This window comes from Conger conger, chromosome 4, assembly GCF_963514075.1.
Source record: "Conger conger chromosome 4, fConCon1.1, whole genome shotgun sequence".
NCBI classification, from domain to species: Eukaryota; Metazoa; Chordata; class Actinopteri; order Anguilliformes; family Congridae; genus Conger; species Conger conger.
The window spans coordinates 22,296,048-22,368,136 of NC_083763.1; the positions used below are offsets into that span (position 1 = coordinate 22,296,048).

Here is a 72,089-nt window from a genome sequence, read left to right on the forward strand (position 1 = left end):
CTCATGGGGCTCATCCACACACCACAGCATGTTGCCTTAATTGAATGAGCCAACCAGAAGCCCCATGCATTGCTTTTAATATGTGGGAAATACATGTTTTTTTAATGTATCTTTTACACTGAATACAAATTAAAGAACATTGCAGCCTGTGTAAGTCAGTTGGTCAATACCGGACCAAAATTTATTAGGATTACTAGGAGACGTAATTTAACATTTCTTGTTTTTTTGTTTCTAATAACAAAGCATAAGCCAAACAAAGAGGTGGCAGCAACTGCAATAGCAGGACAAATGTATGTAATGTATGCAATGAAATGTATGTTACTGAAATATACATTATTAGCAAGATTAACAATAACTTATTTAGTATCAATACGTTTGGTCAAATTATACGATAAGACCATTTAAATCAAACATATATTAATAATTGATGAATAGATAACTACTAGACAACAATCAGTCAATATTTTTTAATGGTTAAATAACTTGTTATATCAGCAACAGTCCCTGGGTCTAAGACTGCCTCTCCCTTCCCATTCTCTCTGGCGCATTGTGTAAGGGGCTGTGATGACAAGCAGCAATTCAACTTCAAAGAGACACGTGAAGAGGGGGCGTCAGTTTGTGTACAGCACACTCGCATCATCCACAAATGCAATTGGCCAGTGCATTGGGCGAAACTTCAATCAGTATGACACAAATCGACAATCATAGGATTACACCATTAATTCTTTCACGACCCCATTGTCAATTTGTTATGGGAGTGGTAATACTGAATGCCGGCACAGCCCTAGTAGCAAGTAATAAACCTGCTCCTATAAATTGTTTGATTTAAGATACTGATGGCCTCGGTTTCTTGCAAGAAACTTTATGGCAAAGTTACAGTTTTGCCTGGTCTGAATGTGGGGAAATTAAGAGATTATGATTTTTTTTTACATTTCCAAACTCTGATTGGAACAGATTATGGTATGAACATATTTCTCAAACAGACAAAATTAAATCATATAAATTATCGGTGATGATCAATTATCAGACATGACAAGGAAAATTTTGATATTGGTGCATCCATAATTCATACCTTACATATTATTACATTAATGGTAGATTAGGGATAGTGCAGACATGAATGGTCTCCAGTGAAGCACAAGAAGATATAACAACACAGTTGGCAAGCCCAGCTCGCACAGACATGAGTCGGGTGAAGAGTTTTCATGTTCAACTCCAGAGATTAATTTGCCAGCACCCAATCAGCCAGCAGGGGTTGCTACAGAGCGAAGAGATGCTGTAAGTGTTATGCCAGCCAGTTGAAACCATGCCATCCTTGGCGCCACTGGTGCCAACTGTGTGCCACCATTCTGGGCTACCAGCCACAGTCAGTGCTGGCATGGTCCAGATTCAGTAGCAGACTGATGGGCCCATCCATGCATCAAGACAGTGGCCTAACATAATGAGCCATCCTGCAGCTTCTATGGAGAATATTAGACTGAATTTAGCGTGCCAGAAATGTGCAATCCAAACCACACTCTTAGCATAAAATGGCTGCTATTTATGCTGACGAACCAGAATTAATCAATGGTGTCAATCACTCCATGAAAACAAATTTTCATTGGTATTCAAATGCAGCAAGCAAAATAACCCTTATTGGAGTATGCCACCATATTAATCCAGAGGTTCCATATTGCATATACCCCAAAGCACATTTGATTGATTCCCCCAGTAGGAGTCTGTGCTGAAAAGGTACAGTGGGATTGGTGCAGAATCTGTACAGGAAGATGAATATGCACAGAAAGCGCTGTAAACTAAAAAACAATACAATTATTGACTATTATTTTTTTACAAACTTTATTTTCCAACATGTGTAAAGTAGTGTGCTTTATTAATGATTCAATGGAATCAACCAAAGTCCTACATTTTTTCTAATTAAACAATTTCCCCAAAAGATGACAGCCATGAGTATTTTCTTATAATTTGTGATAAGGTTAGAGAACACATTTGGAGGGTGTTTTGACCATTCCTGCATGCTGAACTTGATAAACAGAATCATTGATATCCTTGGGATATACCCCCCTCTGAGATGGCCATTGCAGAACATTTCTGTTGTTTTTACTTAACCATTTCTGTGTGAATTGTGATGTATGCTTGGAGTCATTGTCCCGTTGGACAATCTACCTACGACCAAACTCAGTTTCCTAGTCAAGGCAACCAGATTGTCTGCCAAGATTTCCCGGTACTCTGTTGAATTCATTGTGCCATTGATCTTAAATAGTGCCCCTGGACCACTGGCAGCAAAACAACTCCAAAACATCAATGAACGACAACTGTAGGTAGTAGGTATGAGATGCTTCTCTTTGTGTGCATTCCATTTTGCCACCAAACATATTGATGGTGTGTATAGCAAAAACTTTTGTCAGTAAGGACTGTGCCACTGTTCCAAAGGGTTTGCTGTTATGGAGGTGCCATGTTATGTTGTTCTTTTCTTTTTTTTACATGACATTACATGTCATTTGACTGATGCTTTTATCCAAAGCGACTTACAGTTGATTAAACTAAGCAGGAGACAACCACTACGCTACAGGCCGCATAGGCCGTTCTAGACTAGGTGACTCCAAGATAAAACCACTCTCTATAATTCTTAAACTGCAATCCTTGATCCTTGATTATAGAATAAAACATTATGTTGCTATCACCAATCCCCACATAATATTCCCATTAAGATTTATGTTTGAAACAGGTTTTTCTTATATCCTTCAGTGGTGGCCACCATGACAGCCAACATCATGATATGACAGGAAACTTTCACTCATAAGCAATGCAGGTCAGTTAGTGAGATATGTACATTTTTATTTTTATACCACCAATTATAAAACACAATAGATATCTCATTGATGATAGCAACTGCGTATCACGTGCAAATAGTGTAAGTTCCCCCAGAGTTTTAGTGTTTAAAATGTCTGATTGATATTGTAGTTTTACTGTATATGAGAGAGTGGATATCTCAAATCCAGCACCATGCTGACCATTCCAATCAGTCTGTTAGGTGGTTACATTGTGGACGGCACCCTCAAAATATTCTTCCAAAAGAAGAAATTTGACAGTAAGTCTTCTCATATAATTTAAAATAGTACTGTTAGAGACTGGCAGGCGGCACGGATGGTGCAGTGGGTAGCACTGCCGCCTCACAGCAAGGAGGTCCTGGGTTCGAATCCCCGTCGGCCGGGGCCTCTCTGTGCGGAGTTTGCATGTTCTCCCCGTGTCTGCGTGGGTTTCCTCCGGGTACTCCGGTTTCCTCCCACAGTCCAAAGACATGCACGTTAGGCTGATTGGAGAGTCTAAATTGCCCGTAGGTATGAGTGTGTGAGTGAATGGTGTGTGTGCCCTGCGATAGACTGGCGACCTGTCCAGGGTGTATTCCTGCCTTTCGCCCAATGTATGCTGGGATAGGCTCCAGCCCCCCTGCGACCCTGATCAGGATAAGCGGGTTCAGATAATGGATGGATGGATGGATGTTAGAGACTGGTGACACATTTGCCTTTGAAATTTTGGATTTTCTTTTGGGTTTTTTTTGATAATGTAATTTTACAACTCGGGGCGGGGGGGGGGGGGGGGGGGGGGTGTAAAAACACTGCAACTGAAAGTAGAATAACACCTTTTTTCCTTTGCTTCTTTATATGTCGTTTGAGCAGTGGGCTGGAGAAATGCATCATGCTGTCAACACAAAGTGCAGAAAGTTGTTGCCAGCAGCAAGCAACAGTCTCAGAGGGAAGTAAGCAGGAGGGACATCCAGGCTGTTGTCTGCAGCAGAGCACAAACCTTCCCTCGGAGCACATAAGCAAATACTGTCACCATCAGTAGGCACCACTTTGAATCTCATTTATTAACAGTTCCATAGATTTCACTTTATTGACGCTGTATTTTTTTGTAATCTTTGTTCTGACTGATTGTACAGTATGTTTCCAAATATTAGTCTTTTCTATTATTAGGACAATTATTAGATTTTTTCCATTTTTGTATTTTCTTTTTCTTACACACATTTATTTTTTATGCTTCTTCATTCCCATGCTGTAATCTCTGCTGCCAATACGGGAATGTCAACAAGCACACACTCTCCTCTAAAGCATGTGATGTCACCAGCTGTTTCTCTTCACACCCCAGCCCAAAGCTAGCTTTGCACAGAGATCTGGAGGAAGACGCTTCGGCCCTATATCGGTGACAACGCAATCGCAAACATGCCTGGGCACAAGTGAAATCGCTAGTTTTGTCTCGTGCAAATGGAATATTTTTTGGTTGGGTAGTTTCATGGTCTGACGTAATCCTGTTTGTATAAACATGGTTTAGACGGTGGAATCGGGGCTCTTTCGATATAAATAATCAGTGCTGTAAATTTTTGGTGTTGAATAATGCATTTGCACTTAAAACAGCACAAACCGGCTTTTAACTCAAATGCTGGCGCATTGTACTATTTTGGTGGTGGTCTGAATCTTAAGAGCATATGAATGTTCCACAACACAACACAAATGCGAGAAATATATTATTTCAATTTGTCTATTTTAAATATGTTCAGTTACTGTATGCAGTCCCATGACATAACTGTGTTATTTAGTCACTGGATCTTATTATTGTAAGCTACATAAATGAGAGGCACAAGGAAAGCAGGAGAAATGCTTTATAACCATCAACTTTTGTAGGACACCATATTTAAAGTCATGGCTACTTAGTCCATATATTGACCCCAGAACAAACTGTAACTGTCATGTATTTTAAATCAATTTAAATCATGTATCTGTCAGGGCTAGGTCAATGATTCAGCAAACCTTTGCAATGGTAAGAATGCATTTCAGATGGATCAGTTGGAACATTAAAATACCTCAGACATTGTCAGTCAGTCATTGCATTATTTGTGGCATGCCATATGCATTGGACATGACAAAGGACACAGTACTTTCACAGTAGATTGTAGTACTTTCATGTGGAGGGATTACAGAGGCTGTGGTGCAGTTTCCGTCGTGAATGTAGCCTCATCTCATCACGTGTATGTCTGAAACATACATAGTTTGAAGTGGCAGCACCAGCCCCACTCACAGGTATAGCTACAGCTGTGATTCATCGTAATCACTATGGCTGTGGCACGTTACCTTATCATTGGGCCTTATAAGAAGCTCGATTCACGTTCAGCCACAACAAAACATAGCAAAATGTTATTTAAAAGGAAATGGTGGCGTATAGAATATCCTCTTGATATAATATCCAGACTGACTGATGTAGGTATGGTTTTCTACTAGCATCTGAGAATGCCATGCCATTCTATACATTCTCCAGGCTTAAATCATTGGCCCACTTCATTATTGATTCAGGCCCCCACCATAGCAAAACGTTTTCCAATTGAACAGGCCCCTGGCCGAGAGAATGGCTTTTGGATTGGCTGGGTGGACTGAGGTGGGGGTATTGGTTTTTCAGATTGGCTGGGTGGACTCAGGTGGGGGTGTTGGTTTTTTGGATTGGCTGGGTGGACTGAGGTGGGGATGCTGCTCCTGTGGTGGCAGTGGCATTTTAATTTGTACCTGCCTTTTCTCCCAATTATTTTACGAGATACGAAGAGTGACACCAAAATGTACGATAGTCTCGCTAACAAGCATTTTTAACTGGGACAGGGAGCCCAGATCTGACAAAGGCGGAACACAAAACTCTGTGGCCTAAGTTAAAAAAAGTTTCCCTGTCTGTGCAATACCAGCAAGGTAACCGATACCTACACAGTAATTTCAAAACAAATGATCTCTTTGTAAAACAGAAAGTAAGGAGCATAAGGAGCACACAATATCCAAAGATATTAACAAAAAATATATAAACAAAATAATGTCATGTTAGTGAATTTCATCTTAATTATGCCTGAGGAAAATTAGTTAACAAAAAGATCATTCTTGATAATGCATTATATGAAAAACTAAAAATATACCATTATTTGTTTAACATAGCATATTAAACTGGGCTATTCTTAAGAAATGGGAATAAATTACTTCATTTGTCAATGTCAATGTCCACAACGATAAAGGCATCTAATTTGTGTAGTTCTACACAAACACACCTCACTCCACAGAAGTGTTCTCTGCACTTTTAATATTTAGATAAATATCTAAGGTGGATAATATCAAAACCTTAATTAAGCTTCTCCCATGCCTTAGTTTCTGATCGGATTTCACTTCATATTGAAACTTCAAGTAGACTAATCCTTTGCCACCAATGATAACGCTTTTGTCTGCCTCTCATATAAGAGGGTTATGTTACTCTGAACTAAAAAAACAAGTTTTAAGAGCAAGCAGTGCTTATTGAGTGCATTTCAAATTTTATAAATGTTATTGTCACCACATAAGTACTTCGATGTCAAGAGACAAACAATAATCACGTAATGTGAAACTAAGCAAATTAAGTAAAGTTTTTTAAGTGATTCAACTTTACTGCAGTAAATGTTACATGCAATTTCTACACACAAATTGCGTCATTTCATTTTTGTTTTGTTCAAATAACAATCCAGCCAGTGGAAAAATCTAGGCACCTTTTTTGATTTTGATATGGTGTAAGGAAACAGATGTCTAAACCATGATTCATGGGTTAGACAAAGTATTGATTTGGTCTCGGTCCATGTTCTGATTTATAGTATCATTTTTTTTATATATAGGTAGATAGAGAGCGCAAGCATTCTGCTTTAAGTGTGCAAAATAAAAGCGGCGATGCACCGTGATGAATCGCACCATACAGATCTCGAGTCCACGGGAGGCTGGGGAATTGTCTTCATCAGACACAAGCAGACAGGACGTCCATCATGGAAGGCCGCTACACAGACTTGACTCAAGGATTTCAAAGTAACTCAAAAAGTTCAGGGGAAAAGAGCAAACTTCATATTTCAAATCAGAATTCTGGAAAACAAAATGACTTGGACCCTTTGTACACTGTTACGAATATGGATAGATGGAGCGGAGCCATACATCTGCGAAGACGTTACCCTGTTCTTACAAATGAACAAGTTATAATCGGATGCATTACACTGCAGAAAATGAAGTATTCTGAGACGTGTACATATTGCTAATGGGGCCATAATTAAAATGTTTAATGTTGAGCGTTTAAATAGTTCTACTTTGGGAAGCGAATTTGGAAGTCGCATTACTGCATTGCTGAACTCTAGGTCTAGGAATATAAAACTAATTTTTTCAGGTCACAGGATTAAGTGCACTAAAACGTCACATTAATCCAGTGAAATCATAAATGTTTGGGTGAGGTTATGTTCAAATCCTGCAATAATGTCTATAGATCACTAGATCACTGGCATCAATTCGGAGCAAAAACTCTGGACCCTCGGATCGTTGTCTGATAGCTAGTACTGATTATATTGAAGCATCCATGCAACTTCTAATTTGTGCACCATCTGCTCTAAACTAGTCTTGAAAGCCACGGTCAGACCAAGAGATCTCAAAATACTCTCACCTTAGCGCCCGGGAAGAGTACTGAACAACATCTCAAAAGGGTGGTTTTCATAAGTCTGTTTTTACCCTGTCTGTTCATCCTATTCAATCATGTCATGCAATTATGCACACAACTCCAGTTCTTGAAGGCCACATCTGTTGGCTTTTGTGGTTTACTTTCCATCAGCAGAGTGCAGGCCTTGAAAACAGCGTATAGATACTCCTTAGGCACTCTGACAGATTAAGCACTCCTGATTTGTCTTAACACTGAGAACCGTGCGTTCAGGCACGTTCTTCAGTGACCAGTCCATCATACATAAATACACACTGCTATTCATATTTCTCAGTATGCGTGTACTGGGAGCGGTTAGATATCCTTTGTACTAATAAAAACGAGAAAATAGTTGATATTTTAAGCATCAAACAAAAATGCTTAATATCAGAATGCTGCACAAGCTTTTTTTTCCCCCGAGAGAGAGGGTTGAAGACAGAGGCCTTCACAGCAGAAAGGTGAGAGATGGATTTGCAGCAGAGAAGCATGGGACCCTAGGAGACTGATTAGTAGATACAACTGAAGAGACAAAACAAAGAGTAAGGCAAGTAGGTAGATCAGTTTGAAGCAAGAGCATAGCAGGGTGGGAAATCGTTTTCACCACATTTTGGTGGTTCCACTCGCCGCATACCCAAACTTGATTGGCAATTTATCCAAATGAGGTGCGCCTTTCCCACCCTGGCAAAGAACATGATATCAGAAGCAAAGTGGGGCGGTGAACGAGAGGAGAGAGAGGCGGCAGAGAGACAGAGGAGGTGAACACAGAGCTACAGAAGTGTTTATTGAGCATGCTACAGAGGTAAAGCAGAGTACACGCAAGAGAGAAATCAAACACAGCCATCAAACCTCCCAACTTGTTAGAAAAATTAACCTTTAATTGTGCCGCTTCCAAACTATACTGAATTTTACATTACTAAAGATGTAAAAACTCAACTAATATAGAAAATATACATGACTTTTTTTTCTTCTTTTTTCCCCCCCTCAAGACAGCCATCGTTTGTATTATTGTTCTTAGATGCACCACCTACTGTATCTGAGAAGTGTAGGGTGGGGGGTTTTTGTTGGAAGGGGATGGGGATTGGGTCATAGATTCATTCCTGAAACGAGGGTGGATACAGTTGTGATCAAATAACCGTCCAAAGAATTTTCTTGTCAAATATGAGCCATGTTTGCTATAAAGTCTGAATGCTTATTTTTTGAAATACAAAATATTTGAGGTTCAAAAAAGGATTTTTTTTTCTTACTTTTTTTCTTCTTTTTTACAATGCAATGTAAATTAAGACTAAAGGCACATAAACTTTGGTCCCATCAGGTTGTCCTCTTCAGAAAACTGCCACACGATGACATCACTATAGGCTCACTTCTGTTAGCTTTTTACAAATGCATGCAACAGCAGTTTGTCCCAGAACTATTTAGACCAGTCAGTACATGCTCAGAAAACCACAGCCATTTTAAATCTTGAATACAAACAAAAAAATGGCAATAAATGCACATAGGGAAGGTTGAACAACACCTAAAGTATATTCAGTCACAAGCAACATTTATACTATAATCAGCGGTGGGTACGGAGTGTAAACAAGGTTTTAAAAAGGTTAAAATGATCTTACTGCAATTAAACCCAGGTTAAAACTCGACCTTCTGTTGTCATAAAGCCCCTCAGTATGCATTACAAAATCATGGTTTCTTCAAGCGTCACCATTCATTCCAAATCTTTTTCCACCGTTCTTCATTCTGTAACAACCAAAGATGAATTTAAAAAGAAAAACAAAAAATGAAAAATTAGATCAGAGCTAAACAAGAATACACTTTCAAATCGCCGAACTTCACAAACTGTACAGATAAACAAAAATGGGGAGAAAAAAAAAATTATTTTTTTACAAATCAACATCAAATACCATCAGATCCAATGTGCCTAAACAGCCGACTACTATCAATTGTACAGATGTAAAAGTGATGATACTATTTTATCAAGTAAGGCACATATTGTCAACTAATTATAATAGAGAGGACCCAACTCGCTTCCTTCATATGAAGAAATGGGAAGAGGTTAATGGCTGGCTTAACATATCAAGGAGGGAGGGTGGGTGGGAATCGTCTTGTGAAAGCACACCAAGTATAACCATTTTCTCAAATGTTTTTTACTTGATAATCCATATTTTCTTAAGGAATGACTGACGCAACGTAATGTGTCAAAGTGGTCCCCAATGTCCGGAAAAAGTCAATGGGTAATGCTGCTAGACAGCATGAAGACGTGGACCAGCATGGGCGCTGTGTTCAGATGGTGGATTTGGAGAAGGAGACTCTCAGGTGATGGTTGTCTCCCATGTTGTAATTGTGGAGGTCTATCAGGGCTTGTATCGCTTCTTCAACAGTCGACATTTGCAACAGGGCCATTTTGTGATCCCTGCAGAAAAAAAAAAGAAGTCACAATTAGATGGAAAATCTATTCTCACAGAATTGTGAACAGGCGAGTGCTCTCACACTTTTTTAATGGAGGGCAGGCATACATTATACCAGTTGCGGGCTTCCGATTGTTTCATTTTATTAAATCTGGACCAAAATCGTAAGAACCACTTTAGGTCTTAATATCCCTAACAACTAGGTATGAGATACCTTGCCAAATCGATCCAACCTGGTTTATAGGCTTGTTTATATGTCAAAAACATGGACACCATCGGATTGAACTTCATGAGTGCAGGGCGAAGGTCAAGGAGCTAGCTTAACTCCATTAATCCTGCGAGAGGCCTTCGATTCCCGCTGACCAATCAGGTTTCTGTGTATGTCGTTTTTCAGATCTGGTTGGGAGGCTGCATAGCCCAAACCTCTGTTCCTCAACTCATGGTCCTTGAGGGCCGGGAACTGCTGGTTTTCCACCCTCCCTTTACCTGAGAGTCAGGTGTGAAGACAGTCAGGCCAATCAGTAGCACTATTTGTTCAGTTAATTACCAAGGAGAAAAGAAAACCTGGGTAGGATTTGGATTGGAGTTGAGGATCCCAAGCCTATACCGTCATCCGATCGGTTGTCACAGTCTGACCTCGCAAAGTGCCAGGGTACCAACTGAGCTCCTGATGTCGTAACCCGCGAGGAAGCCATATAATGTACGCCCGCCCTTAGACAGCTGTGGCAACGAGAGGTCTTACTGGAAAAATTTGAAGGCTTTCACAGTGCCACCGGTGTTGGAGAACAGTAGTCTGAGGTCTTCTTCGGTTACGTCTTGTCTGCAAAATGGAGAAGGGTTAGAATTTAAACTGTCGATGGAAAGACACTCTACGCACACAATCCGTTCATCACTCACGGGATGTTAGACAGATGGAGGGTAGCGGAGGGAGGAAAGATGTTCTGGAAGTTCTTCGAGCCGGGCTTTTTGAAGCGATGCAACGGAGAGTTCGTAAAGTCTTTTGTGAGCCCTTGGTCGTCCAGTCCTTCCCTTGGTAGCTGTACCGTTTGGTGCTTCGACAAAGTCACCCGGATGATTTTTCCATACATCTTCTGACCGTTTAGATGACTCATTGCTGATACAGAAACAGAAATATAATTACCATTTCACAATGACATTGTGTGAGGGACTACAGTTAAAGGTAAAAAGTTTACTTGCTCCTTCTCTGGAAGAGTGATAACTTTACAACCAAGCAATTCAAATTTCTGTAACATCTATACAAAGATTCTGTATAAGCATAGGATCTTACCTAATTGGGCTTGATTTGCATCTGCCATTTGTATAAGTGCACTGTCTTTCTTATTATACAGTATCTTCACGCGTTGAGCATCACCATAAACGCCTAAAAGTACGGAAAAGCAGTGAAGAGGAAGAAAGATGGATATTGGGGAACAGTTAGCTCAGAAGCTTGAAATTTAGATCGCAAAGACAGAGCATTCACTGAAAATAATTCAGAAAAAAATCTAAATAGACATTTGAAGAGAATATGATACACGCCCAAAACAAGTTATATGAAATGGTAACTAAAACTACATGCTAAATTATTTTACCATGCATTAAAAACCTGTCTATGAAGAGACTGCAGAAGCCAGAGAGAGGCATGACCAAATTAAAATAATCAAAAAGAAAGATACTACAGCTACAACTGCTTTAAATGAAATAATAATAATAATAATAATAATAATAATAATAACAACAACAACAACAGATAAAAAGTAGGAGTGCTAACGATAACATACCGAAGAGGGTAAACAGACTTTGGGGCGTAACCATCTTTAGAAGGAGAGAAGACAGGAAGAGAGCAGAGTCGAGGAAGAGCGGAGATGAACAGATCATCCATAACGAGGGGTGGTTTCCCGTAGAATGGTGAGGCGGTCATGGATCATGGTTCAAGGCAGTTAATCGGGGTCCAAGGCCCCAAAAAAAAAAAAACATAAATAAAATTAAGGTGGAGGGGGTAATGAAAAAGAAGAGGGAGGTGGATAAACATGGGTGAAAAGAGGAAGGAAGGAGGGAAAGGGCATAGCAATGCAGAATAAAAAAAAATGGGGAACAAAAAATAAAATTTCAGTCAGTATACAGAAAATGCTGAAGTTTGGTCAGAAAATGGCTGGTTTGTGTTTTATATACACACACGTACAAAAACAATTATGTCAAATGCAGTCACCCAAGACAAAGATGGGCAAAATACATTCATATCAACAAATAACAGCTTATAATAACGAGGAAAGAAAAGGGCTTGTGACCATAACAGAAGATAAGGGTTGAATAGCTTTTGAGAGGCGAGGCAGTGTATGAAATGCAAGTACAGTAGAACCTCAGACAACCAAACACATCGGCAATGAAGGTCGTTCGGAACTCTGAAATAAACCAACTTTCCGAAATAAATAAATATTTATTTCAGTTCAGTACATTTTGAGCCTAAATGAACCAGTAACTTCAATGACATTTGCCCAAACAGTGGGCTAGCGGTCATATGAAGTGCAATCAACCAACAATAGGCTTTACAAATCCGTAAAGTGAAGTTGGCAAAGCAACAAGGTTTCAAAGCTGCTGCTTGCATTGGCAATTGGCAAAATTTGCCTGCTTCTCGCTTCCATCCAACAGTGAATTTTATGCTAATTGTGAACTTATTTCATGTTTTCTCAATTAACTTACTTAATTACATGTTTCTTTTTGTGATTTTATATTGATGATATACTTCTGATTCCATCCATCACAGGTTGACCAGACTTCTCAGTTTTCTGAGGTTCGGATCTCTGAGGTTCTACTGTATATTGCTAAACAACGTGCACTAGGATCAGTCTGTGCCATGCAGCTGTACAGGGAAAAAACTCGACAGCCTTATTTTTTAAATATTCTTTAAGGGCCGCAGTCTCTGCTGGTTTTTGCACTTTCCTTTAGGACTTTGAAGCATGATGTGCATACTCTTTAAGCCAATCAATGACCCAAATTAAGCACTTAAATTCAGGAAGGCATCAGAAGCCAGCCACAATTCGAGTTTGAGATCCCTGCTCAAGAGTAAGTCTCACATTTGGCACCAGCTTTCAGAGCATAGAGATAAGGCAAACCAGAGAGAAACGACCAACAGTTAATGATCAGCAGTTCACACAGTCATACAAAAGGAAAGGCTACGCACACAATAGCGGTTTTAATTTGTTGGTGCTAGTACTAGTGTCTACAAGACCGAAGACAACAATTAAGCAGGAGAACAGAAGAGAGGGTGTTTAAGAGGCAGTGACCAAAATTTGGAAGGAAAACAGACGAGAAGCTGGGAACAAGCCCTTATCAATTCTCACGGAGAGAACCTTGGAAGAAAAATGTATTCCATAAAAGTGCTCACACAGAAAGGGCATAACAAAGGCAAGCAATAAGAGAAAAAATGTCACGGACAAAGTATAATTAATGGTACAAAAACTACTTTTCATTATCATTATATTACAGATTAAATATTACATATTGCATAAACTATTGAATTAATTTGGAAAGGTTAGCACAAATATGGTCAAACGGATCACCAAGCCGAAAAGCCTTATAGATAAAAACACTTTTTCAATATAAGTAATTACACAGGGTTTTTAATTTGGCAACAGCAAAAAAATATATAAGTTTTTAAAAAATATAATTAACCAAAACGAACTGTTTAACTTATTAAAAATTCTGCCCAAAAATACACAAATTCCACCCATGGTATTTGCACACAGAAAAAGACAATGGTACACAAGGCCAGGCTGCAGAAGGGGTGTGAGCGGACCGGCGGTGAGGAGACGCACTGACCTCCTCGTTGAGGTTGCTGACGAGCAGAACGCCGCTGGAGCCCGAGTGCCCGGACAGAGCCACCCTCCCAGCGGCAGCGGCTGCTGCAGCCGCCGCGCTCAGCGGACTCAAGGCTCCTGCAACGGCAAAACGCCAATCAAACCCGGTGGCCAATCACCCTGCGGGAGGGGTGGGCATGCCAGGCCAACTCAGTCCAAGCTGCGGCACTGCCCTGCAACCTAACCTAGGTCCACCACAACAAGACAACCGCACATACGCGTGTGCGTGGAACTCGCTCGCATCTTATTCCACCGCAACCCTGCTCAATTCGGCCTTTATAGCCCTCTCACAATGCAAGAGTTACAACAGTCACCACAGCTGCAAGAGAGACAGGGTGTTAGATGGCCATAGGGTGTTAGAATCTGTTTCTGATCGGGTATGTGGTTAGGTTGGACTGAATTCTGAACAGAAACTGTAGGCAACTTTGGTGTTAGTTTCCAGTTGTGTTTCAATGTAATTGCCTGAACCATATAAACACCTTGGCTCACTTAAGAAATGATCTGCAAACACATTCCAGTAAGGTGTAGGGTGAATAAAACCTGCAGTAAAAATTAATAAGAAAGTTGCCTGTGACAGTTACTGAATCTCTCCCCAAATGGCATTCAAAAGTTACAGTGTTTGTTTAGGCATATGCCACTGGGATGCAAAGCTGTGCAACACACATTTTGAGATGCAGTTAACAAAAAATAAACATTTACTGCAAGAGACAAAACTACACTTGCGTATGTTCTCAGAATGATAGAAATGGTGTTAGCAACAGAAAGAAAGAATAGATCATAATGGAAGTATAGGTACCTCCACCCTGTGCAAAGCCAAGAGAAGACGGAAACCCTCCACCACTAGAATATGGAGCTACCATTCCAGATGGAGTACCTAAGGGAAATGTGTGCATTAAATTCCTTTGACAGAGGGAGCTGTTTTTTAAAGTCTAGTACAATATAGTACGAGAAAACAAATTCACTGGCCAAGTATAATTCTCAATCAGCATTACATTATGTCCCCCTAAAGACTGTTTAAACGTTGCCCAATTACCTCAAAGGCTCCTCTGGCATGCGAGGAGCAGGCTATAAATCAACCCAAATTCCATTATATTCTCTCCTTCTTTTTGCCCATCACAACCGCGCTTCACCTCAATTTCAAACAGTCCAGTACATCCTAGACAGTGGCAAGTCACGCAAAAGAAGACTATCTCCGACATTTTTTTTGCCGGGGTGTTGAATGACCCCCTCTTTAAAGGCCCCCGTACCAGGGGAGGCGGACGCGATGGGGTTGTGGTGAAAGGTGTCGAGAAATTTAGATACAGACCAGGACAAACAGTGAGCACCATAAGTAATTGGACAGCAACACATTTTGGTCCTGTACTCTAGCACTTTTTGAAAGTTTGAAAGGATACAATGACAAGGAGGTTGAAGTACAGACTGTCAGTTTTAATTTGAGGGAATTTTCATCCATATTTGATTAACCATTTAGAAATGTTAGCACCGTTTGTACATGGTCCCCCCCATTTTAAGGCACTACAAGTATTTGTTGAATTCATTGAATTGGATTCACAGATGCGTTTCATTATGCAGGAGTATTCATTTGTGTTGTTAGTGAATGCAGAAGAGAGCTTTTGATGTCTGGCCTTGATTCTAGACTTTGCGATTGCCTTTGGAGATTGTTATTGGGGTGTGACAACATGAGGAAGACAGTGTTGATGAAAATTAAGCTGGCCATAATGAAATGAAAATGAAAATCAATCACAAACATGCAAAAACCCTGGGCATGCCCAATTCAACAGTTTGGTGAATTATTAACAAGAAAAAAAACTGGTGAACTCAATTATGTCAAAAGACCCGGTAGACCGAGGAAGACCACTCTAGCTGATGACTGGGGAATAATCTATGGTGAATAAACCCCCCCCTAAACAGCCGAATAAAACACTGTCCTGGATGCAGGGGTACATGAGTTAAAGTCGACCATACGCATAAAACTACACCAGCAGGACTAGAGAAGGTGATGCAAACCACTGATGGGGATGAAGAACAGAAAGGTGATATTAAAAAAGAGCCCCAAGAGTTCTGGAACAAGACGATGAAAGTGATGAAAAGTATGGAGAAAAAGGAAATGCCCATGATCCAAAGCATGGAGGATGGGGTGTTATGGCTTGGACCTGTATGGCTGCCAGTGCCTCCAAACTTATTGGCACTTCATCACGCAACAAGATTATGACCCGAAAACATGCTAGAGCAACTAAGGGGTTTTTGATGGCCAAAAAGTAAAATCCTTGACTGGCCAAGTCAATTACTGGTTCTGAATCCAATTGAATCAAACAGGAGACTGAAGGCAATAGGTCCCCGAAACAATGAGACGATGGCTGCAGTACAGGCCTGGCAGAGCATCACCAGGGAAGATACCCAAAGGATATGCGAACAAAGTAAAAAAAATACAAAAATAAAATAAAAAGATTACATTATGATAAACTGTTCTATATGTTTGGATGCCTGAAAATGTGTGTGTGTGGGGGGGGCTATGTACAAAATTTGCAATAATTTCTAAACGGTTCATCCGCTATGGATGAAAACACCCTCAACATAAAGCTGACAGTCCGAACTTCACCCTCTTCATCGCATCCTTTCAAACCAAAGTGTGCAAAAGTACAGAACTAAAATAACAAAAAAATGAGTCACTGTGCAATTACTTCTGGTCCTCACTGTATAAGTTTAACTTGGTTAAGATAGCCATGGAGAGAGTTAGTAAGCGAGAGGGCTGACGGGCTTCAGCCCTTGAGCCCTGATGATGGGGAAATGGAGGGCACCCCCGCCTCCCCGCTTACCGAGCAGCGAGGTGGAGTCCTTGTTGAAGGCCGCAGCGACCGACGGGTCCACGGCCGGCTGCCCGTCTCCCGCGGGCAGCTCCGGCCTGGTGTAGTCCCGGCTCTTGTCATTGTTGTACTTGACGTTTAGGTTGACCAGCTTGGAGAAGTCGATGCGCAATGTGCAGCAGGCGTTGTAGATGTTCTGACCGTCCAGGGCCTACACGGCAAAAGGGGAGCACTGATCACAGCTCTGTAAATAGCCTCCCAGTCGCTTTGGAAAGAGATGAAGAGAGCGGATGTCCTCTCAGTCACTCACCAGTTTGGCTTGCTGAGCGTTCACAGGATCATTAAACTGCAGCAAAGCTTGGAACTGGTTGTTCTTTGTGAATGTGATGATCTTCATGACCGTTCCGAACTTCGAAAAAATCTACCAATAAGAGGGAGAGGGGCGGAATGCGGTTGTTAGTGCAAACGGTTCTGCAAACAAGGTCATCTTTCAAAAGAATTGAGCCAAAGCTAAACAGCCTGCAGAAAGAGCAAACAGGAAAACTAGTTTATTCTAGTTAAGCTGGCAGCAATGAAATCGCGCATAATGAGCATTTAAGTGTAGGACAATAACGGGCCTTGTTTGAAATGTCTTTAAATCTGCACTTTTGTGGAAATAAAGGGTTTAATGTTGGGTAATTAGCTTCATCAATACTGTGAGCGACGTTTCCCCAGCTGCATAATGCGCACCGCCCCTGGTCTGCTCTGCGCAGTGCTATCCGGCTGCAGACCCTGGAGCAGCACATCAGCGTCTGCTTGTATTAGGGCCTCCGCCTATGCAAATCCATCCAGTTAAGGACCACTGCGCAATCACACACTGCTCGGGAAGCGCTGTTCATTACAGCGAGAACAAAACAGTAAGAAACCTGTCCTTTCTTTACCCAACACTAAGGCACAGCACCATTCCTATTTTGGAGGCCCGCTTTAGCAACAAATGTCCTTTGGAGGTCCTCAGTGTTACAAACACAGCTCATTCTCCTCTGACCGATTTGCCCTACACCTGCCATCACATCGGGAAGCCGGTCTGGACCTAGGCTGAGGTACAACTGGAGGAGAGCGTATGTGTCAGGCCCAAACCATACATGCGTATGGCGAGCAGACATGGTTCAGACTCGTAATCAGTTCGGATTCGAATACTTTGCCGCGCTCGATTGATCTTGCCGAGTGCAATTGAGCCAACCAAGAGGACCAGAAAGTATGGAGTTTCATATCCACCAGAAAAGCTCAGAAAAACGTAGAAAAGTGTGAATTCAAAACAATTACGTATTGGACCGCAAGCTCCATCACGGGCCCTATCACGGACAACCAGGACCACTACACCACAAAGAGGCAACACGACGGAAAAGATTTGATACACAAATCCACTGACCTGCTGAAGGACGTCCAGTGTGACGGGGTAGAACATGTTGTCGATGATTATTCTGAGGACGGGGCTCGGGGCGGGAGTTAGCGCGCTCTCGCTGGCCGTTGAGCCTGACGTGGGTGTTCCTCCTGCCTGGACAGCCGATACAGCCTGAAGGACAGCTTGAGCTCGCTTCCAGAAGGGAGACAAACACATGGCCTGAGTGAAGCTAGCCAGCTTAGCCCAACAGGCCAGCAATGTGATCGAATGGCAATTTCTGAGAAATGTCGAGCACACACAGCTCCGTACTAATTTTTTCCAACTGGTGGTGCTGTATGACTTTCAACCAAACTAACAACTTTTCTAAATTCCAATGCCACCTTTTCTAAATTTTGACAATTCTAACTGAGTGCTCAACACTCTTCATCTTCTCACTTTGTTGTCCAAAACAGTGATTTTTCATGTTCTATCAATGAAGAAAACAAACAGCCTCCTTTTAGCAGCCTGCAATTACTTTAATAAACCACTGGTGACTCATTTTTGTTTGTTTGTTTATGCACAGACATAAGCCTATTATTTTAATAACTTGCATGATTACTCTGCCTATGTAAATGTGGGAGTCTTTTGCAAGAACTAAGCTTAAATAACATTGCCATATGACCAGAAACTCCTGGACGTACAGGGTCTGGCTACACAGTTTAGAAGTAATCTAATAATGCCGTCAATCTCTCCGATATGGCTCAACCCAACCAAAACTTTAATAAACCAAGAGAAACCCAATTTTCCTGAGTGATATCACAACCAATTACAGGCTGCCAACCCCCAGTTACGAGACTCAATATTAGACAACTGCAAATTAGAATTAATTAACAGCACATCAGCTTGAAAAAGTCCCATACACGACACATAACATATAAACCAAATATTCCAACCTGGTTTCCGGCACTGTCGGTTTTCAACTCTTTGTGATTGGAGTACTGGATGAAAACAGGCACGTTGCGAACATGAGGGGTAACAGCAGTGTAGTAGTTGACCATTGTCATTGCTGCCTCCTCAGTCCCAAGCTCCAAGAATGCCTGCAAGTCAAATGGCCTTCAATCGTACTTGGCACACCCATGGATATCAAAGACTTATAGCATTCAGTAGGTCCAGCTTAACCTTAACCTTAATAGGTAATTTCTGACTTCTAACGGTCAAGAGAGGAATAGCAGCTTCAAACATCTTCAAACACTGTTTATCCCTCCCCGTTCTCTGTAAACACGCTGACGTTGAAATGCCATTGGCTGTGGCAATTAAAACCAATTTTCAACCAATGAGCTTGAATAATTGTACAGTTATACAGTGTTTTGGTACAGTGTCGGTTTGTCTATATTCAGTAGACAACTAACAAACACTTGCGACCAACAATTTCCCTTTCTACTGCCTCCAAGAATGATGTTCGTATACTGAATCTCACCACATGAGGTCCACAAATGAGCGAAGATGAGAGGCATGCATTTCACAGGTAAGCCACACACCTGATTTTTCCCTTTGAGCGTCAGGATATTGGTGACTTTCCCGAAAGGCAGCCCCAGGGCAATGACCTCTGTCTCCGATACCTCATTGGGGAGCTTTCGGATGTGAAGGACACGAGAGGGGGGGCAGTCCATTCTGTCTTCCACTCTCAGCTTTTTGCTGTCATTTCCATTTGCTGTGAATGAAAGAACATGGTAAAAAAAAAAAGCATGTCAGGTACCTCAAAACAAGCAGGTATTCTGTACATTCATCTGCTATTAACTGAACTTTAACTGGTTCTACAGCAATGCTCGTGGAAAAGATACCCTCATTACAGGTACGTAGCATTTTTTAAAGTGTAGTAAAAGTGCAGATTAATCTTTCCTCTACTGTATTACTGTGGTGCCCTTAAGCCAGTGTTATGAAACCCGACACCGCTCTTTTTCATTTCAGATTTGATCTTAATTGGGAGAACATCATCTCCTGTGATTGGGTTACCCACAAATGGATTTCTTTTGCAGCGATACAAGGATGTGGTCCGTGAGTGAAAAATATGTGTTCACAGAAATTCCAAATTTCCCTGCCGTATAGAAGCACGAAATAGGAAGGCAGGCGGACATTTTGACAATATGAGGAGCCAATATGCACCTAAGGAAAATTGTTCACATAGTGCACCAGAGAAGAGAATGATATTACTTGTTCTCCTCTCCCAATCTTCTCATTCCTTTCAACCAAGGGTTTATTCCCAGCGTTTACGTTTCACTCCCAATTTGGGGTCACCCTGTAGGCCTGTGCCTGTGGTGCAATGTCCTTCATCAGCCTGCGAGAATAGAGACCGACACCTGTACCCTAAAGTGTGTTCTGCCAGCTGCTGCTTGCTGAAACTCTGCAGCCCGCCAGTTGAGCCGTGAAGTGGCTGTGACGGGAGACTGCGCTTCGCGTGCAGAATGTAGCACCTGAACAACAGTCCCTCTGAGGGGCAGCCTGACAGCCGCGGAAAAGCCACGCAGCGCATTGCTACGCTGGAAACTATTACTAGCAGCAGAAAAGGCTACATGACAGCTGCTCCCTCACACTACTGACAAATAACGCGGGAGCCGATTACAATGCGTGGTCCGCAACGGACGGCAGATTCGCAGGCACTCATGAATTTTGCTTTGTTTTGAGGCGCGTGGCAAGACTGAGGAGTTGACATGGCTGGCTAATATTGCACTGTCATTCCCGATTGTGAACAATATTCGAAAACAAATCGTTGTTACTGTAAACACAAGCGTTACAACATTCTCGTCCGCCCAATAATAGTGACAACACTTTTAGCAGAAATAATGATTCAACCGGCTCTCCAAGGTTTGGACTCCACCCTGCCCAACCCCACACCACCCCACACTTATGCCAAACGATTTTCAGCTCTCAACATAAAAATCATTCACAAGACAATATGCATTTTAGGACTAAAGGGCAAATCATACATAATCACAGTTTCAATCTTGCATGTGTGGGAGCACACCTACAAAAAAGCAAAATGTTGCTGGCAAGCGTCTTCCCAGCAGAGGATACCATACAAGGACTGCACTTTTTCCAGCAGCACCACAACTATGAGAGGACAGAGGATAGCAGGAGTATGGGGAGGGGGAAAAAAACAAAAAAAACATTCTTTAATGTTGTTGAAAGGGCAAAGAACGAGAGTTCACTGAATTGTGGGGGGGGGGGGGGGGGACTTACCGGTGACGATATTGCTCATTCCAGAGCTCGGACTGCTGTACAGACTGCTAGACAGCAGCTCGTCTGATCCTCTCTGCAAAAGAGGGAGACACCATTTCCACAGTAAGGCCAGATGAAATACAGCTCTCTAAAGACAGTTTGAGGAAACGACAACATAAAACACTGGCTGCGTTGCACCCTTTGTGTTGTTTTAATCTTGCAAGTCTAAGGTGTCAGATGGTGTAATTTCATCGGGAGCCTCTGTTCTCCCCAAAGACAGCGAGCTGTCCGGGGTTCAGTCAGCACCGTGCTCAGAGCGCCGCTAAAAGTGACTTATGGGTGAACGGGCAAATGTGGAGCCATTACAAACCTAACTTTCTAATAGGACATCTTGGTTTTGTCTGTGAGTGAATTCCACTAAATTGTTCTTTATCGCTTACGTTTTTATGGTGGCAATAAATTGAATGCGAACCCCTTAAGGCCACATCCCACAAATAAATTGAATGTAATAACGCCACCTCTGACGAAAAAAACTTCTCTCGGCCTACACCGGTGTATGTTGGGAAATAACTGCAGTAAATAAGTACCTAAAAACCAACTCGAAAAAAGTAGGCATCAAATATTAATACAAATGCACTGTAGCGTAGGAACTAAAGATGACCAATGTCGTTATTGCAAATTCTGTTTTTCAGATAATTTCCCAGAGAATGAAAATTGGCATTATTTTTCACTGAAGAAATTATTTTTCTGATGAAAAACTGAATTAAGAAATCCTATAACAGAAATAATTTATTGAAACAGAACCATTATGAGCCATTTTATGGGAGCTGTTACTCAGTTACAAACATTCAAATATTCTGAGCCAGTCACTACTAAATGGAACTAGCCCCATACATTTAACCTTTCGATATGCCATAGGCCTTTATATACAATGTTAAATCATGAAAACCTGGATCATTCAAACTAAATTACAAATCACATCTATATTCTTGATTGACATGTAAATACCACCTAATTACTTGCACATGCACAAAACATGCCAGGCACACCATGATCTTATCAATGCCAATATGTCTGCTATTAAAACTATTCAACTTGTTACTACCCATTGTAAATTTAAAAAGATGCATGAATGCATTGGAAGAAATGGCAATTAATAATTTGAACTAACTAGGGATGCAATAAATGAATTTAAATTTAAATTACCAGCAAAACCAGATGACAAGGTTCATGACAACCATTTAGCCAAAAAACAGGTTTATGAAGCAGCTTTATTTGCAAAGGCAACAAACTTAAAACTAATTAACAACTTGCCCCAAACCTTTTGGTTACTGGGAAACTTTGTTGGCAGTAAATAGCTTATAAATGTGTCCTCAACTATAAATCATAAAATGCACTCAGTGACCACTTTTAGGCACACCTTTATGCCAGCTTGTTCATGCAAATACTTAATCATCCAATCATGTGGCTGCAGTTCAATATAAAGCATGTAGACATGGCCAAGAGGTTCAGTCCTTGTTCAGACCAAAAATTAGAAAGAATAACAAATGCCCAATGCCCAATTTGATAATCTCAGAAACTGCTGATCCCCTGGGATTCACATGCACAAGTCTCTAGGGTCTACAGAGAAAGGTGCAAAAAACATTCAGAGAGCAGCAGATCTGTGGGTGAAAGCACCATGTTAATGAGAGGTCAGAGGTAGAGGGAAGAGTAACTCAAATAACTACACTTTAGAACAGTGGTAGGCAAAACAGCATCGCTGAACACACAACACGTCAAACCTTGAAGTGGACAGGTTACTGCAGCAGAAGACCAATAATCTAATAAAATAATGTCTATTAAATACCTAACATACCTAAAGTCCAAATCCCACTTCTATCTCCCCATTCTCACCATAGAGCATGAATAGAAACTGGGCAGGATGAGAGGGGCCAGGCAATGAGGCACCTTGAAGTCCACAAAGTGCAAATGTGTGCAGTACCAGCTTACTTCCGGGTGCGTTACAGTTTATGTTAGCCAAGGGCGTGCATTCATGTCTTGAAGACCAAGTGCGTCCATGGCCTAAACCCACTCCCATCACATTCTTCTGGTGCACTGTGTGTGGTGCTGCGATGACAACCAGTAATTCAACTTCAAAGGGACATGAGGAGGAAGTGTAGGAGGAAGTATAGGCTAGTGGGCTGTAAGTTTGCTTACAGTCCACTCGCCTATACTGCCCTGGCTTTCAACAGGGGGTCTGCAGAAAAGAATCACCATTACCCTGGTAATTCATTCATCATATTGGTGTCAATTGGCAATACCAAATACTGGCACAGCCTGACAATAGGCCAATATTGAAGAAGAAAAGTGAGCCAGTTAGCTATCTAACGGATTTTCATTCATAAATTAAAGCAGCCCAATAGTTACTTGTTACTACCAATTGAAAGTCTGTAGATAACATATTTTTAATTACACAGGTAATCACAAAAACTTGTGCTTTTCTAATTTCATAGAAAATAATTTCAAAATTCAAGTACCAAATGTCAAACCATATGCTCAACTTCTTTTTCACAAGGTGTATTCCACTTGGTCAATGTGTAGTCAGTGGCTCTATTGTGTGTTCTTCCCTCCCAAGAATCACCTGATATGCCACCAGGAGCATTTGGCTTCTTTAAATATTGATCAAAACCTAAACCTGATCGTAATGCACAAAACTTTTAATCTAGAAAGCTTTTTGGCAGTTTCATTTAATTTCAGGCACAACTTTGCTTTCTGAATGTGTACTATTATCTACAATACTTGCCACATTTAAGATTATATATTTTTTTTACTCCAAATTCTTCCAGTGTAAAAGAAAAAAGGATCCGATGATACCTAATCAAGGTATTATTTGTCACAAAGCAGGTCTGTACAAAAGGTTTTCAGCATCTTAGACAATTTCTCTTACAACTGCAATAAGCTGCGGATAATATGCCTAAATACATTACAAATGAGCCAATATAACGCATCTTTAAAGATGCACCAGTTTGGCTAATTCTAACGTGAAAAAAGACAAATGCCTCTGGATAAGAACAGTGGTTAACAGTTTCAACTGACGGTTCAAATCTTCCATTGGTTTTGAAAATGAATAGGAATGCTCACCTTTACGCCAACAGCAACATCACTGACAATGCTGGGAAAAAAATGGGGGGGGGGGGGGGAAGGGAAACAATATTAGTTATTACAAGTTACCTAGCAAGTATGTTGATCAGAAAAATTAAGCAAAGCACTAATTTGCCAGTCAGCTAACGCGTTAAATCAAACTTCGGAATTGTGATGGGTGGAGAGTCATGCACGTTTTCATTTACGGACTGATCAGCCAACTTTTCGAACAAGCTTGAATTAACCCAAAACTAACGTTACCCATGCACTGCGTGTGCTAAAATGTCAATGAAGTACACAAATGACATCTGACCCAACGTTAGCTGTCAAAACGCCCTGTCAAAACTGAAAGCTCAACGTTAGGTAGGGAGGAGGGCCATTCACAGTAGCTAGACAGCTAACTTACGCTACTCAGTCTAGCTACTACAAGCAAGTAATTCGACGCAATCGTTTGTTAGCAAACATTGTTATTAACGTAAAATGATGTCCATTAAGTTAGTCATCAGTAAATAGACAGGTGTGCATTAGTATATCCATTAACATTACAAAAATCAGACTGGGAAGGGCCTTGCTCTCGCAGTCCAGGAGTGGATAACTGGATAGCTAGCTAACCTGGCTATGTGCCCGCACAGGCCTTTCTCCATATGGGCTTCTGCAGCTTCTAAGTTACCGCCCAACTTTATGAGTGATGCTATCCAATTAGCTAGGCTAACTATCCAAGTTAACAGACTAGCTAGCGACGACCAAGTACATTCGCGGCCCCATCAGTATGGAGCTCCAAATGGTCACCAATTTCACAGACCGACTGCATTCGGAAAGCTTCACACTCTTGCCAACTATCGTTAGCTTAACGTTAGCTAGCTAGTTAGCTAGCTGGATGAGGAGAGCAAGAGAATATGCATCTTTTCCGGAAAGGAAAGAAGAGGTGTACGAGCTGGCCAGTTTAACTTACAAACTATTGAGGCGATACAATATGGTAAGGCATGCTCGGCTCAAAGATCCACGACAATGTCTACATTGAACTAGTTACCCATCTAGCTATATAGGACCATATTGTCACTGAAAATGATTAAACCCCAACCCTTAAAACAAAGCAACCGGCGGCGCACCTTGGCTTTATGGTTGGCTGGCTGGCTGGCTAGCTAGCTAACTATATGGCTAGCTAGTGATACCTAGCTAGCATAGTCCGCGTAGGATACATAGAAGCGTGCCATTGATTTCACATTTAAAACAGCAGTGATGGGTGAGACTAAGTTAGTTACTTTGCTTGTTGAGTAGCTATCACAATATATCACCAGAGAGCAACAATCCACCGAAAAGTAACGTGACCATTCCAGCTAGTTCGCTAGCCCACTTGCTACAGGTATGTAGCTAGCTAGCTAGTTATATTACTTTCTTGCTTTACGAGATCCGGCTTCGCGTGGAAACGATTTTCACTTTTCATTTCAGACTGAAGTATCAGCTATACGAGCACAGTTAAAAAAATAAATTAAAAAAAAAAAAACATACCCGTCCATTGCCGGAGAATCTGTCCCTACGACAAGATCTTCAGTATCTACAGTTCCTCTGCCAACAGCACGCAAGACGACAAAATGGAGGTGGAAGACTACACGGAAATAGCCGAACATGGCCGAATAACTTACGGGAATTCGAGCGGAAGTTGGATGGACTCGGACAGCAAGTGCCACAGATGTTGAAATGTGTAAAGATATGTCACTACTTTCAATTCTTAGGGGAATCAGACCTACAAACTTAGAGGAATGGTAGCAGCTTGTTATTCCAGTAGGTTTTTGCAAAAGTAAAATTAAATATTTTTCTTTCATTACTTCATACAATTGAATTTAGCTTCTTTCCTGTTGCAGCTTTAAATTTTAATCCATTGACCAACACAATTAATTCACCACATTCATGATGAGAAATACATAATATTAAACTGCTGATCTCCTGGGATTTTCACCCACACTAGTCCCTATAGTTTGCAAAGAATGGTGCAAAAAAACAAAAAAAAATTCAGTGAGCAGCAGTTCTGCAGACAGAAATGCTTTGTTAATGAGAGATGTCAGAGGAAAATGGCCAGACTTGTCGAAGATGACAGTAACGCAAATAACCACACATCGTGGTATGCAGAAGAGGATCACACAACGCATCATAACTCTTAGTAGATAGGCTACAGCAGTAGAAGTCTAACAAATAAGTCTAATAAATACCTAATCAAGTGCTTGGTGAGTATATATTGCAATTATATTTACAATCATTCACCTACAACATGTTGGGATGATGGATTGTGTTTGGTTCACACCAAATATAGTGTTTTGCTTACAGGCCAAAGTCCTCATTGCTCGTATCATCAGACCACAATCGTCTTCCAGAAGGTTTCAGTGTCTGTCACATGGCGTCTCGCAAATTTCAGGCAGTTGTTGTACCAATACAAATTATGTGCATTTTATATTGAATGTTACAGCTGATTTTTCAGGATCTTACAACGATGTTAGTACTTTGTACTACTCAAGTGTGCGATAGTATTTCTGTTGTTGTTGTACATTGAAGGTTTCCATTGACTGTTAAAGTAGTCCAGGGCAGGGCTGATTGAAACCCCTGATAAGCTTGTTGGTTTTTCCTGGGGTTTGACTGGTGGTGTGCTAGACCCGCTGCAGCTTGTTAGGATGTTGCTGTATTTCTTCTGGGACTCCAGTGACAGTAACATAATCACTGTCAAAAAAATCCTCTGACAAAAAACTGTCATTGGGTGGAAGACAGCAAATGTGATGTTATGAAATGTATCCGTTTTGTTGAAGTTGAAATGTAGCTAGCTGACAAAGAAACCTTTCTGATCCGGGTGACATACACAGTATAAGACGTCTTTTTCCCCTGAAAAAAAGATCTACTGTATATGCTTTATATTTCAAAACATTTGCAATGTCATTTTTAAGTTAATAATAAACACACGGTCATTAAAATCAGGCAATTTTTATTAATAAAAAAATCTATTTTTCTCAGGTGGTCCCGACCTGTTGTGCGAATCATGTAAACAATGCATTTCATTCCGTTTCTATGGAGAGGCTTGCAGTGAATGTCAGCGCAGCTAGCCTGGCTCACAGAACTTTCAATAAAGGCGTTGCAGATCCAATATGAAACATATTTTAGTGGGCTGTTTAGGAGGAATAAGATACATTTTTCAATAGTCTGTCATGTTGTTATGATTTGCTAAAACCAATGAACTGCAGTGTATCCAATCAGGTACCGACTATGTTGTACACTACAACCATTGTTCTTGTTAATCTCATTGGCCATCTATCCAAGGGATCCCGCATATAGTGCTGTGTATACTGTATAATAATGGACATCTAAATTCAGGACAGTTTTCTGAAGCTATGAGCATTTGTTGAATCCGATGAGACACACAGTAATTTTCTTACATGAAGCCCATTGTTCTTTTATAGCCTACTCTTGAATAACTACTGGGAGCTGGAATAATATGTGTGAAGAAAACCTTCCCCATTGCATTACAGTACACCACCACCAGCCTGAACCAGTGACATAGGATGGATCCTTGGATTCATGTTGTTTGCACCAACTTCAGATACCATCATCTGCACACCACTGTTGTACCACATGGTTACATGAGTTACTGTCGCCTTCCTCTCAGCTTAAACCAGTCTGGCCAGTCTACTCTGACAACTCTCATTAACAAGGCATTTAGACTGTTCCCAGGAGATCAGCAGTTTACTCAAACCATCCCATTTCGCACCAACAATCATTCCACAGTCAAAGTCACTTAAAGATCACAGTTCCTCCCCATTCTGGTGTTTGGTCTTAACCAACTCAACTGAACCTCTTAACCTCTTGGCTGCATGCTTTTATAAGTTGCTGCCACATGATTGGCTGATTAGATATTTGCAGTAACGACCTGGGGTACAGGCGTACCTAATAACTGAGTGTATTTTTTGTGGCATTTGCTATTTTCTTGTAGTGAAAACATAAAGTGATGCAAGTATATTACATTTGCATGGGTGAGCTCATGAGTTCATTATTACACCAATCAGGCAGAGGCAAAGTTGAATTTTACATTACTTTATCACTAAAAATGGTGTTATACGTCTATACTTCATTTGCAAAGCTTTAATTATCGCTCTTGAATCCCTTTGTTCCTCAGGCTATTTATGCAAACACAATATACATTTCGCCCCAGCTGTCTGATATTGATAACATCACAGAGGCTGTGTGTCAATTTATGTTCCGGACTCTTAAAAACTGTCAAGTGGGATGCTGACAGCTCATTCTTCTGTTGTCTCCTGTGGCAATGGTAAACAGTCCAATAAACCGCAGGGGTTATCTTCAAATCCCAAAGCTGCTAGAGCAAAGCCATTTGCACAGGTACAACACCATCCATCAGATTCAAGCGCATTCATTTCATCACAGGTGCAGGGTGACTGGCTACCGGTAAAGTAGCGTAGTCGCTTTCTTCACAAGAATTTGTTGCATGCATAGTAAATTGTTCATTCAGTCGTGTTTGCTTTAGTGGGTTTTCGCTCAATTTCATAGGTAACCCATTTCCAATACGACAAAAAATTTGTGAGTCGGAGAATTAATTTCAAGTTGCGTGTTATTTGTGATGAAACCTGAGACGTCCTCCTGCAGCAGTCTTAAGACCGCATTGGTATGCTGGCTGCAGCCTATGAGAGCCCTCCTGTTCTCCCAGCGCCATTTATTGGGTAGTGATGCAGACGATTTTTCAAGCATGGATCTGCGTCACCACTCCATCACCGAATGTGCACCTCGGTGTCATCAGTGCGTCTACTCCACAGAGCACGGGCCTACGAGCTGAATCTCTTTCGCTGACAGGCAGAGCCAGATCGTTATTCCTCCGTTCCGTCATGCTGACCGACTGCTGACTCCAGATGACAGAGGCAGCAGAGTGAACTTTTTTCTCTTTCCTGGAGGAGGAAGAAGAAAAGAGTTCTGAGGCTTGATCTCCAGCAGTAGGTCAATTAATTATAAATGGTAATGAGTAGCCCGTGTGTAAGCTTTAGTCTAAAAGTAGACGCAAGTCATAATATGCATTTTGCAATGACAGGATATTAAGTGCTTGGCTGTGGTGAAATGTGAAAATGTAGTAAAAATATATGGTGTCACTTCATTGCCTTGGACACTATGTCCATCAGTGTTTTCACGTAATGTTTCACCCAAAAAGCTATTTATAATTTTGTACATACAGTGGGGTGCAAGAAATTGGACACCCCTGGCTTAAATGTCTGTTACAATGAATCTGCCTGTGATCAAAAGCAAACCTGAACTCAAAATGGTACAGAGTTAAATATGAAACAACTTTTTTTCTTTTTTTTCTTTTTAGAAAAAGGCCCTGGGCAAAAGTTTAGGAACGCTTTTGGATTATTCTTTGTTGCTTTTAAAAAGATAATTAAAATAAAGAAAGAAAGAAAGAAAGAAAGGTCCAGACCCAGGTGATTTACTTGTTATGGCTTCAATGAGTCAGGTGAGTATAATTCCAGGGCTGACAGTCCAGCAAGACAATGATCCAAAGCATACCTCAAAGTCAACCATGAAGTACCTCCAGGAAAGATGGATAAAGATTTTGGAATGGCCAACACAGTCCCCAGACTTGAAATCTGTGGAGAGATCTCAAAAATGCTACATACAAACAGGATGAAGAATATTTCTGAGCTAGAGGTTTTCTGGAAGGAAGAATGGGGAAAAATTCAAAAAGCGAGAATCGAAAGACTCTTAGCTAGCTACAGGAAGCGTTCACAAGCTGTTACAGTTGCCCGAGGAGGAGTTACAAAGTACTAACTGACAGGGCTCCCAAACTTTATTATTTTGAAACTGAAAAAATATTTAAATAAAAAGTAATCTTGCTTTAAAATTTGAAGAAATGTGTCATGTTTATTGTACCATTTTGAGGTCAGGTTTGCTTCTGTTCACTTAATTGTGAAATTCTTTTTGACCCTTTTGACTCTTTGTGTATATGTATAATAATGTATAATTCACTGGTATAAGAGATCTTATACTCGTGTCACAAGTATAAGATCTCATACATCGTGTCACAAGTATAAGATCTCATACATCGTGTCACAAGAATAAGAACTCATACATCGTGTCACAAGTATAAGAACTCATACATCGTGTCACAAGTATAAGATCTCATACATCGTGTCACAAGTATAAGATCTCATACATCGTGTCACAAGTATAAGATCTCATACATCGTGTCACAAGTATAAGAACTCATACATCGTGTCACAAGTATAAGATCTCATACATCGTGTCACAAGTATAAGATCTCATACATCGTGTCACGTATAATTCTTTGGGCAGAAACCTCGTAGCTGTGGATGCGTCATGCAGTTAAGCCAGGAATAACAAAATGAAAGTCTATGCATGTCATTAGTCTTGACAGACGTAAGTCATGTAACTCCAGCTTTTTGCAACTTCACGCCCCAAGTGAAGTTAAGTGCTTCTATTTTAAAAGACCAGGGACTTAATTAAAAATGACATCTCCCAGAACACTTGGTTGTACTTTGAATGCTGGCATGTTGAAATTAGCGTTGAGAGCCCCAGAGTGCAAAGAAAATAGGAAAACTGTCAACTGCTCTTCAAATCACTTCCATCAGTCAGTGCTAAACAAATAACAGTCTACTGCAGTAGCATTAACAATGCATTTAACCAAATATCTTTCTTATTAGTATATCAAATCACGCTAATCTGGTCTCTGTCTTATGAAAAGTACCATTGTACAATGATGCAGTATAGTACTGAACAAACTGAGTGTTCTTACTCTGCAGATATCTGTATATCTTCCCACATACCCTGGATTTATGTGATCCCATGGAACACTATTTTTATAAACTGGTTATGTGAAAAGCAAAAAAAAAAAAAAAACACTAATTACACAAATGAGAAAAATAGCAGTATGAGACAGTTTTCAAGAAAATGCACATTTATTTATTTATTTAGGTGACACTGCCTGCAATTCAGTGCTTCTGGTTCAGGTTGTGCACTGTGCCCCATTTTGAATTGTTCACAGAATTTTTTTTTTTTTTTTTTTTCTTTTTGAATGAGGCAAATTGTCAAAAGAAATAATGTAAAAGTATGTGTGTCACTAGTAAGCAAGCAAATGGCTCTACAGACTGAGGTACAATGGCAACAGGTGTGTATTTGTTTAAATAAGGAAAACCCGAAGCAAGGATTTAATGTTGTTGAAGCACAGAACTGTTGGGTTGAGCATGCATTCCGCACTGTCAAAAAACCCAACACTCTGGATTAGGACAGTGTAATGACTCGTTCAATGAGGCAGTGTCACCATCTGTAACCCGCTCTACCTCCAGATGGTGCCCTACAGCAACTTGGTGGGGCCAGCCCATTACTAGGTAGTTCAATGGAAATGATATAATACAGGGTGGGGTGCATCTCACAATGTCCTTTGTTGGGTTTGGCTTAACAGTTCACAGTGAAGGATTTCCTAAGCATTCCCATAAAATAACAAGAATTTGTCTTAATAAGACCAGAAGGGTGCATTTAATGTTCCGTTTTGACATAATAACACATTATGGAAATTAGGTTGTCAAAAGAGACTACAGGCTGGCAAGAAATAAAAGAGTCAGATATGACTGACTAATAAATTAATATTTGTTAACAGCTTCACTGTACTTAGAGCTGTCTGTGTTTGCTCTAATAGAAAACCTGTGGCTCTGTATTGAATAGTTAAGAGACGCAAGGATTCTGTCTGAAATAAATCCACTTTTTTCCATTAAATTGATAACAAGGTAAAATAAATCAATTTGCTGGTCTGACAAAGGCAATAATGGTCTTAATCACTCTCTCTCTCTCTCTCTCTCTCTCTCTCTCACATACACACACACACACCCATTCCCTTATGTAACTTCCTTATGCGACTGTAGATGGTCACACCTTCCTCTCAGTACTGGCAGAGTCCAGCCCCCTTCTGTTGCGCACTGGTTAGGTGGCAATGGAAATGACATGTCTGTGCAGATCCTGGGCCTGGGTATTTGCATTACACAAGAGTATGCTATGATTGCCATCTGTATTAAGACCATGGGTATCAGGGACAGAGTTTGTGTACTGGGCTGAATTCTGAGTATACTTGTCTTTCTGAGTAGGTATTTCTCTTGTGTTTCCCTGTAGGTGAGACGTGTGTGTGTGTGTGTGTGTGTGTGTGTGAGCCTGCAAGAGACAGAATGAAAATGAGAGAGAGAGAGGGGGGGGGGGGGGGGTGTCATAATCTGTGTTGTCAATCTTGCTTTTTGAATTGCAAAATGTTGAATTTGTCAGGTTTTAAATGATGGAAAAGACAGAATATGCATAAAACTCTCCATTTCCGATATCACCACTGAATTCTAACACATACATAAAGGGCATAATTTCATTAATGTCATCTCTGAAATATATCAACAACACTAATGGCTGATGTCATTGTGATGTGTTCTCAATTGAAAGTCACATACATGTAGCTGCACTTTTTATTCTCCCAGTTTATCACAATTTTGAAGACCCAGTTTGTGCGTGTTTATGTTCATGACTGTAACATTCACTGTCAATCCCATTGTCAATTATGGGAAAGCACAAACAAGCATTCACTCCTCCATGTCACTGTCTTTTTACTATGCAGTACATTTGCCAAGGTTGCACCCTGATATAACAAAAGAATATTAGGGTGAACTGTATTTCAACATAGTCAATGAGTCAGAGGAAGGCTGCTTATATGCAGCTTGTGTGGGTCCCAGATTTAACAGGGGCTCACTAGTATACAATGGTAAACATGATGTCCCACTGATTGTTCTTCTCTTCCCTGAGCAATGCTACAGCCAGTTACCAGTCAAAGCTGGTAATGCTATGAACAATATATGATACCAGGCCATGGGGTCATCCATATATTCTGTACCTTCATTTCTAAAACCCTGAATTAGATATAATTCTCTCATAGTGACTCTCATATTCCTTGGTCCCGAGTGGAATACCATCAGGAAACGAGTAATTATACAGTTACAGTATCAGTGCTTCAGCATGAGTAATGAATCTTCACATAATTTCTACCCATCTTTCTATGGCAGAAACAACTGTCACATGCCATTCTTCAACTACATTTTTAAGATATTTTTTATTTAAGATTTTTTAATTTAGTTAAAATTATGTTTTATTTGCATAATGACTTGTGAAATAAATTAATATATCATTTTGTTTATTGCTTTGTCAAAAGGCCTGCTTTGTTGAACCTACCCCAATCTACCCTAATGAGTTGCCCGTTTTATAACAGCAGCAGCCTTTTAAGGCAAAGTTTAAATAACATTAAATAACATATGTTTTGAAAAAAAAAACTTGCTGACGTTTTGAAAAAGGGATACTTGCTCAGGGCAAATTTTTTATATTATAAATCTAAATTTCATAAAGCAGGAAGCATGATAAGTATGTCTCCACATAATGCATCATCAGGTTTGACTATTAATGCAGTTCTGCGACTGAGCTGAATTCATTTTTCAGCATTGATGGATTTATTGAAAAAGTGAAAATGACAAGCATACTGTCAAATAATGTTGATTGTCCCACTTGCCTAGAACTGCTCTTTTCAAAAACAGATCTAATAATGCATTCTGTTTGGACACACCCAATCCAGCAACTTCCTTCTTTGTTGGATTTTCATTTTATTTTATATTTTTCACTACTTTTTTTTTTTTGGCTCAGGACAATATTAATACCAATTGAAGCTGAGAAGTGATATATTCGCCCAGGATGGCTACTTCTGCTGTGTAAATTTAAGACAATTTAGCTAGCAACATAACTATTATGGCTACTATAAGAACTAACCAATGCTCTGCATTGATTTAAAAAATCAGGAATGTCTAGCACCTTCTGGTTTTTACTTCAAAATGAAAGGATGTCTTTTAATGTAGGATCATTTACACTATAAATCCCTTGTCATGTTGTGGTTCCTTGCCCAGGATCTCCAAGGTAGCTATCCCATCAGAATTTTGGAACATTTTTATCAATCCCTTTTGTTCTTTACTGTTCTCGCTCAAAAAGAGAGTCGTCCATTTTGTATTCATTAGATGTCCGGAACTGACAGCACTTCAGAATAAATGCCTGGCTTTGAGAAAGAAACAGAGAGCTCACACAAAGAGGCACTGTCTCCTCTAACAGTCTGTGGTATGGAGAACAGCTATGGACGGAGGTCTTCCGTGAATATTCGACTGTTTGCATGAAGGTCACGTTCCTTTGACCTTGCTGTTCTTAAGCTGTTTGAGACTGGTCAGAAGTGGCATTTCCTCCACAATATGCTGGAATCTTGGGGGGAATTCTGAAATGGCAACAAAGATCTAGCTCTCCCATGATGTTGAAAGCATTTTCCTCAGGGGATGTTTTTGAGTCCTATTGGGAAGGCAGCACTCTGTCCAGTTGCCTCTTGTACATTTTGTAAATGAGCTTAGCTTGCTGCTGTAGCTCAAATGTGTCATAGGGTTCATTTAAAATCAGTTCTAGGATGACATGAAATAATGCAACATATTTTTAAATTAATGTTATTTATACAAATAAAGTAATAATCATAATAATAATAATAATAATAATAATAATAATAATAATAATAATAATAATAATATACAGCACCTTAGCCTACAGCAGGTATTATTGTGTTGTTAACATGTAATAAATGTATAATGATCCTATATAGATTAGATACAATAAGCAAAACATTATTATTATAAGTAGTAGTAGTCGTATTGTTATTATTATTATTATTATTTTTTTTTTTATTATTATTAATATTATTATTGTTGTTGTTGTTGTTGTTATATGCATGTTTTCACAAGCGAAGTGACAATATGTGGAAGACTACAATGCAGACCATATTTTAACACTGTCTTTTGCAAGTAGAAAAGAGACTGCAGGTTTATGCTATATAGACAATAGTGGAGTGGCATTCAGGCCGCAATAAGTACTACATTTTGTCTTTGTATGATTGTCTCAGACATTACTGACAGACATGTCACATGACGCAGTAAGCACTTACTGCACTGCCATGATATATTGTCAGTGGACAGAATGAAGGGCGTGCATATGGCCATTCTCTCTAATAGCTCCCCATTAATGATGAAACGATGGCGGTCATCTCTCCCGTAACTAAAATAGCCTTGCATGGCTGTGATTATAAACTTGTATTGATTTCCAATTTTCAGCATACATGTTTTTCAGACTTGGGAGTCCTCTGCACCAGTGCATTGGTATCAGTCCAGCTTAGATGAATCAATGTGTTGATGGCCAAGCATGTCTGCAATATTCCCCTACCCCAGAAACAATTTGGCCCTCCATTGAAAATATCTCTCACATTCTCTTCAGCTGATCTTGCTGTCAGTCACCTAAGTGCGCAGAGGGTTCAATGTGCTACAGATGATTGCACTGGTACTGAATTTTTTTTTTTCTGTGATAGTACACCATTAATAATTTTCTCAACACAATAACATTCATGAATACATCTAACCTGTCTGCACTGTCAATATACAGCACCTTAGCCTATAGCATATATTATTTTGTTGTTAACATGTAATAAATGCATAATGCTCCTGGATAGATCAGATACAATGAGGAACATATTTTACTGTCAGCAAGTAAGTAAGTAAAGTTTTGTACGATTACAACATAATCTTAAATGATATTATAATTAAAACGTTTAATTATTCAATGTACACTCAGTGTGCACTTTATTATGTATTTGTTAGACTTGTTAGACTAATTTTCTTGACTTATTAAGTCTTCAGCTGTAGCCTGCCCATTTACAGGTTTGATGAGTCGTGTGTTCAGAGATGCTCTTCTGCATACCACTGTTGGTTATTTGCATTACTGTCACCTTCCTGTCAGCTTTAACAAGTCTGGCCATTCTCCTCGGACCTCTCTCATTAACAAGGCATTTCTGCCCACAGAACTGCTGCTCACTGGCGGTTTTGTTTTTCGTACCAGTCTCTGCAAACTCTAGAGACTGTTGTGCCCGAAAATCCAAGCAGATCAGCACTTTCTGAGATACTAAAACCACCCTGTCTGGTACCAATTATCATAAAGTAACTTTGACCACATTTCCACTTTGATGTGAACATTAACTGAAGCTCCTGACCCATATCTGCATGACTGCCACACAATTGGCTGATTAGATAATCACATGAATAAGTAGGTGTGCAGGTGTTCCTAATAAAGTGCTAAGTGTAATGAAATGATGCTAATATGAATTGCTAATATTAATGAAGAAGTTAAGGCAGACATTTATGGTACCAGTGTAACATTTACATTTTGTGTAAATGTTGTGTTTACTTAGAGTGGTGTGGAAAATATCACAATGCAATTGTAAGTGGTTATAATTAGGATCACTGTGTTTCATCAAAGCATTTTTCTCACCTGCATTTCAGTCATCCTTCAGCATGAGGTCAGAGGATCATTCTTTGATTACACATGTTAGACAATTATCACATTACACCTCCCAGTCATCCACATAGATAAGTCAATTGCTACTAACAATGATTGATAGCACTGTTCCTCTGCACAGTCACATGTTGCATTCATTGTGGTTATTAGAACCACAGACATTAATCACACATGAAAAGTGCAGTTATATGTGCAAGAAAATTATGCATAGAAGACTAACCATATCAATGAAATGGCTTGCAGCAGGGGTAAGCAAATTAAAATGAAATAAAAATGTAAGGTTTAAACTTTTCTCTCCTCTGTCACTGCTTGGTGATGGTTGCTGTGAACTTTTCCATGTGAAGAGACACACATTTCAGCATTCTGAGTTGGTTGGAAGGACAAATATTGTTTTTCTTTCTTCATAGTAATTGAAAATATTTTCTTGCCTTTATCCCAGAACTCCCCCAGTGTCATAGAAGTGCTGTTGTGCAAATAATTTGTAATTGACGAATCTAGGAGAACAGTCCTTGTCAAATCCTGGAATTGAGTCCAGAGGGAGTTTTGTCAAGCCAAGCATGCAGACTTGCTCGGGGTCACAAACCCCAACAACTGTAGCCTCAAGGAATTTGCGTGCCGGTTGAAATAAATTATTTCTTTTGGAGTGCATTGGGGTCGCAATACGTTTCTCTGCAACTTCTCTGAAGGTTTTGACACATTGGCTATTCATTGTTTTGACTGTACTGTGTGTCTCCTGAGCCAATGTTTCGTATTCATTTTTTTGTTGTTCAATCTTATTGTATGTTTCATGTACTCAGATTTCTCTAACCAGCAGATCATTTCGATGAAGCTATTGTCGTGTTTCATGTTTAAAGTAAACTGTGGCCCAAAACCCTCGTCGTACTTGTCAAACTCCCTAAGCTGTTCTAGTACAGTAATATTTGGTGACATGCAATTTCTCTCGGGCCACAAATCTGGAATAGAAATTTAGATTATGGGAATGGAACTACACAGCATAATACTAACTGCCCCATCTTCTTTTGCATGGCTCACATGGGAGTATTGTTGGTAGATTTGAGCCTCGCTTTGATATTGTATTCCTTAGAACATGGTATAGTGCCTGGAAAATACTTAAAGACCCTGTAAACAACTCCCAGACTTTGAGGAAATAACTTTTCTGTGCCACCTGACCTGTGTTCCTTTGGGAGAACATTCACAAATGTTTGCAGCACATTCAAACTTTTTCATGAGCTAAAAAATGAGCTTATATCTACCACTAACATTCACCAATATTGGGTAATAGAGTATACAGTAAACAGAAATGAAGTTGCGTCAGCACATTTGGCAGGGGAAAGCAGTGAGACAAGTCGATTGTCATGTAACTGTCACAGTTCAATATTACAATGTCGTAAGTAGTTCTTCAGATAACTTGCTGTAAGGGAGCGAGGGCGGGAGACCAAGAGTGACCGGGAAGGGATCACAAAGTTACCAACGATAAGTTAGATAACCACTGAAATAAGCTAGGAACCCCTCACGAATGCCACTAGGAGAGGAATATAAAAACAGAAAACGGGAGAGAAACTCCCTGGTGAAATACCAACTGAAACAAAACCGTGAAATCGGTCGAACAAGTTTTGTGTGAAAAAATAACTGAGAAAGGGAACTAAACTCCCCGGCGATTTGTCAACCGAAATTTGACCTGAAATATAACGGTCAGGAAAAAACAAGATTCCTGAGTCTCGAAAAGGCTAAATCTCAGAGGCGAACTCCGCCACTCGCTCCTCTAAACAGAAGAGGGCTTAAGGAACCAAAATAAGGAAGGTCCATGGGAACCAACCAACCCAAGAGAAACCGAACTACTGGCCCCTATACTTCTAACTAATTTCTAAAGAGATAACTGAATGCTTTTCCAGACTAAAAGCAATTCAGTCCTCCAACAAGCTCTATACCTCTATAGCTCTATATCAGCTCAGTGTACATGTCAAAATGAAACACCAAAGCTCAGAGCAGTGCCAGGAAGAGATTTAAATAGCTTTAGTACATGCCAATTCATATTGGAATGAGAAAACCAGTTATCTTTTAATGCTTACCTAATTGTATTCTTTATCCTATGGTTTGCTAATGTATAAATATTCATGTAACTAATACATTAGTTAGGAGTAAAGAAATACATTAACTAATGAAAAGTGAATTTGATGCTTAATTAGTGCATTTGTAAATCATTAATTCATGTTAACAACTACATTAGTTAATGCCAATTAATGTGGCCTTATTGTAAAGTGTTACCGCTTTTCCTCTGAACTGAAGAATGTACAGTACCAAAGCACCCATGTTGTTATGCTTGGAATGAATCGGTTGTGAAGAAAATCATAGCAGTGCTGTCAGTGTGCTACACTCACTGTATTTGAAGAAAGGTTATAAGTCAACTTCTTTTATTGGGCCTTCTTGGAATCGTCATTGCAATTTGTTGTATCTTTGCAAAAAAATAAATATTCTCCCTTATTCCTTTCTCTCCTCCACATCGTTTTTGTGGGACCAGGCTAATCATCGCTTTTTCTATTACCCTGCATTCTATCTACAGAGCTGAACACTGAAGCGTTGAGACGGAAAGGGGGAATTGGAACGGGCTCCATTTTTCGAAAATTGATCCATTTTCGAAATTCTCAAATCGCCCTTTTAGGATCCCATCCCCTGCCAGTAGGAAGCGATGCCTGGACACTTACAGGCCTATATAATTATGTCTCTCCCTCATGTGACCTGTGTAATATTGGTACAGCTGAGGCAGAGGATGCCTGATGACTATGGAAATGAGATGACACTGAGCGCTGCAAACTGTCTGTTTTCTCCTGTGACCTGTCACCTCTACAAAACCATCTCAATGCAATGATTATCATTTTTTGCATGCATGGGTATATACAGTATACACACACACGTGCACACACACACACACACTATCTATATATATATATATATATATATATATATATATATATATATATACACTCGGTGAGCACTTTATTAAAGGTACAATAGGTCATTTCAGACTTCTTACATCTTCAAACCACAACACGGTTTATCCCTCCCCCTTCTCTGTAAACATGCTGACATTAAAACGGCATTGGCTGTGGCAATTAGGCCAATTTTCAACCAATGAGCTTGAATCATTGTTCAGTTATAAAATGTGTGTCGGGCCGTCAACTGTATATTTTAAAACCCGATTATAAACACAGGCAGAGGGTGAGTCAACATGTCGGTAAGCCTTTTTTAATGATAGGAAGGGATTTACAATGGTCTTGTAACAATGTTTTAACACAAAAATCTTTAGTATTTATTAGACTTATTGGTCTGCTGATGCTGTTGCCTATCCGCTTAGAGGTTTGATGCGTTGTGTGTTCAGAGATGCTCTTCTGCATACTATTTTTGTAATATGTGGTTATTTGCATTACTTTCACCTTCCTGTCAGCTTCAACAGCGTGTTTTTGCCCGCAGATCTGCTGCTCACTGGATGTTTTTGTTTTTTTGCACCATTCTTTGCAGACTAGTGTGCATGAAAATCCCAGGAGATTAGCAGTTTCTGAGATACTCAAACCACCCTGTCTGGCACCAAAAATTATTCCATGCTCAAAGTCACTTAGATTGCATTTCTTCCCTGTTCTAAAATTCGGTCTGCATGCTTTTATGCATTTAGTTGCTACCACATGATTGGCTGATGAAATATTCGCATTAACAGGCTGGTGTACAGGTCTACCGAATACATTTCTCACTGAGTGTAGATTTGTTGGCTGCGCATCTCACATTCCACCACATTTCAAAGGTGCTCTATTGGATTGAGATCTAGTGACTGTGGAGGACATTGGAGAACCTTGGTTCCTGGCCTTCCTGGCTGGCAGGAGTGGAGTCCAGTTTGCTCATCTGCTACTGCAGCCATCCACCTCAAGTGTCAATGTGTGTTCAGAGATGCTCTTCTGCATACCACTGTTCTAATGCGTAGTTGAGTTACTGTCACTTTCCTGTCTGCTTGAACCAGCCTGGCCCTTTTTCCTCTGACCTCTCTCATTGACAAGGTGTTTTAGCCTACAGAACTGCTGCTCACTGGATGTTTTTTTGTTTTTCACACCATTCTCTGTAAACTCTAGAGACTGTTGTGCATTAATAGATATATTATTATATGGTATAAAGAAGGTACATGCTGTGGCCTAGTGACCCACACAAACACACACAGACACTCTCACATTCACACACACACACACACACACACACACACACACACACACACACGCGCACACACACATACACACCCACACCCACACATGCACATGTTCATACACATGTACTGTATACACAGACACATCCTGCAGACAGAAAAAACAATAGCAGTGAAGTATCTTTGAGGTTGGCTCGAAGCGGCTGTGGGAAATTAGATTCGGTCTTTGCCAGAGAGTGACTCAAGACTTCAGCAGAAGGCAGAGCTGACAAAGTGGAAGGCAGGAGTGTACCTATTACTGTGTGAGGACAGGCAGATTGGGCCACTGACCTCTGTGAGCTGTACTAAACACAGCAATCAGAAAAAATCTGAGGGCAAAATAACTTTTTTGATGAGGGGTGAGCTCCAGAAGGTGTGGTGCTATAAATAAAAAAATAAATAAATATTGCTGCAAGCAGCAATTGACGGGGTCCAAGCAGCATAACAGCAGTCGGCAAGCACAGAGACTATGATGGAGCAGTGGTACACAAATTTCAAGATGATTGGACCTTGTTAAGTCAATTTAATGCGATAAAGGGAAGCCACAGAGGTACCCAGACAACATGCAAGTTCCACATAGAAAGGGCCCTGGCTGGATTTGAACCCATGACTTTCTCAGAGGCAACTAAGCTAATCACTGGACCACTGTGCCAGCAGGAAAAACATGTTTTTGAAGAAGCTTGATCTAAGGAGGCAGTACCCCAAACTTCTATAGGCATTTAAACTTGTTTTCTTCTTATAGCACCACCTATTGGCCAAGAGTCAACAGACTACACATGCGTATGAGTTTGGTGAGGATCAGAGATAGGATTCAGCTCAGTTCAGTTACAGCTGTTTAAGGAAAAATGGCCACACCCACAACAATTCATTGACATGTCATGAACATGGTTTGCAACATCAAAATATGTTTATATTTAAGCAAAGTGAAGTAGTAGCATCTATTGATGTAAAACATAGGATTTTCCATTATCCATAGCCAAAGATACATTGTTTTAAATCCTGCATATTTGCTATAGCTACTATAGCACCCCTTAATTGCTGACATTTACATGGAGGTATTAAGTCTAGACATGAACATATACACAGAGTTTCACGATGACTGGACATTGCAAAGTCTTGCACAGGTTATTCGTCAAATGGGTGAAGTTATAGGCATTTAAAATTATTTGCTTCTTATAGCACTTCTATATTGCTTATTTTACCATGTGTTATGGCATGTGTCATCATAATCATAGACTACATATTGCACTGAGTTTGGTGAGAATCAGACATAGGATTCACAAAAAGCTGTTTTAAATAAAATGGCCAAGTCAACAACAATTAATTGACATATTATTGACGAACGGTTTGAAATATCAAAGAAGTGATGGTTAATCCCAGCATACTACTATTGAAAAACAAGCAAAAATGTATTTTACAAAAAAAATAAAAATGGCAGACTTATTTAATATTGACATAAGGAATCTGGGGTAAGAATAATTTTGATTCTAGACCAAACGGTTCAGGTGTTATGGGCTAAAACATAAATAGCTGCGTTACAGCGCCACCATTGGGCTGATAGGCATCATTGCAATAACCTGATAGTGGTGGAGTAAACTGAACCTACCTTCCAAGTATTGTAGCTCTACAATTTACAGTTTTTGCAGCCCATTCAGTTTTAGCAAAGACAAATAATGAAAAATACAATTAAAAAAAACAAGTGCTTGGACCTCTAATAAACAGATAACAATAAAATCTAATTGTGTGATGTGATGGCCCCTTCAGTAAAAACACAATATTAGCTGCTTTTCATCACAGAGTCTATGTCCTAGACACCCCTGTTTTCATTTTACAGACTATAGACTTGTGGTGGCTGCATTTGCTTTTTTGAACATAACATAACAAATAGCCTATGATTCATATACAGTAGATTCTTCTTTCACCTGCTTAGTCATGACACCAAAACACTCACAGTGAGAAAGACTCAATTTTGTTCAAATGTTGGAAAGAGTGAAATCACAAATGCAGTCTAGAAAGACAGGAAATGCACCAGTAAACAGGATGTCAGTGTGGTGATTAGAGCTGAAAGGGAGGACTGGGTGAGAAATATAACATAATACTACCACTCCTAGAACATTGGCCTGAATGTTTTCCAACCTTGAGTGTGGTCAGAAGTACAGTACACTATGTGCAGGTACTTATGTCTCATGCCATTATATAAATTATGCCAGATTTGTTGGTTGTCATTGGTAGAGGAAAGATCTGGACAATAAATGCAATGCAATGCAAATCACAGTGCAAGACAGTGTGCAAATTAAAGTTTATATCTATGAAGGTTCACTTTCAGGTAATGCTTGCTCTAACAGGGTGAGCTTTGATGCACAACAGTGTGCTGTTGGTTTCACATAACTATAAAGGTAACAGGATGGGGGGGGGGGGGGGTAGGAGCTGTCAAGCAGATGAATAGAAGGAGGTGGATGAATTCACACAATACACATGCTCCTTATGACACAAATCCATTTCAACAGTACTTCACACCCCTGTTTCCACTCTGATGCCAGTGTCGTTGCTAGTTTGTACTTTCTGGGTACTGAGCCACACACCCTGGGGAATGATCAGTTATATTTTATTTAAGATTGGTACATCACCACAGCTGAATACATTTCTTATCCCTTTATCTTGAACGGAAAACTAAAGGGCAACATCATTTTATTGTATGTGTTTGTCTATCCTGTTGCCTGCATTTGGCCAGAGGATATAAAGGTCCTTCTATAATTTTCAGTGGTGAAAAACTCGACTCATTGTCCAATATTTATTATGAAAGGACTCTACACTAAAGAGAGATAATCCATCACTGGACATAAAGGTGCCTAGTATCATACAAACTCCTCTAAATCTTCATTTAATTTATGTTTTTAATCCTCTCTCCCCAATGACTCACAGGTCTTGCAACTTGAAGCCAACACTTCATAATCAGGCCTTTTATTTTGAAAATTTTAACTGCATCAATCAAATGACCAGACCCATGTGACCACCTGCATGCCACAGTCAGATTACATTAACCGTAATCAGGGGCCATTTCCATGTCATGAATATGCAGGTGCTCTCAGATGCCATTTGAGAAATGATCAGTGCACCTGCTAATTACCTCACAGGAAGGTATAATTCCTTAATGTTCAACTGATTACCAAGGCGCCTGAATGAAAGGTGATCCGGATAATCGAGGGTGCCAAAAGCCACTCAAAGAAATGTTCTCCATCCCATAGGTAAATAAGAATAAATAAATAAATAAATGTACACATTTTTTCTCAGGCCTGTCCAGAAGGCACCACCATGTCACAGAGCATATACGTATAATTCAATGGAGCTTTACATGTCTTTGTTGAGGGGATGTGATTATGGCAGTCTTCAAAAATCCTAATTCTGCCACACGTCATTTATAGGGTCATTTCACTGATACTTAATGCATCGTTTTATCATTTTTAAATTGAGAAACCTGACTCATAAATTTTATTTTTCAAACCACTGTACAGCTGTAAGTCAGCACTCCCCACTACCCAATGCTGGTAGCCTTCACCATTTAGGGAGTTTGAGTAAAGATAAATGTACAGTAGGCAATAGCCCGTACGTGCAAATCATTCAAATAGTACATTAAGCCCCCCATCAAACTCAGGGACATTTATCAGTCAAAGCAATACTTTCCAAGACCAACTTCAAAGTTGATCTTAGTAATACCTTTTCTTCCATCCATCCATCCATTATCTGAACCCGCTTATCCTGATCAGGGTCGCAGGGGGGCTGGAGCCTATCCCAGCATACATTGGGCGAAAGGCAGGAATACACCCTGGACAGGTCGCCAGTCTATCTCAGGGCACACACACCATTCACTCACACACTCATACCTACGGGCAATTTAGACTCTCCAATCAGCCTAACGTGCATGTCTTTGGACTGTGGGAGGAAACCGGAGTACCCGGAGGAAACCCACGCAGACACGGGGAGAACATGCAAACTCCGCACAGAGAGGCCCCGGCCGACGGGGATTCGAACCCAGGACCTCCTTGCTGTGAGGCGGCAGTGCTACCCACTGCACCATCCGTGCCGCCTAATACCTTTTCTTAAAACTACAAATTCATCCTTGCCTGCAATGTCCCCAGGCAATGTAATACAAAGGGAATTAGTAATATTAAATTAAAATGTCTCATGTGGGATGCAACGCCTATGTCTTCATCTCATCAGCATTTAAATTGGAGCATGCCATTGAAAGAGGCTCTTCCAAAGACAAATGTTAATAGTTTATGTTCCTTTTCAACTTTTCTCCTGTTAGCTAAGTATTTCTCTCTCATGTTGTATTACAAACAGCTACCTCAAGTCTTCTCTTCCCTGAGGCCAATGTTTCATATTCAATAAGGTTGCCCCTGATTCTTTGACTAGAGCTAAGAGATGACGTTTGATTTCATTTGATCGTGATGTTTTTGATCAATTTGTTATTAATTACCTATAAAGGAGCAATGACATTGTGTCAAAGATTCCCAACTTGGTCAACATTGATACAAAATGAATAATTTGCATTTAATTATGTTGTTTGATGTCATTCAAGCAGGTACTTTACACTCACTTCATTTATTTATTAGACCTATTTTTTAGACCTATTTGTCTTCTGCTGCTGTGGCCTATCTACTTCATGCATTGTGTGTTCAGAGATGCTCTTCTACATGCCACTGTTGTAATGTGTGGTTATTTGCGTTACTGTCACCTTCCTGTCAGCTTTGACCACACTGGCCCTTCTCCTCTGACCACTCTCATTAACAAGGATTTTTTGCCTGCAGAACTACTGCTCACTGGTTGTTTTTTTTGTATTTTGCACCATTCTCAGCAAGCTCTAGAGACTGTTGTGCATTGAAAAGTTGTGCTGGTGTACTGGTCTACCTAATAAAGTGATCACTGAGTGCATATGTATCAGACAAGTTAGTCACTTCCCTGCCTGCCCAAGAAGGCTTTTTTGAATTAACAACACTCAGGAACCAGGCTGAATTTTAATGAAGGTGTAACAAGAGCATATTGAATTCTTGATAAATGTCATTACTTGCCTCAATCAAAACAATAATGCATGTGTTATATACTGCAGGTAGTTATATCCACCATGGCCTGGATTAATGAGGTTATCTTTGTTGATGACTGAGAGGTGTATTACCATATTTGTTAAAGCAAGTGCTAATGATACAGTACATCTTGCCTGGTTTATTTTTCTTTCATCTTTTTCACTCTTAATCAAAATCTAGGAATGACTGTTCCCTGGTAATTGCATGGTATTTTGTGATTAATGAAATTCTGATTAAAATCCTTGCCCTCAATTGTTCAGATTAAACCTTTATAAACAATGTTGCATGATCACTGCGTTTATGGGTCTTTTTTTACTGGTGAAAAATCCTTTATGAAATATTTAAGCAGAGTCACTTGCGCATCATAGATGTGCAAGCTTCTCAACAATATGTGATTCCCAAATCATTATCATAAAAGTTGATGGAACAACTTGAGTACGTCATGATGATTAATGCACTGAAATATTATACTTTTGCAAAGATCTCCCAGGTCTCCCAGAGAGCCCTGCAGTTCTAATGCATTTACATTTATATATACATAAATATAGAACAGAATCTCAAATATACATAATAAATTAATGATATTGTGCATTAGATCAATTTAATTAATATTAATAATAATAATAATAATAATAATAATAATAATAACAAAAATACATAAAAATAATCCCCAGCTTGTAAGAGTGTGATCAGTTTGATGTCTCCCAATCAATTTTTGCACATTAATGATTTCTATTCATTTATTTACAGGAATAAGCTGCACTTACATTTTCTCAGTTGAATCATATTTCATGGATGGTGACCACAGGATACCTTGTATGTGTGTTCACTGAATGAATGCACAATGCATATGCACAGTGTGGTGTGAAGTGTGTCTGTGGGTGGTTTTTCTTTTGGGGGGGGTGGGGGGGGGAGGCGATGGGTGAACTTTCTTCAGGAATATATTGCTGGATGGCATTTACATGTTATATAAAAAATAAAAAAAACATTTCAAATTAAAACTCAATTTCCCGACTGTGAAAAATTGCCGTTCGTGACATAAGCATTTCAGTTTAAAGTGAGCACAGATTATTCAGAGTGAGAGTTAATGTCAAGCTTTTAACTTTCTGTTCAGTTTCGATGAGCAATTAATCATAACTCCATCTCCAGCCGGAAGACCCAAGACAGATTAATCATTTCACATACTTGTGTGTTTAGCTGTAATAATTTGGCTCTATCATGCTGAGACAGATTCAGCTGTGATTTATGCCTTTGGTTGCCACAAAGCTGAGAAACGGACAGATTATGGTACATTGTTTTTTTTTGGTCAAAAACAGTTTAGCTCACTTAAAACAACACACTGATCTCAGTGCCGATCTGCAGCTGGTCTTTTTCACATTTATAAAATTAAATGAAATACAAAAGTAATGTATCACTTGACATCAAGTGTAGGACCTTAGTTCTAATTCACTTACTGTATAAGGTCTGTTAAATTAAATTCAAACACATTTTTATATTTGCAGGTGGTACATAAACACACATGATCTCTAGATATACATATGTATGAAGGCTGATATTAGGTATTTTGCATAATACACAGGCAATTATGTAGTGGTTAGTAGGCTAATATAATGATGTAATTTTCGAACGAAAAAAGGAAATGGCATACATGTGGATTCACATTTGTTACCTGCCTTACAATAACCGGGTGTACGCTAGTGGCCGTAGCATGAAACCACTTCAGCTATATCCACAACTTTAAGTAAGACCCAGTTGAATCAAAAGTGAGAGCAAGCAGGCGTTTATTAAGAGCAGAGCAAGGAGTCAGATATAGCTAAGTTAGGCTAAAGTTATTAACTAAAACCTAAACATATATACAAGCTTAGCTAGCGCAGGTTGCAGGGTCTCACCAGGTAATCAGTAACCCACGCCAGAGATAGAAATGGCCATCGGTTTATAAGTTAGTCCTCCAATCCCTCGTAGATTTATTATATTTTATCTGTTGGTTTATTTAACAGGGACAGTGCACATTAATAAACATTGCTGTACATTAGGTAGACCAGTACAGTTACATTTTTCATCTGTAGTCCCTGGACAGATGTTACAGTCACCCTAAAAACAGAATATTAAATTCTGATATAAAAAGATGGTCTAATGTTGGACTTGGGGTGATCTTTTATCGTCCTTACAACCTGCACTCTTAACTTAAATAGTAACATGTAGGCTACAATTAACGAGCAAGCTATAGAAAATGAAGCAGTAAAACTTAGGCCTAAGTAGTGGCAGTCAGGTTAAGAGATCGGCAGACTGATGGTGCACAGTCTCTGTTCAGCAGTCGGTGGTAGAATGACGTAATAAGATGCACTTCAATATGTATAGTTATGCATCTTTTTAAAAATGGTGCTCCGGGACGGTCCCGCCATCCTAAAACAGCCTTCACTCAAGAGTTGTCCTGGCGAACTTGAATGGCGTCCTTAACAACGTGCATCTCCAGGGAAGGGCTGAGATACAGCTGCCTGCCTCAGGAGTGCATCCTCCAACGTAGATCTCTGGAACAGGACCGTGACGTCACCTACAGGGGAGACAGAAACAAGCACAGCGGCGCTTTCCACAATACACAAACAGAAAAACACTGGGACGTAACAACATTAGATCAGAAAATGGCATTCGCTGATCATAAACATATACTTAACATAAGATAATTCAGCTTCCAAAGCGCATTGAAGAATCCCCCATATTATTTACTTTGGAGGCCCTTGAAACTAAGCTTGTTTGCCGCTAAATGCACATTTGTGCCAGGTTGTGTTAAAGGTACAATAGGTAATTTCGGACTCCTGAAGGTCAATAGAGAAATTGCAGCAAGAAGCACCCACAAAACTATTTATCCCTCCCCTTCTCTGTGAATGTGGAAATGGCATTGGCTGTGGCAATTAGAACCAATTTTCAACCAATGAGCTTGAATTATTGTACAGCTGTACAATGTTTTGGTAGTTGGTAGGAGTGTCGGTGCGTCAACTGTATATTTTGAATTTTGAATTTAATATAATCTAAATTATATAAAACATAATTTATATATAAATTATATTTATACTATAATATAATTTAAACCCAAATTCACAGGCAGAGGGTGAGTCAACATGCTAGTGAGCCTTTTTCAATGATAGGAAGGGATTTTGTGACAATGTTTTAACACAAAATTCTTACCTATTGTACCTTAGCATTTTATTAGCAAAAATAGGTCTAGAGCTTAGTGCAAGGATGGTCAGAAATACTACTTCTTCTTCTAATACTCTCTCTTCTCTGTAATAGTCCATCAACCAGTAATGTCACGAATTGGCCAGGGATTGCACTCTGCTGTGTCAAGTTAAAATCAGTCCAATTAGAATGGAAAAATGAGGAGAGCATAGCTAACACACCTCGATGCAGTTTGTTGCAGTTGCACACCGAGGATCAGGGTTCGATTCCCAGTCTTACTGAGTTTGGCACATAGAGCGGCATAATTGTCTCACCGCTCTGATGGTGGGGGGAGAACTCAGTGAGGAGGGTTAGTGAGATCGCTGCACACAACTGCACCTCGGAATCACGGTTGCAGGCGGACAATGCGTCTTGAGGAAGGATCGCCAGATCCATCCGGGCCGCCGAGGGACTGGGTGTAGGTGGTGTATCCTCAGCTAACCCATGGACAATTGGAATAGATAGGGCACAATTGGCATTCAAATTTGTTGAAAAATGGGAAAAATCTGAAACATATTTTAAAAAAGGAAGGGAAGAATGAAATCCAGCAGCACTACTGGTCCGGAGGGCTAGATTTGAGTATCCCTGTTTGGTGTTTAGTTTTTTTCTCATATACTGTATATTTCCTTCAGGAAGTGTGCAAATGAAATGAACCCCTTTTGTGTCTGACATTATTACCCAATGATGTTAATAATTAACAAATAATTAACCATTAACAATTGCTAACAAATCTCGGTGAAATGTACAGTTAATTATGATACTCAGTATTTTTCCTATAGCACTGGGTTCAGTCTCCTCTCTAAACTATACGATCAGCTTCCTTCAGGCTGATTATAATAGATTAATTAATTACTTAGCTCTGATGTCATGTTGTTTCTGGTTAATGAAGCTTAAATCTCAATTGGCTTTTATAGTCAGTGCTATTTCTGGTGAATGTAACCTGAACAAAAACCTGAACAAAACCTATGGCTATTTAGCCAGTAGATCTATTTGTAAAAGTAAGGTTGGTTTTTAACATTACAGGGTTTTTACCATAACCACCATAATGTTTTATCATTTGCATTCCATTAAGATGGTGCATAAACCAAGAGCGTGATATCACAAATATTGCATGCTAGTCAGTGTTTTTAAACAGGTGGAGATATTATTGGTAGGTTATGTCATAAATCACTGGGACATTGTTTATTTTGCTGCTGCTTAAATGGCAAAATGTAATCAATATCAGCCTATTTTACTGCTGTCATATTTATGTAAGCCTAAATGTTATCAGCTCCCAAATATTCCACCAGCCCTTGTTTCATTGAATTGATATTCCTCCACTCTGTGAGTAGAATTGCGAGTAGAAAAAGAAAGAGAAAATAAAATAAAAATATGATCAGTGAGATTGTATGCTGTAGTCCACATTCATAACAGCTTTATCCGAAGTATTTTTTACAACAGTCTTACTTACAATTAATTGGCTCTATGCAGTCTATAATGTGCAACTCTGACTGAATCTAGCACAATAGCCTACACTGACAAAGAAAACACTGAAAAACAGCCTCAAAAAAATGCCCTCAGAGGACCCTGGTAATAATAATCCCATCCAAACCATCCATTTAAATGACTTATGTGCTCAGGTAATAATTGCATTTCCAGATGTCCTCTGGTTATGCTAGTTCAACCAAAATTGTAGAATCCATCAGCAAGGTTGATGCCATCAAGCACATCATCCTGTACATGTGTAACTCAACAAATTAGCATTCAGTGATTTCACTGGTTTTATTACCTGTTTGCTATATTTTACCACAGGGAACAAGTGCAATGAGCAGACACTGTCACAATGATCATTCAACACCTACCTTTATGAATCAGTAAATAAAACCAATGCAGAGATTTTGCAAGACCACAGCTGTTTCCAATAGAGTTTATGAACAACTGTCACTTTCATTTGAGAATATGATAATTAGCTACTCAGCTAGAGAAATGTCAAGTTTACTACTCACATCAAAATTAATTGTGTCAGTTTTTTTTAGATTATCAAGTGCTATCAAACCAGTCAGCAAATACAATGGTTTAATGGATCAGATATGGTTATTAGCAGACAGAATACATTTTTCTCAATTAACTGGATATAGCAAAGTAGAACATAACCGGATGAAAACAATTATTATTTATTTTGTTTGGATAGGTATGTAATCTTGGCTGTAAGATCTCTCTGTTGAAATCTGAGATACAACATAGTGATTGCACACTGTGCATCATTCGCATTATTTAAAAACAATATCACAAATCGAAATATGCAGATGGGTAAACAAATATTTTCTATGCTTAGTTAAACAGAATGGCCTTTGCAACAGCCCAGGTGGTTTATGATTTCTCTGTTTAAATGTCAAGGCAAACTTGAATTCTGCCTTGTTTATCTAACCATCTCAAGCCTGTCACAGGAGTTACAAGCCTTACATTTTATGTGTCTATAATAGGGTAGCCTTTTTGGTTTGAGCAGTGTTCCAGAACCGCTTTGTCATTTGACTTTTAAAAGCACATGACAGATGGGTTTGTTCAACAGCTCCAAATTAAACTGAAAATGGAATCATTCTAAGTTCTGTATATTGCAATATAACTTGGAGCAATTTAAAAAAGGATTGCAGTAGTTCGCTAGACCTCACGCTGAACCCAAAATGGCTGTTACATATTTAGATTATGCCTCACATAAACATTTATAGGGTCCTCTTTTCCAAGAGCTTACACTGTTTTATCATATAATTCTGTGTCACCACAGATAAATCTGATGATATGACTGGATAGACTCGGTAGTAAATGTGTTATTATTAACCCACATCTAATTCCAGATTTTTTTCCCCCAGTACATAGAAAGGTTACAGACATTGAATGGTTTGCTGTCTTTATCAGACAGCATCTATTATGTGTGTTCTTCAGTCACAGGGGAGACTGTGTGAATCTACAAGGCTTCAAAGTAGCCTTTAAGAATCTCTAGCTTTCAAAACATTTCATAACAGACATCGCTGCGGTGGAACTACACAGAATTGTCATATCACACAGGCATTTTGAAAGGAATGGTAAAATGAAATGCACTGCAAGGCCTTGGAAACCAACAAGGTCTTTCAACTGAGAAATAAAATTGTCCTGTATTAAACAAGCACAAGGGGTATTTGAATCAAATTTGCGTGGACAGCAGAACAAAATTGGTATTGGATTCAGCATTGAAGAAACAAAGTAGACACGTCCTTCAGTGTGAAAAGAATGACGATTGAATGGTCCGAAAGTATTTCAGTATTGTTCTCTCTTACAGTGAGGAAATGAATTAGCCTTGATGGAATTGATCCATTCCTGTTCATAGCTAAATGCGTGTATCCTACTCTACATGTGACTTTTGCTCATGGGCCATTTGTTAAGGATGGTAACCGACATAATTTAGTGTGCTAACAGCACTTATCTCACTTTGCATTCAAAATACATTAAATCTTCACCAGTGTTAACCTGCACAATGGATGTGTATGTGATGTGCCAGGCATTCATGTACAAAGTATCTATAATATACACTCAGTGAGCACTTTATTAGGTATTTAATAGTCTTATTTTTTTTACTTCTGCTGCTGTAGCCTATCCACTTAGAGTTTTGACACCTTATGTGTTCAGAGATGTTCTTCTACATACCACGGTTGTAATGTGTGGTTATTTGCAGTACTATCACCTTCCTGTCAGCTTTGACCAGTCTGGCCCTTCTTCTCTGACGTCTCTCATTAACAACACATTTTTGCACGCAGAACTGCTGCTCACTGCATTTTTTGTTTTGTTTTTTGCACCATTCTCTGCAGACTCAAGAGAATTTGTGCTTGAAAATCCCAGGACATCAGCCGTTTCTCAAACTACCCTGTCTGGCACCAACAATCATTGACATTTGGTGTGAAAAACATCTGAACCTCTTGCCTATGTCTGCATGCTTTTATGCATTTAGTTGCTGCCACATGATTGGCTGATTCAATATTTGCATTAACAAGCTGGTGTACAGGTCTACCTAATTAAGTGCTCAGTGAGTGTATATTGTGCCCAGTGATGATCTGGTGAGACTCAAATTCTGGTCTCCTGAGGTGACTTCACCTCTAGAGCAGCTAGGCAGGCACACTAGCAGATCGCTACACTCTTACTCAGACCCTGTCTCTTGCCCTCTCTTACCCTCACGCTTACATGCCGCTCACAGGCTGCCTTAGTGAGGGACCAGCCCTAGGAAGCCCTACCTTTTCAATCATCCCATTCTGACACCAATGTGGCAAGACTCAAATTCGGGTCTCCTGGGCGGGAGGCCGTACTAACCACTGTGCTGAAGATTAATTTGCTGCTAACAGAGGGGTTAGGCAGCCCCATGAGCGAATCACTACAATATGATTTTGTGAGAAACAGACCTTGGTCAAATACGTAATTGTGTTGGATTAAAATACTTTTCTGTGCTTGATTGATCTGGTCTGGTGCAATTGAGCCAACCAGGAAGACCAGTAGGCAAGGTTTGCACTTTTTTTTGACAAGCTCAATAAAGCATAGAAAAGTATTTGAATCCAAAACAATTATGTATTTGACCCAGGTCTGGTGAGAAATCTGTTCACCCTATTAAATGTGTTTTTCTTACTTGTTTTGTCACAGCACTGTGTAGCCTTTGTAATTAGGGGCTAGAGATCACCATCATCCTTTCAAATATCTTTCATCTCTCTTCTCTGTCAGTCAGTCATATTAAAAGAGTCTACAGTATGGAAAGGAACCTCGGACTTCAATCTGAGTTATTTTTCTTCTTTTCGTTCCCCGTTTGTTGTGGGCTCACAGTCTTTGGAAGAACAATTTTAGCCAAACAAGCCAAAGCAAAAATAAAGAAAATACATACTGCATTTTTTTTTTTTTCACTGTAAAATCTGAATAATTATTAGGCTCAATCAAATCTGGGCCCAGTATATTTAATATTTAGCTTACTACAGTATATACAGTAATTAGTCACAAGCCCAAGGCAGCTAAGAAGTCTGTACTGTGTGTCTGTACTGTAAGTGATGATGAATGAATGCATGCTACATGCATATCTAGTGCTTAAGCCAAAAGCAGCTCTCATAAGGGATTGGGTTAAACATTAGGACAACATACTCGGGCACTCTGACTTAAATTGAACCAGACTTGGCTGATCCAGTTCCTCTCTGCCAATGTGGATTCTCCTCAGGCTCTTCAGTTTTTCATTTATTTAGTTTTTCATATTCCAAGGAAGTATGCCAGGTTCACTCCAGACATGTTCCATTAAAATCAAAACACCAGCTAACAAAAGGGAAAATTGGTGTGGAGAAAGTTAGCAAAGACTTAATTTCATAAATGAGTTATTAAGTGGCGTACTGTCCAAATTCATTATGCCAGTGCATTTTAAGGTTCTCTGTATTAACACATGAAACAGCACTGTTTACAGAGGGTAAGTAAAAGCATGTTTGCTGTGTTATCTGCATGCATTAACCCAGGAGATCGCTGGCTTTAGTGGTGTGTGTTTACGTCACACAGTCCTCACAAAGGGCTTGTGAACCTTGTTATCTGCATGCATCAACCCAGGTGATCGCTGGCTTTAGTGGATTGTGTTTCCGTCACACAGTCCTCACAAAGGGCCTGTGAGCTGTGTTATCTGCATGCATCAACCCAGGAGATCGATGGCTTTACTGGTCTTTGTTACGCACTCCTCACACCACCACCCTCGTAATAAATTTTGGAGGCACATGCCTTTTGCCCATTTTCCCTACCACCACTAGTGTGTGTGTGTGTGTGTGTGTGTGTGTGTGTGTGTGCGTGTATTCTTTTGTTTTTTACATCTGGGTTTCTTAATTCCCTCTGACATTGGCTGTGTGGAACAATATTGCAAACCTTTTGTTGAATATCTCCTCTGAAACCGTTTTCTTCCTATGCAATCTCCATAAAGCTCCCCAGTAGAACATTCGCCACAATAATTTGTGACAGGATTTCTCAGGCTATTAGCTGTGGTGCTTCCAGGAGGCGTGGGGGCCGAGGAGACTCTCTCAGTGGCCCAGCTGTTATCTCAACACCAGGGGAGGTGCAGAAGAGTGCACAATCCGCCTCTGGCAACAGTAAACTTGCCTTTTCTTCATGAAATGCAGCATCTCATTTCAAAGCTGCAGGAATTGCTTAGGGGAGCCACCGAGGAACACTCAAATCTGCCACTGCAAGTTTATTGCACTGTTTCCTCCCGAGGTACGAGGAAGGGATGGAGTAACCAAATATCTGTGCATTTTAGATACATTACAATACCGTGCGCGAAAGGTATATGAATGTACACTTTGCATATATCAAGAACTCAATCTCCAGCTAAGCAAAACTGAATGTTGTAGTCAGGCATTCAGTCATGCATAGGGAATTGACAAGGATTCAACAAACACCATCGCAAAGATTCGTCATAAATGTAAGTGAGATATGTGGGTGATATATGTGGGTGATATTGTGACTGGTTGTTAACCGCCATTACTGGATGTACAGACGTTATCATTTTGATTAATTATGGAACACGTTTTTACTATCATCTCACATAACTGACAAATGAATGACAGTGTTATGAACAATCTTGTTAGCAAAATGTAAAATGTCAATGTCTCAAGAAAGATAATACATTTTGAAGCGACAGCACGGCTCTGCTACAGTACGTTCTCCTAAGCTTAAATAATAGAGGTTTTCAGTTTGCATCTCCCTTCCAATATGCAATCAGCACTACATGGCTTCCATATAAATGTGTTGTGTTTAAACCAGCTCATCAACCTTTGACCGCAAGCACCATTTCTCAAGGGAAGAGCGCCTGTAAACAGATAGCTTCATTTTTCTTTAAAAATCAAAATGAAGCTGCCTGAAGCACATCTTAACCAGCATATTTACAGCACAGACTCGTGTGAAGGAGAGTAATGATTGATTCTGCCAAAAATGCACTGTGCAAAATTTCTCTCTGCTGCTGGGGCAAAACAGGCACCGGTTCTCGTTTGTCAGAACACGCATGCGAGAACCAGTGAGAAAGACTCAGCTGTAACACTTATCCTCCCCCACAAACTTATGGTGGGAATAGTCAAGCCATTAAGCACGTCAGGTGACACAGTCCACAGAGGGATTCATTAAAATCTGAAAGTAGGAAGGGTAGTGGCAGAAGGAAGAGTCACATTCAACACAACATGTTCCACTGATGATCAGACACCTTCTAATCCTTCCGCCTCATAACGCTGTCACTCAAGTGGGGGGGGGGGGGTATAGAGCAATACGTGCATCGCTTGTGAGGTGGTAGAATGCAGGGTTTAGTGTTTTTTTAAAAGAAGAGTATTGTCACAAAGCGTCAGTGTAACATAATCTCTTAATGATCACGATCACGTAAATGCTCTGTGGAGCTGCATCCTCGACGATTTTGCTTTTTTTATATTCTATTTCATTCTATTTATTATTTTTTTATTTGTGTTCTCCCGCAGCCTATGGAGATGCCTGATCAGGGCACATCTAAATAAACATCGCTTTTAAACATCGCTATCAACTCCCTCGACTTCACAGTTTCCTAAACAGCTGCGGCAACAATTCAGCGCTCTCCCCATTCCCCCGTGTTGCCTCACAGATCTGTCAAGAAAACAAAAGGAAAGGATAGACTATTCCCCATAGTTACACAGACATTTACTTTAACAGATGATTTAATATTCTATATAGATGACAGCAGCTGGTTCTAAATACAGCTATTGGGCATGACAGAGTCAAGAATCAACAGGGGCCTTAGACAGGGGCTCTGTAGAACCGCAATAATAGTAAATAATAATCGGAGTACACTGCTCTCCAAATATTTAATGATCTATAAATAGTGATATAAACTTCCTGCCCTACCTCTCCTCTCATGACTTATGACAAGTAATAGCTTCAGAAAGGACCTCCAGATTCCCTACCCCTCTAGTTTAACTGACTCCAGAGGCCTACAATTCTCTCTCCTTATGTGTTGAAGTCATATTAAAAAACAACTTGTCTATGAAAATAAGCTTCGGGGTTGTTTGTTTCTCTCCCTCTCTTGGTCTCTCTTGTTTTCATTTTCTTCCTTTCTTCATATTCCGTTGGCTTTGAAATGTTTTAACAAAAATATACATGTATATTATCAAAATTCATATTTGTCTCCTAGTGGATTACATCATAGTCACACTGACATATACTGTGCCTTTTGCCACATTTTGTAGCCTATTTGATAACCAATTGTGTTTCTCCTATGATAATAATAGATTTTTTTACTGTATTGTACTAACTGCTATTTAAGATTTTTTTTTTTTACAAATGGCAATAACATTGTAAATCATCTGATATTCATGACCAGGTTAGATTGATTTTCTCTGATGTCTAACAAATGACCTAGAGAGGAATCTACTTCCGATGCTATAACCATCAGAGAGAATTTTATTTTAAGAGCTTCTGCGTTATTAAACGCCTATGAGAAACTGAAATCATCTGCATGTGGTCATATATTTCAGTTTGCTCTGGCAACCTCAAACATGGCAACACAGGCTTGACAATCTCAAGTGTATTCTTGCCTTCAGTGGCTATAAAATCAATTTTCCCCTGACAATCAGACTGTAATGAAGTTCCTACAGAAGCATCAATAGGTCTTCAAGTTAACCAAAGGGTCTAGTTTGTGCAGCACTGGTATAAGCTGAGAATCATTTCATTTAAAGTTAATGGAGCAAAAATGTCATTTTTCTCTCTCAAGTGAACATAGATGCAAAATAGTGAATTCTGGGAGATTGCCCACACTGCCTTTATATGTGTGCATTCTGCATGAGTGTGTCTCCTCTGAGCCTGCCCTGACATCATTCCTCTAGACCTTACAGAAAACCCCATGTGAAATGGTATTGATCTGAAAATTACTGGCCTGCATATTCACACCATCTGTTCTGCAAACTGCAAATGCCAGATAACATTTTTATGATGAGAACAGAGTGATTTTTTCCCCCTCCGGTTCAGGCTGCAGATATGTGTAAGCAGAAGCAAAAACTGAGCCTTAAGGTTTTTCTCAAATTCACATTAGTGGAAGAGTGAAAGTTTACGAAAGGTAAATACTAGAGCTCTGGGAATGTATGCAGAAGATGGGGAAAGGACATTGGAAAGAGGAAATCAATGTGTATTCATTTTCCATTCTTTCACCTATTCCACAAAATTTAATATCAGGGATTTTCACAGTAAGCATCCCAAAAATAAATATTTGTCTTCAGCTCATACAGATAGTAAGGCATACAGGTTTAAGTTGAAATTCATACTGTTCCAATAAACCAGATAGTAAGTTATTTACCCGCTCATTTCTAAAGGTATTAAAAAAATGCCCACAATAGACTGAATCCATCATAAAATGATCATCTCGTGTGCTAGTAGGATGATAACCTTGAAATGAGCAGATTGTCATTGATATTCCTCTCAGCTTCTCCCAAGTGTGGGTAGTGTGTGACACAGACTGGGTGGGTGGGGGAGTTGGGGGGAGCGGGTGGAAGGATCAGAACCAAGTCTGGTTCTATGACGGTGCAGTGAGGTTTACGTCTTCATACAGGCCTGGAACGGTAAAAAGTGTGTGTGTGTGTGGGGGGGGCAGGTCTACTCCCCACGCAGTCTGCTCCGCCCTTAGCGGGGCCACCTACCCGCTGCTTGTTATCCTGTCGAGCAAGGTAGTGTGTGACAGCCTGATAATCCACACAGATTTGTGCTGTTGACCCTGATGCGATCACACATTCTATTTGCTTGAGAAGCTCCAACATCTGCTCTTCTGTCTGCATTAGACACATCCCACAGAGCATGCACTGAGGGAACACAAAATGGAGTCCGTCTGTTAGTTTGGTAGTGTGTCGATTTGTTTGCAGTCTTTCCTTTTTCATAGCCACTGAAACGCCGCCTTGTATTTTGACTTTTTTATTTTATTTGAATTTCACATGAATTTTCTTGCGTCACCTGGTGTAAGAGTAGACCGGAGTAGGGCTCTGTAGGATTGTGAAGGGGAATTGAACGTGACGGTTTTGGTCTGCCTAGAATTGCTTGGCCAGCAGAAACACTCCTTCTCTTAACTGGAAGGAAGCAGGCGAGGGCCACAGCACATCACAAATTCCACTCAGGATCAATGGAACATTCATAATAACATGCTTTCTTTCAGAAAGAGGTTAATGAAAAAGCTAAATGTGATCGATGCATTTGCATTATACTGATGCATTTGCATTCCTAGGGACCTAATGCATAGCATTTAATATAACGGGGCTGAAAACATCAGGGGTGTAGGAATTTTATTTTGAATATTGAACAAGTAACATATGTATATCTTAACTTGTCAAGACGGTAACTGCAAAATGGCATTAGCATACAGTGGTGTGAAACATTTAATTGGGTATGGTGTTTGATTTGATCTGATTAAAATTAAATATTGGTATGCGCAGTAACATGGTCTCGCATTTCTTATCAAAATGTGTTATCAGGGGTGCCTTTAGGTAGAGTTAGGCCAGCAAACAAAGTATTTGGTATTCCGTGGTAGGATCTGCAGAGGAAATTGTTGAAATAATAACAGCAGTTGGCAAACGCCACATTTCTGCGCCTCAAACCAGCCTGGGCCTTCGCTAAAACACTTAGAGCAACTGTACAGGAATAGAAATCTGGTTATGCCTATTATCGTCATGGAAACTAGGCAGACGGCGGCACAAATCCACACGCCCTCTTCCCCACGACAAAAAATAGCTGTTCATAGATTCTGCAGAAAGTGCAGGCATTATTGTGTTGGAGTCATTCCAAGAGCCCCCTCAGCCCCCTCCACCTCAGCGCATACACACACTCAAACACACACACACACACACACACACACACACACGCGCGGGCACACGCATACACGACTCTACCACTGTCTTTATCAACACATAGACAGAGCTCTCTCTGTTGGCAGGTGGTGGTATGACACGGGCATTGTTCAGTCTCACAGCAGTGTTGATGCAGAATCCTCTCTTGACCTGCACTGAATCCCTTTCTCTCCTAGGGAAAAACAGGAGGCGCAACACCTGAGACATGTTACTGTTGCACCCCGCCATCTTCAGGGTTTCAGGCTGACATCTGGACACTAATCACCTACAGATGACAAAAATGTTAATTAAAGCTAATATAATTAAATTCAATCCATATGGTCTGGCCCTGATTAAAGCACACATGCTCTATGCTGTATTACTTTCATATCATTATTGGTTTTTAATGCCATACTGTGACCATTAAAGCACAAACATAGCACAATTTCTAGTTCATATTTTACAGGAAGCAGCTATATAACTCCTCAAACCTGTCACTCTTTCTGTTACTGAGCGATTGACTCCTTCGGCAGCGAATGCCAGTAACAATACATAAGTACTAGAGGCTAGTAGTACTCACAGGTATTTAAAAGTTTGGATACCTTGGATACCTTGGATTCAGTTCTTTCTCTTTTAAAGACATAGGGATATATAGAATGAATCATTAGGAAATCAGAGGTATGTCAGTACCAGTGACAGGTCAGGTTTTCAGTCCTTTTGTTTTATATACAGTGTATATAAGTACAGCTGTGATAACTTTATGCACTTTTACAATTACAACATAGGTTTACTTAACAATAGCCAGTGTATCATTTCCCATTTTGTGAATATACCATAGTTAGCATTCGCTTTCATTTTCATTCATAAAAGTTTTTTTCTCTTTTTCTACTGAGCACTAATTTAAAGTTCCTGTTCTCAATTTGCTGTTTAGCACTGCAGAATGCCATGGACCATTCTAGCTGTGAAATTCCATTTGCAAGTGCCATCGTTATAAAGAATGACCCAGAGACAAGGCAAATCAGCGTGGGCAGCAAATTTGGTGCTGCAGGTATGACACACACTCTCAGAAAAAATGGTTCCAAAAGGAAGCCTGTGATTCCATAGAAGAAGCCAATCTAGTTCAAGGGTTCTTTTTCAGGCAAAATGGTTCTATGTCTGGGTGCTTTCTCACTTCACATCCAGGATAGAAGGTTCCAGAAAGAATTAAAAAGGTTCAGCTATGGAGTCAAAGAATGTTTTGTTTTCTATGAGTGCAGCTCCTTTTTGTGTACACTGTACCAGCTTTGCATGGATTCTTTCTTTAATGTATTTTGACTAGCTGATTGATGAGTTGACAGGTACTGGCTCAAATATGTTGCAAGCATTAGGTGATGCTGGAGAAGAAAAGGTTGATCCGGTCATACTTTTGGGTTAAATCTGATTTCACCCATCCTGGGCAAGGCTGGAAGGCATCAAATACTGCAACTGTGAAAGCAGCTTTCTGACAAATAAGATGTAAGCCCAGCTGTGAGTTGCTTGGAGTGTAGCCTACGAACTGAATGCAGGAAGAACATTTCAGAAATAAGGTTATTTATTCTCACTGATTAATATGCAGCACTGCCTTTGATACATGCTACTGGCTAAAATGTCAGTTTATTTATTTAAATGTCAGATGCATACATACACAGATATTTTCCACAGACAATGCTTTCAGACCTAAACTGAAAGTGAAGTAACACGACTGTTAAAAATTATTTAGTCCTATTTTTTTAAGGTTTTCATAATTTTCTCTCCAATCATAAACAGCTCATCTCCTGATCCTATCTGATGACAGTCAATATGGGAGGCTGTGAGCAAGCTCACTCAGATGAAGCATGTTGATGGGGCCAGCTGCTTCTATTCACACCACAGCCCACCAGCCAAGCCTGCACAGATATGAGTCACAGGAAGATGCTTCATATGCAGTTTTAGCAAGTAGACCTCAGGCACCCAATCGATCAGCGAGGGGTCAATAGAGGACAATGCGACGTGGACCCCAGCTGTGTAAACCCTCTCTAACCCTGGGAGATGCTATCGCAAAATGAAGCATCGCCCTGCGTGGCTACCACTACCACAGTTCCACCGACATGGTTGGGATTCAATGTAAGAGTGCCAGGTTTAGAGTTAGAGTTAGAGTTAATTTAGTCCTCAGGATTATGGAAAACATCTTCCTGGTGTAGTACCACAGATTATCGAGCAATGTTCACAACAGTAGCTGCAGCCACAACAACAAACACTTCATGGCAACAACAACAAATGTTTCATGGCAGTGACATATGTACGGATGTCACTGTATCATGAGTAGAGCACACAAGATTGCACATGGTATCAAAGAGTGCATGAAGTGCAAACTGGGATTAGATAAATCAATGCAACTAGACAAACTGCAAACAGAGCTAATGGTGTATTACTTCATTGCCCTAGTATGGCTAGTATGAAATTGGAAAGTGCTACAGCAGTCAGTAGAAACGAATGTCAGTTTACGAAGAAGAATCAGCCATTCTGTGGTAATGCTATAATACAAGCACAGTCAATGAATTCTACAGTTCAGCAGCTTTAAATTGTTATGATAACAAACTTGTGGTTTACTAGGAATAATCAGACAAGCTAACATGCATGTTTTTTTTGTTTTTTAAGCCTTTTTCAGCTTTATTGGACAGTATAGTATAGAGAGACAGGAAGAATGGGAGCGAGAGAGGGAAAGACAGGCGACAAATTGTCGGACGGTCGGATTTGAACCGGCGACGTCGCGGCTCGCAATGAGCATGCGGTCAGTGCTCTACAGGCTGCGCCACTGAGACACCACTAACATGCATGCTTTAAGGGAGAGTTCAGTTGGACCACGGTTGGTATTGAGTATTGTATTTTCACACATTTTTGCACAATATTTGTCCCTACAGTCACTAACTGGGAGGGCACTCTTATGTTTAAGAACTGTTACAATGTCATTTGTACTTGAATTTAAGTGCAGGGCAAGCAGCCACTGAGCTTTGATTCCACCGTTTTTTCCCCTCCATATTCATAAGGTTCGGATTGTGTCCTATCTATCAGCTGCCGTTTCACAATGAGGAAATGTAGTCCTTCATCACAGCAAAGAGCTGGCCCGTATTAGGAGAGCTTTTTAATACACTTGATTTTGTCTCATTGAAGATGAAGGTGCTCCTTTCACTGCTGGTCGGATCTTGATCGAAAGCGGAAGCAATACTGACATATCCGTTTTCTTTTGTCAAGCGCCTGTCAGCCATTCATCACGGAGTTGATTTATTTGGACTTATAAGAAGGCCGCTGGTTTTGGTCGGAGTCTGAAGGAAGACACAGTAAATAAGCGTTACGGTTAATTGTGGGGCCAAGTTAATGAACCTGTCCATTCCACGTGTCTTATCTCAGGGATGCGTCTCCCTCTAGGCATTTATGAACAGGGAGGAAGGGACGATTGAACAGATGACTGATGGATTTATTGACTAACCGATTGATGTGTGCTGTGTTATTACAACATGCGAGGTCCCCTGTTCTGCTAAGATTCCCATTTGCTCTGGTATGGTCCAATCAATAGATGGGCAGATATTAAAATCCAACTATCTCTGATTACATAGAGACAGAAGGACAACCCCATGGAGTTTGATATTCTACCACAAAGACTTGTGTATTATTTTATATTTTTTCTGTACAAATACAGAGGGTGAAATGTGAAGATAAAAAGTAATTGGAATCAATGAACACAAAGCAAATACAAAGCTTTGTACATACTCCATGGACTGTTCAGTCACCCTTGTAATCCTTCTCAGATCAGCACTTCCTGCTCTGAAGACAGCTCCCTTCTCCCGCCTGTAAGGCTGTGGTTTTTCCTCTCCGGTACATACCATTACAAATTTTTAATTGCCCGTATTTAATGCTGTGTCTCTGTCTTTACCCGTACAGTACGTAGGATTCAGCGCCATAGCAAGAGGAATGTAGATGAGCTCAGCAATACTGTTTGCTTGGCATTTAAATAGAAATGCGTATCATCCATAAAGTTTGGAAAAGCTGAACTCCTTATGTGTTTTGAATTTCAAATAGTATGAATACCTTCCGGTTATTGTTCAGTGAAATCCAGCAGATTGAATCATTGGTCCTTGCAGAAAAATGGCTCATTTAAACATTTCACAACATTTGCTGCATAAGAGTGTATATCTAAATCTGCAGCATGAAAGTCTTGAGTCTCATCCTCCTCCAAATTATGATTCTTTAACAGCCATTTAGTTAAATAAACACATAATGCTTTTGCCAGGTATCTAGCAGAACTTTTTCAATGTTCCTGCCACAAACATCATGTCTCCAAAAAACGTTACAGCACATTTCCCATCCCACTGTACTTGGAGCCAACGTGCCCAGCGCACTGATGAAACAATAAAGGAAGATCAAAGTTTTGGACGCTTTCAGAAGAAGATTGTACGGCGTGACATGAAGGAGCTCGTGCAAAATGGACGGCGTGTGACACCTGAAGCCCTCCTTCATTAGGGGCTTCCTGGTCTCCCTCAGAAACAGACCTGTGCCATTTCCCTCTGGGAGAGTGTTCTGTTTCTTGATGTTCCAAGTCGATTAAGAGACAAAATGGGCCTCTGTGAGAATTAAAAAGGACCAGGTGTTCGGAGAGCAAATAGTCGTGGAGGATATAGAAGAGGGCTGGGATTACTCATCCAAACCTTCGCACTCATAGGGCCTGAGAGGCACACGGACATTAAACTAATGGAGATTTACTCATACCAAGCTCAGGGGACACTGGACGTCATTCTCGTTCCCAGGCCCCGAGAGGCCCAGCGCTGCGAACCCATCCTTCTGTGACCATCATCTCCGGAGTGCACTTTTTTTTATTAAAAGAGAGTAATCGCGTAAAGGAAAATAAGACTTTGTCAGACATCACTCTCTTTCCTTGGCTATCTTCTCTATTGTCAGACAGAGGAAGTACATGAAATTCCATTAAAGCATAACACTATAAAACATAAATCACTGACTACAATACACATTGCCGAGTGACAGACAAGGAAATAACTCTCTTTCTGAGTCCTGCAGACATCTGTGCACGATTCTGTTACAGTAATCTTTCTGAGATGCCCTTAAAGGGAGACATACATTTAAACATTTATACATTTCAAGGCATGTTTTTTTTTATTCTTCCTTTAAAACAATTACACTAGTACAGTATAAAGACATAAAAATGAATAGTCATAAAATAAATCAATTTAAATAAATTAAATCTAAATCTATGACATAATTGCATTGTATGGAATATACCTTATTGTATGAGAAATATGGATGGAAGCATAGAAAACATGCAGTATTAGCATTTGGTATTAATACGTTTAAAAAGTTGACAACATATGACAAAGCATACTAAAATACTAGAGTTTTTGAATACAGCCTGAGCTATAAGCTTTAGAGGGAGGTGTACCATTGAAACTGAAAGCTTTGTCAGTATCTGTAAGCAAGCTAGTTTGCCACCTGCTGTAACCTGCTATACAAGCACGCTCTCAAGTCTCAAGCGACCTTCACTGTCTGCAGCAAACACAGAACAGAATTATGCCACATAGGCTAACTTTCTTTTTGTTGACCAAGGAAAAAGAATAATCCATATGACATAGCCTATATGAGCCACAGAAAGGTTCCTTCCATAGACAACACACGAGGCTGATTAAGAGGATTATTTGCCCAAACTGTGTTGTTAACAGAAGAATTAGCTTTTTATGGCAACATAAACTTCATGTTGTAACCTAAGTTTATTGTGGTGGTAATCTGGGTAATATTTGGCAGGTTATTAGGTTTTAAATATTTTAAAATGTCTTTGTTGACACTTTTTAAATAATCAGTTCTAGTAAATAGTTACACTATTTCAGATCACTTTTAAGTAAAATATTTACCTGCTTCACTTGGCTTGATATGGTCACGCACCTTGTAATTCAGAAAAGCTAAAAACTACCCATCCAATTTGGCTTTACAATAGAAGTAATTTCAAGTTTTTCACCAAGATCTCATTATAGGTCAGGGGTCAGCAATTACATTGTGTGCCAGGGCATAATGTGACTAAGCAGATGATGGTCAGGCTAGACCATAATTTAAATTATACAGTACATATTTACCAAATGTACCATGGTTTTCCTCATATTGAGAATCTATAAGTGACCATTTTCTTCTTTCAAAACCATTACAATGGAAATGGTTATTTTATATTGTCCATATAAAATATGCAGATTATATAAACCAGCAGAATCAACTAATTTGTTGACTTTGTTGAAAGCACTGATGTAGAACCTACCTGTAGGTTTTATAGCCAACAATCAAAACCCCTAACTTAAGTTAATTATGCTTTAAAAGATATGGCATTTTCAATAAGTCTGAAATGAAAAGTTGATGCTGAGGATAAAAATAATATTCTGGGCTCCAGATTGTATTGTATTGGCATAATTGTGAACTCTACAGAATGTAAACAATTTCTAAATTAAGGCGCAATTCACAGAGCTAAAAATACAGGTGGGAATTTCTGTCCACATTAATTTGAACTCTTCGAGTGAAGGTTTTGTTTTCTCTCTCACACACAATCTTGCTTGTACATATGTTTGCATGCTGACATTGTGGAAGGGAAATTTCAAGACACAGAAACAGACAGGTTTTAGTTGGTTTGATACAGAGGTGGCTTTAGAATATACATTTTCGAAAATACAAGAAGAAAGGCTGTATAGAAGGACAGGGGAGAGCAGCGCAGAACTGTGCAGGGACCCTACAGTAACATCATAGAGAAACCGCCACTGTGACCTTCTATCATTATCCTCCTGTGAAAATCAATGGTAAGAGTGGTAATAGTGCTAAGAGACAATGGACCAAACTCAAAGCGTGGCTAGTCTGCGCCAAGGTCTTTAGCCAGGAGACATTTTCTCCTGAAAATGAGTAGAAAATCTCAGATTTCTGGATCGACAGCATCCGCCCCCAAACGCACACCTCTGGCTACTCTCAGTAAGACACAGATTCATGCCCCAGCCTGAATCATGACCCGGTCAATATTTCAAATGAACCTCTGATCTGCTACAGATCTGTAATGTACGTTCACTGATGCGGTAATCCATCATTATGAAGATTTTTTTTTTTTTTAAGCAATCACTTCGTAATATTTCTTTTACACAGAACAATGCCTTCTGAAGCCATCGATTGCACATTATTTGTGCCCTGAGACGTGTGCTTTTATAGTCATGACTGCAATGGAAAACACTATTTATTTTCATAAGGCACTGTCCAGCTGGGCCCAATCAATTGCATTAGGGGCAATTCTGGGTTAGCGATGGTAAAATTAAAGTGGTTGTAAGTGAGGTGTGCCATTGGTAACTGGCGGTCAATGGTATCTGAGAATGTATATTGGTCACTGTTGTAAATCTGACCTTTAAAACTACGACAATGAAAAATGCGTCAAAGGCCGAACTGAAGATTTCCTTGAGACACAGCTGCGTCTCTTGTTCCAAATGTTTATGAAGAACGTCCTGAGATGGATTATTTTGGATTAAAGACCTGGTTTAAATAATTAATCAATGGACGGATTTGTACCTTACAGTTATGAGCCAGGCTATGCTGCAGCAGAGATCAGGACAGATAGACAGAAATCGGTACTGCTGGATAACAATATCTCAGAGATGGGATGTTTATGAGCTCATACAGACAGCACCAAAAATATTATTGCCTGCTAATATATTTACAACTTAATGTAAGATGTAAATAGTAAATTGGCTCACTAACTTTAGCAAGGAGTGACTGCAAATTACCTGGCTAAATGGGTAGTTCATAAACTCAAAATTAAAACAAGAAAGCTAGTTTGGACATTGCTTAGGCTAATATTATTTTGGAAAGAATGCACATTGAAACTTACATTTAGATATTACAATGTGCCAGTCAATAATTAGCTAGATTATGGCTGTTTTCACCATAGTTAAAAATAATGGAATGAAATCCATGGTATAAATACCACATTAGTTTAGTCATAAACATACTGTTAATGTTTATCATTGGTTTGTCTCCTTTTTTATTTTATTCATGTCTTCCGAGCTTTACAAATAAAAGGTAGCAACCAAAATATCTCTTAAATGAGGTATCAACTGTCTGCACAAGATGTTTATTATCGATGTGTATTGGTCTTGTAAATGCATATGAATTTATTTATTTTTCGATAATGATAATGTAATCTGCTTACATTTTCAGGTGAGAAGGGGCATGGTGTAGACATGTTTGTGGCCTTCATTTTAACACTTGTATCATCACAAAATCAGGTACTTCAGAAAATTTGGTACATCAAATGTTCACATTTTTTTGAACAAGAAATCAATTCTATGTTCCAGGATTTAAAAAGGCACGTGTTATCAGCATGTATAACAGAGTAATTGAACTCTGGACACATTAATCTCAACATTAATCTTAAGGATGTAGTGGTTAAGGTACCTGACTGGACCCGCAAGGTCGGTGGTTCGATCCCCGGTGTAGCCACAATTAGATCCGCACAGCCGTTGGGCCCTTGAGCAAGGCCCTTAACCCTGCATTGCTCCAGGGGAGGATTATCTCCTGCTTAGTCTAATCAACTGTATGTCGCTCTGGATAAGAGTGTCTGCCAAATGCCAACACAGACGTGTTGTTTACTGCTCATATGTCCTCACACGACAGGGAGGGTGCCCATCTTCAACAGACACCACAAACTTTGTACTGCTCTGTTAACTGTACCTGCAATTGAGTTTGGACCAGTTGTGAGATATTACTGTAGATGCAAATACCAAAATGGTGAATGAGATTATATCTTGAGACAAAGCAGGAATATGCCTTCAGCAATTTTACAAATATACATTAGTGGTGAGCAGCAACAACATTATCTGTATCTGCATATACTCAAACAACAAAATGATTTACATCTGTAGTCAGTGTTGGCGCAAGCACCAAAGAACTTTGACTGGGGAGGAGATGGGTATTTGCACAGTTACATGCATATATCATGGTGTGAAATGCATTACAACGTATGTTTTATTGTTGCTTTTTTTTTATGCTCAACCTCACAGCACAGGTTGAAATGGCAGTGTTCAGCTGAATGGAATCATTCATTCATTCAAATCGATGACCATTGCAGCCAAACCCCTGAATACAGAAAACAGTTGACCCAAGAGCAAATTATCCAAAGGCGTATTACACATTATTGTTGTGGTTCAGATGTTTTTCAGACCAAATGTCTGAATGGGGAAGAAATGTGATCTAAATGACTTTGACCATGGAATGATTGTTGGTGCCAGACAGGGTAGTTTGAGTCTCAGAAACTGCTGATCTCCTCAGATTTTCACACAACAGTCTCTAGAGACTCTAAACCTCAAAGTGGATAGGCTACAACAGCAGAAGACCAATCCATCTAAAAAATTATATAGTGCTCACTGAGTGTATATTAAACCATTGGCTTTCATTTTCAAAACAGCAGAGTTGTTATTTTGCCCATAACATTTTATTTGTAAAACTATTTACCAGACTGCCAACATTCAACATATTTTGTCTGTGCCATGTTGTACATACATCATCTGAGCCTCTGTGTCTAAACTTCTGTCCAAAACATGTACTTAACGGCTGGCTGCTCACTGTAAACACACGGTTCTCACTTTCACAGAACCCAAGACTCCCATGTTGAAAGCCCAGCCTCCTTGAAACAGGATGAAGTGGAGGCCAGAGAAGAAGAAGGGAAACATCCCCATCTACGGGAACTGACTGGGGCTCGGAGAAGGTGAATGTGCCTCAGTGACTAGGACCCTCAGGTGAGAGGGGCTAGCGGTAGCAAGCACTGCAAGCAGAACGGGTGCTATAAGCAGCTTACCATACATCACCCTGCACCGACTCCCTTTGATTATGCCCAGTGCACTGCTTCAGCTATATGATTAAAAAAACACACAGGCCGAATCTGGCCCGGGCATCAATGATGTGCATTTCGGCTTGTATCTTAATTGACCCGCTGAATCACAAACCTGTATATCTAAGAGATTAACTTGGCAGTTGCAGGTGCATTAGCTTGCACCTGTTCACCGACGTGCAGAAAGGAAGGTAGGGGCAATCAAGAGCAAATAACAGAACAAATAATTGCTTTTAACACACACACACACACACACACAAGCAGTACAGTGCAAGTGAACATAAGGACACGTACTTGTATTGTCAAAAACAGCAGTCTGCATTTGTGTGCACTTCAAAGCAAATCAAGAGACAATGGCCCAAATTAACACAAAAAAAGCACTTTCTTGGAGAGCGCGCGCAACTAGCAGCTTATTAACTTAATTATTTTCATTGTTTGAATAGGCACTAATTAGGATGTAGGGTAACACTTCACTCCCTACACATATCAGCTGGCTCTTTAGTTGCAGCTTTTAAGTTGTATCCATGAGGACATTCCAATGCATTTGACTGTCATTTTAATAGAATATACTTACGTTGCTGCCTCCAGCTTCCGGATAAATCGCCACCTTCCCTGCAGCTTATTTCTTTTCAAATAAGCACAAGGCCATTTTAGGGATTGGCTATGTGTTTACATATTAATACAAAACAAGCAATCTGCACAATAATTGTGGCTGCATTACAGCAAAGCGCATGAATAATTGATCGGATAATAGCTGGCAAGCAAAGCATTGAAAAGTGAAAGGCCATTTCAGTGCACGGTGCTCAAGTCTTATTGAAGTCTGACATATTTTACGGTAGTGTGCTGTAGGCAGTAGCCCTTAATGAGTGTGCTTGTCTGCTCAGCCCCACCCAACAGACAGGCAGTCTCTGACATCCATGTGCATGCTGGTTTAACTATAACATACTCTGATTTCCCCCTTAATTACAGTAGTGTTTAGTAACACACTAAATAATCCATATCAGTGTGAAGTAGTGAGGACATACGTACACAGCCAGTATTCTTCTCAAACTAAACTAGAACACAGCTTGTGAATGTCTACTTGTTCTGTAAAGTGGACAGGGTATTTGGCTTTTTTCAGAAGCTAGTAGGGTACCATGTGGAATTCTTGCTTTCACTGAGGAAAAGAGTAAGCATTGTCTGGAATGCCTTGTCTATTGCCTGTAGATTCTGGTGTAAACTTTCCATCACCATGCAGAGAAAGATTCTTCACTTGGGTTCAGAAATGGTGAGGAAAATCTGGGGTGGGCAAGGAACCAATTATGCACCAGAGCAGCACGGTGGAAACTAACGCTATCCCAGATGATGGGCTGCTCTGGTCCACCCATTTGTATGGTGGAATCATGATGTTGTGGTGGGTGTCCAAAAGGTGATCAGGTGGGCAGTATTGTAGGGGCCAAGGTTGGCATGGTGTTGGAGAACTTCTACCCCTCCTCTTCCATCTTTTACTCTAACTCTGACTCTACCTCTTAATCTTCCTCTCACTGCAGCATTGGAATCTATCGTTAACCAATACAGGAGAGCATACATATCTAGTGTGTAGTTGCTCGTGTTCAGCATTTTGAATAGTAGTGTTTTCGATGTGAATACACATTCATGAAATTACATTCATGAGAATTGTGCCAAAAGTAGAGAATTGGTATAACGTTTGGCAAAAAGTGTGATTTATAATTCTGATCTGAGTGGAAAGTTATAATGTCCTTGTATTTTTGCAAAAATGGTATAGGAGCTTGGTACATGACTGTAAGTCCCTGTGTTAGAGTGTAAACATTTGAAAGAAAACTGTAAAGAGGATGATTCATAGTGAAGCTATGCTTATTTTAAAAATCTTTTTACAAACTTTCCATTACAAAGCAGAATGGCACACTCTTATTGCACGGAATGTACCACAGTATACAGTATGCAGCAGGGACACGGCATATTTATGCTGCAGTAGGGGCTTTATTGACATATTAACTAACTGTTAACACCCAGCCATTACAATTGAAAATGAGCAACCAAAATTTTGATATTCTAATACTGTGAAATGTATGTTTACAGGGGAAAAATAATAGAAGTCACAAGTATAGCGATGCTGGTTTTCGTCTACCCAGTCTACTTCATTTGGCAGAATGTTCTCATC

General features: G+C 39.8%; 1 protein-coding gene across 2 annotated transcripts; it reads right to left on the reverse strand.

The window, feature by feature from the left end:
• Positions 1-8,351: 8,351 nt before the first annotated feature.
• ptbp2a (polypyrimidine tract binding protein 2a) lies at positions 8,352-25,876 on the reverse strand. Of its 2 annotated transcripts, XM_061238169.1 has the most exons (15): positions 25,760-25,876; positions 24,251-24,281; positions 21,152-21,224; positions 19,453-19,625; positions 18,868-19,011; positions 17,963-18,127; positions 16,865-16,975; positions 16,567-16,765; positions 14,547-14,624; positions 13,713-13,828; positions 11,675-11,708; positions 11,185-11,277; positions 10,794-11,010; positions 10,639-10,716; positions 8,352-9,901 (listed from the first exon to the last, which is right to left on the reverse strand). In XM_061238169.1, exons 1-15 carry the CDS (start codon positions 25,765-25,767, stop codon positions 9,772-9,774), a joined length of 1,650 nt encoding a protein of 549 aa, XP_061094153.1. In that variant the 5' UTR covers positions 25,768-25,876; the 3' UTR covers positions 8,352-9,771. The 2 variants fall into 2 exon arrangements, with proteins under 2 accessions (XP_061094153.1, XP_061094154.1); XM_061238170.1 differs by lacking the exon at positions 14,547-14,624.
• Between the last annotated feature and the right edge of the window lie 46,213 nt (positions 25,877-72,089).

Bases quoted from the DNA above. Each gene is read 5' to 3' on its own strand.
- ptbp2a (XM_061238169.1), bottom strand. The intron at 16,976-17,962 runs GTCAGTGGATTT...TCTTATTGGTAG, and splicing joins CACTGGACGTCCTTCAGCAG to ATTTTTTCGAAGTTCGGAAC. The intron at 10,717-10,793 runs GTGAGTGATGAA...TCCATTTTGCAG, and splicing joins CTCCATCTGTCTAACATCCC to ACAAGACGTAACCGAAGAAG.